Genomic DNA, 72,089 nt, shown 5'->3' on the forward strand with positions numbered 1-72,089 from the left:
TATGCATATACCAAAATAACTAATTAAAGAATCTTGTATTCTAAAAGAGTTATTCTTAGGGCAAAATTTAGTAGTCCAGAAATTGTTAACAAGGAAGCTAATCGATGATGACGTGGCATTTTCTAGGTGTCATTGTTTATTTACACAAAAGAATTGGTAAATTACACTTAACTCAATTATCATTTCTTGAAATTTTAAAAGAAGATTGAGATAATTGTATTGGATCAAATTAATTGGTATTTTCGAGAGAACATTAGTTTCATCAATTATCTGAAACTATAAAAATATTTTTCAAACAGACAATAAAGCACAATGGACAATAAAAGGGATTAGAAAATTATGATATTTTAATTATGATGACTATTTCTATACTTTGGAAAGTGTATAGAGGGAAATTCCCAGCGAGCACTAAAAGAAAAAAACCTACTGAAAATTCTGAAAGTCTGTTCTGTGCCCAATCTCCATGACCAAGTTACCAATTAATTAACATTTTGAAGCTATTGGAACTGAGGCTCCCTTGCAGGCCTCACCCGTTCCCCACTCTCCATTTGTGTGTAGTTTACATATCCTTCTTCAACATACATTATTATTTTTTTATTTTATTGAAGTACAGTTGATTTACAATGTTGTGTTAATTTCTGTGGTACAGTGGTACAGCAAAGTGACTCAGTTATACATATATATATATTCTTTTTCATGTTCTTTTCCATTATGGTTTATCACAGGCTATTGAATATAGTTCCCTGTGCTATACAGTAGGACCTTGTTGTTTATCCACTCTATATATACTAGTTTGCATCTGCTAATCCCAAACTCCCAATCCTTCCTCCTCCCGCCCCACCTCTCCCTCAGCAACCACAACTCTGTTCTCTATGTCTGTGAGTCTGTTTCTTCAACATATATTATTAAACTAAATTTTTACCCTGATTTTTCTAAAATGACTTAAATAATAGTTTTAATGCTTAATAATAGATTTAAAGGATTCTAGGGCTATGTTTTTAGAGAATACATTTTAATTTCTCTCTCAAACCACCTTAAATTTTTTGAAAGATATGTCTTTTATCCTGAAAGAGGGAAAAAAAAAAAAAAAACACAACTGAGTCCTTAGGGTCCTGTACATTAAAATTGGCAGGCTGATTTCAGTCTTGGTCTCATAGTTTCAGCTTTTCTGCTGTCCTGTCTGCTGTGAAGATGCTCAATCACAGGAATTTTAACAGCCATCGATACCCCTTTGTAACCACAATGGCTCAAGTGAACCCTTTCCATCTTCAATAACTGACACAGTGTCAACATCTGCTTCCAATGAAGTTGTTTCTTTTTTTCTCAAGTAGAATAAATCTGCTGACTGAGATCATAAAGGGTTGGGTTTTTTTTCCTCCTCTTTTCATGCAGAACATTTTTTCCACCATATTTTGCAATTTTTTCTCCAAGTTAAAAAAAAAGGGGATAACTTCAAAAGAGATGTTTTTATTCTAGGTGCTAAGGAAGCCCAAAATATAATGAAAAAGTTAAAACTTTGGTGGTTTCATGAAACTGTCACTTTAATTTTGGGGACAATAATACACAGGGTCCTGGATGAATAAAAGTTTGGAACATGTAAGAAAACTCAAAGTTGGGTCTACATACCACTAAAAGGTTAATTTATTTTCCTTCATAAACAGCACACTAAAATAGAGATAATTTAGAAATTTATGTTTTATCTTCAACATCTAGTAGAAGGCAAAGATTCTCTTGCAACAATTTCTTACAGAAAAGCACAGTCATAACTATTTGATTGCTACAGAAATGGGTGTGGAAAGTAAACAGAAGTGATGTTTGGGAGCTCAATTTTATGATTTACTTACTCAGCTGATAGGTATTTGTGGTATCTGTCATTTATTGAATGTCTACTATGAGCCAGATGATTGAGTATATATATACGATTTCCAGCCTGCCAGTTAGGTATTATTATCCCACTTTACTCATGAGATAAATAAATGAAACACCAAAACACATCTAATTATGGCTAAACCAGAATTCAGAAAATGACCTAATGTCCAAGCCAATGTTGTTGGTTTTTTTTTTTCATTATTCATTCTGCTTCTCTATTTATCCTCTAGTCGAACTGTAACATAAATACTAGCCTTTTCTACCTCTTAGTACCATTGCCCCATTGACTTAATTTGGCAAACATTACATAACCAAGGGGCACTCAGTAAGGGATAGAATGCAGTTTCTAAAAATATAGTTTCTGATTGCCATTTGTATAATGAATAACGAGCTCCTCAAGGGAACAGTTTATGCCAGTGCCTAGAATTTTTTTTAAAAAAAGGTTTTTACAACGTTGAAGAAATTAATCTCTCAATTATTTGCAAACCACTTGTTATCATTTGCAAAATGTAGAGCAATCCCGGCCATTTTTGCTTAAAATAGTAATGTAAATAACTCTAAGAGGAAAGAGAGAGGAAAAAAGCTAAAGGGGAAAGTTAGGAGGGGACGGTTAACCTTCTTAAGATGAAGCATTGAGTTTTACCTTCAGAGGTGCTTTTCAAATAAACAGTGAAAAACCAAATAACCTGTAAAGATCTACCTAATCACTATTTTGTTGTTTCTTATTTCATGATAGTTTAGTGGTTGAAGCATAGATTAGATGTCAAATCAATGAGATGATTTTCTAGGATCTAGCTCACAGATCTTTAGAAAGCTTGAATAAAGCCTAATTTATAAAATAACCAAAGGTGGAGTGGTTGCAAATGAAATTGCGGAGGGAGATGGTAGCCCTCAATAAAGCAGTCTGGAAGCCTCCAAAATTAACAGTATCATTTTGGTGCGAGAAAACCAACCCAGAGAGTGACAGCATTTTAAACTTAAACTCAGAATCATACTAAATTACAACTCATCCTCTTTTATGACTTCGGTGGTAATAGTAATATGATTGTAGCAATGGGATGTGAGACAATTACAGAGACAGGCACTCATCTTTTTTGACTCACATTTTGATCCACTCCTTGTATAGGCAAGGATCCAGTCCCTGCCATGTGCCAAGCAACACCTGGGCCTGTTCTCAATGGGGGATCTCACTCACAAATCTCTCCTGTGTACAGCAGAATTCAGATCCCCAACTTTTCTTGTGTCCTCTGAGCCAAGGAATGTTTTATCAGATATTTACCAGGAGTGACACAGGGCAAAGTGTCACCCTAAATTCAGGGTGAAGCTATCTAATTGTCTGCTCTCTTGCCTTACATTCAATTCAGTGGAGAGTAAGGAAACGGGCAGAAAGTCAATACGTTTCTTCTCATAATTGGGAAAATCCAATTGAACGATCTGAATGAGTTGGAGTACAAAACTGCTCTAAGAGAAACTGCAAAGGAAGTTAACAGGTTCCAAGGGAAGAGGAGGAAAATAAATATCCCCAGTGAGTCATACCATGGGAGCTACTGAACACTGGTCTTTGAGAATTCAGGAGGACACAAAGTAAAACAAATTTTATAGATTCATTCAACCTTGTGCTACACAGATTTAGGCAAATTACAAATAATTGTATCAAATCAAATTGTAGATCAAAATGTAGATAATTTAACCAAGCCACTCCCTAGAAATCTAAGTTCATATCATTAGTAAGTGGAAGATTCCTTACGTTTGGACCTCACATTAGGTTAAATGTGTATACTGGGTTAAGAGTAGTCTGGTTAAGAAGCAATATAGTGATGAAAATACAAGAGTGTATAGATTTATAACTGATAAGATGCACCAGGAAAGAAGATTATGGCATAAAAATAGAGTTAAGGGAAATATTTGAAAATTATCTGTGAGAACTCTGCCTAGCTAAGCAGAGACTATGTTGTTCTTGTATCTAAAATGTTCACACATATGAGATACACTATTTAAGATGGAAAATGTTATTTCACTAAACATTTAATTTCACATGGGTGAGGACAGAGATGGGAAAAATTGAGAAACATTTTTAACAAACTAAAACTTCTATATAATACTACCTTTTTGATATGAGCCATCTCTGGAAGCAAATGAAAGAATGGACTTTACATTGGAAGTCCTTAAAATACCAATAACGGCTACTTTTATAAACCTAATCTTTTCCTAATAGCATTTTAATGATAATCCCAACTTTTTCTTATTTAGATCCTGAGGGTCATGTCAAGTTGAATCCTGAGTCCTCAGTAATAAATTTCAGATAAGTTGTCAATTTATTAACCTAATTTCAGTAATTATAGTATAAATCCCAATTTAAATTTATCTTGCCCCCATTTTTTTCTTAAAAAGAACTAAATCAACTAAAACCAGCGTTAAACAGACAAAAAAGACGCAAAAACTGATTTAAAATATTACATATGCAATACATTATTTTTCAATTTAAAATGATGGGTAACACTCTCAGAAACAGCCATTGAATTAAAGGCTTTGTGATGTGTCTAGTACCTTCCCAAATATTATCCCTTCAAACTATCTTCAGGAAAAAAAAATTCACTTAAAATATGGCAAAAAATTGCCATGAATGAATAATTATAAACAAGAAAAATAAGTCATGGCACTCAAAGGTAGCATGATTAAATTTTTTTTTCCAGTAGTTGGATAGAAATTCTGGTTCCATTTTTCAAAGTCAGATGGACTAGAAAGATAATTATATACTCTAGGCAAACTCTCCATCTGATTGAAAGTTTATGCCAACTTTCTTCTTAGTCAACCTCCAAGCAGTCTTTGGGAGAAATCAAAGTAATGAAATAGCCTTTCTTTAGTATGATCATTAAAAAACTTCCTTTTCAAGCTTTACATATAACTCAGAGCTAAGTGAGCTAGCAAGGAATTAAATCTTCACTGAGATTGAATGTAAAATAATACCATGTTGGCTTGGCTATGGTGCTACTTCTGTAAAAAGGAGAAACTATCAAACATCTGAGGTAAGCTAGAAAGCACAGAGCGTATCACAGACATCTTAAAGCCAAGCATTTTAAACATTTTTGCCAGTGCTTCTCTGAGAGCAAGTTCTTTAAACAGAACTTAACAATTGTTACAATATTTTAAAAAACCCACATCCCTCAAAAATAGCCCATCAATGCTAAATCAAACTTTCTGTATTTTTACAAAAATAGATGCACATAGAGCTACAAAATTGTATTCCTGAAAGAATGATCATTTTCTTTGTGGTTCATCTTTTCCTGACAAGGTGGTTGGTTCAAAAAGAAAAAAAAAAAAAAACTCAAAAAAAGTGTTGAACTGAAACAAAAACTAAACCATGTATTGTTAAAAGCAAGACAAAAAATAAAAGAGAGTTGCACAGTTGGCAAAGGCTCAGATGAGGGAAAAAATAAACAAAAATGCTTTTCTTCAATGTCTATGACCCACTCTGCTTTCTCAAGAAAAGGCTCCAAACCAAAGTCAGCTGGATAACACTTCCTCTTTTCCTTCCATGTCTACTGTGTCCCACTGCAGAATGACAAACCCTGGCAGCATCTTTTCCCAGTGGGCCCATGGATTCACGCTTCAATCTAACTTGCTAATACTGTGTGTTTCAGTACCATGGTGAGTCCTTACTCTTGTCTTGATGCTGTAGACCTAGAAAAGGTGACAATGAGAAATAGAAAAGAATCAATATATGTAGCACTCAAAAATGGGCAAAATCTACATATAGAAACCAAAAAGACAATTGAGCTCACAATTTTCAAAAAGTCAACCAACACAGTAGGTGAAAAAAAAACTCTAGACTAGAGCAGTGCTATCTGCATGGTACACATTCTTTACTATGGTTTTATCTTACAAGAGTAGGTGTGAATAATAAATAAAATAATATAAATCAAGATTTCTTACTTCTAATCCCAAATGGAACTGATATGGGGGAAAATGATATAACCAGTCTTTGGGCATTTAGGCAGCGCTTCAGTTCATACTTTTCAGCAACCATCAAATGACACTTTTGGACTAAGGTAGTGACTAAATTTACTTATTTTTATTGCCTTTTCTTTCAGAAACTACTTAAGGTAGCTTATAAAAATCCATGTCTCAAAGCCAGAAAATGAAATTTACAGGTAAGTTTAAAAATAGTAGTACAGGGCTTCCCTGGTGGCGCAGTGGTTGAGAGACTATGAGCTACCGAACACATTTTATTTTATTTAAAAATAAAATTAAAAAAAATAGTAGTACAAAAGGAAAATATGTGAACATGTATGAATTCCAACTCAAAGCTAGAATGATTAGGACGAAGTATATCAAAGAGGAAACAGAATATATGACTGACTTGGTTCTAATGTAGTCAATTGACTAATTTCTGATGCGGGCAATTAGCACAGCATCTTCAGCTAACACTCACTTGAATCACTTTATTTTTGTCCTGAGGCATAACTGTTTGGAAGAGTGAAGACTCCAAATAATGGTTGTTCTTAAGTTATTTAAAACCAAATACCAAAACATGAAGAGAAGGCTATTAAATAAGTGAGTAGAAATGCAGTGTGACTGCTGTTATGTGGGTGCTAGGATCCCAGGCTGTCTTCTTGATTTTTTTTTTTTTTTTTTTTTTTTTGCGGTACGCGGGCCTCTCACTGTTGTGGCCTCTCCCGTTCAGGAGCACAGGCTCCGGACGCACAGGCTCAGTGGCCATGGCTCACGGGCCCAGCCGCTCCGCGGCATGTGGGATCTTCCCAGACCGGGGCATGAACCTGTATCCCCTGCGTCGGCAGGCGGACTCTCAACCACTGCGCCACCAGGGAAGCCCTGTCTTCTTGATTTTTAATCTAAACCTGTTTTAAGTCTGGGCTGGATGTCAGAAATTGAATGGTTAAATGAGCCAGTATGGTTTTCAATGTAATTGTCACTAAAACAGCTATAGTGATTTCATTGCTTGTCCTTCAACTTGTTAAAGAATTTTATAAAACAATGTGTGTCATTATAAAAGATACAATTAGTCAGTCATTGATAGGAGACATTAAGATAATCTACAAAACAGATTACATAAAGGGAGGAAGAACAAATAAAAGGAGTCAGAGAAGCACCTCATAGAGCCACAAGGCACAATCTCTGGTTTATAGCATTTGTATCCTGGGAAAAAGCAGCACTTCTAGAATGCCAAAAGATTAGCTCCATCTTAAGTTTTTTTTCATGTATACCAGCATTATGTTTAGATACAGAGTCAATAGTTTTCCTTTCCCTTTTCAAAAGAAGAAGAGAAGGATAAAGAGAAGCAGGAAAAAGAAATAAAAGGATCTGGGATGTACCAATTCACTCTAAGTTTGATTTATTCATATAATAATTTTGTGGTCAGAATAATTTGCAACCTGACAAAGTCTCCGTTGGGTGACTTTTATAATCTAAACCACCTTAACTGACAATCTGCTGACTGCATAAATATTTTTTTCATTATTAAAACATCTCATCTTCTGTATGACTCAGTATTTTCCGCACTTGAAGACTACATCAATCTATAGAATGTCAGCACTGCAAGTCATGAATTGTGTTGGAATTATCAAGTGGTTTGAGTGTCTTTTTTTCTTCTTAAATAAAAGCAACCCTTAGTTTGCCTTGCAAAGACAGATGACTCCGTCAAAAGCACGTTAGCCTTTTTCTGTGGACAAGGATTACATTACTTAACAGAGCCCTAAATATTCTAACCAGAATAACTGGTTGGAATAACTTTCATTATAACTTCGTCTCTTCAGTTGTTCTGTTTCTAAAGCTTTGCATTACTCCAAAGCAAACCTTAAAAAAATCAATTCCTCTACGCCCTGAAACATATTAAATAGATAATGTTGTCCTTTTGGCTTAGCTTCTTCTTAGTGATGGGACATAAATAAAATTTTTACTTTGATTACTAGGTATCTATACCTGTAAGTTTCAAAATAGGTATAAGTAAAGCACAAGAAAATGAACAACCACAGGCAAAAGACCCTACTACTCGTAAGTTGTAACAGGAAAGCAGGACTATGATCTTTCCTGTTAAACACTTGTTGAAGGAAGATCAGAATATTTAAGAATCAGCCAGTACACTTAGTTTTCCAAGTAAGGGTGAGAGGGGACAAAGTCATTAACCCATGATCCTTATGTGGTCTATACATATCTTTAATCCATGATCCTTACATGATCTACAGTTACTTGGGGTTTCCCCAAATTTTCTTACCAGGACACAAAATCAACTCTGCTATTATGTTGTTCCTATTCAGGCTTTTTATTGCCTTCTTAATTCCTCAACTCAAACCCATATGAAATTAGTTTATAACACATTCTGAAATCTGCCCACTGGCTAGCTGAAATCACCCGTGTTTTTCTCTTGATGTTAGTAACTCAGTTTTAGTTTTATTGTTTCGACCGTGAGATTTTCCGTGAAAGGAAAATAAACATCATAACAATAATGTTAGCAAACACTTTCTTAGGGCTGAATATGCCAGACGTTGTGCTGCTTTATGTGAAATATCTCACTTAATGCTTCCAACTATGCTAAATATATATATATATATATATATATATATATATATCCATTTTACAAATGAGAAAACTGAGAGTAAGAGAGGTTATGTTAACTATTAAGTGGTAGAGCCAGGATTGAAAATAGGTGGTCTGATATCGGAGTCAATGGTCTTAACCACAATGTATATGGCTCCCCTTATGTGGACTATATTGTCTGTAGGCTGTGACACTAGCCTATACTCCTGCAACTCCCTGAGTCAAAATCCTTTCATTAAATTAATTCGAAGAAAAGTCAACACATTTTTTTAACACCTTTATTGGAGTATACTTGCTTTACAATGGTGTGTTAGTTTCTGCTTTATTCCTTTTTGCACTGTTTAGAAACACCCTGATTTAACAGAACTGATACCAGTGTTAACAAAATAGCTCTCCTACTGTGTTTTTTTAAACTATACATTTGAAAAGCTTTTCCCAAGACACAGCAAATGATTACAGAGTAGTTTGTTATACTTCAGATGAAGACTACTCCAATCGTGTAATGGACATGTTTTATTAACTGATGTGTTTTTTGATATGTATCTTTAATATAACCACTCCTCCCTGCCGCCCAAAGACCTCCCCAGTGTGAACACTGAAGACACAGGGTGGCCATTTGACTCATGAGGTGGTTGTCAGAAATGGGACCAAAGAACAAAGACATCACATTGTTGGCTTCAGAGTCTGAGTCTGGGATGGAGTTAGGAGGAAAGCCTGAAAGGAAATGCAAGCCCACAGACCCAGTTCCTCCCTTCAGTTCCAACACCACCACCACCTGACCACCAAAAGAAAAGGGAAAAAAACCCAGACCCAGGAATAGAACAAAGGAACTATGAACATAAGAAAGAAATATAGAATAATTAGCAGCAGGAGAGAAGTCTTGATCACAGAAGATCATAATAGGATTTCCCTTTAAAATTTGAAGAATCTGACTATATATCAAGGTATCATAATTCATTTTCCAGCTGAGATTTTTGGGAGGCTGTTGCTTCACAGATTCATCTCTTGCAAAAGGCTCTGGGAATAAGGAAATAGAGATGGTAACAGGGTGTGTCTAAGCATAGAAAGTCTAGAAACTTCCCCCTCCCTAGTTTCCTTCAACTCCAATGTGTCTGATGAAAAGATCTTAAAGTTCCCATGGGCCCCTGCAACAATGATACAGAAGTTAGTTCAGAGAGATTTCTGGCAGGCCTGCTACTACATTCCATAGTAGTGGGTACCCCATGGCAGAAGATATGGGTACCCCATGGCAGAAGAAATGGCACGAGCCACCCCAGCTGAGCACCTTGGAGGGATGGTCACAAATACTAGGAAGCTGACTCGAAGTAATTAGTCATTGTCTGGGGAGCACTGTATGGAGAATGCACAGAGAAACAGTGGGGGGAGGGGACAAGTTTGCAAACAAAGGCCAAGATAGGAATGAAATGACAAGGTCAAGAGCAGAGAGCAACCTCTTAATCAACAACGTTCACAATGTGACAAACAATGTGATGCAATGTGAAGCAATCCCTAGGGAGAGCGTGAGGGAAGCATCTGAGAAGAGGTTTCAACTCTAAGTGGGACAGTGTTTTAAAAAACTGACCAATGAAGATATCAATGAGCTGGACCATGAATACTCAGAATTGATGAAATTACTGTATAGCACAGGGAACTATATTCAGTATCCTATGATAAACCATAATGGAAAAGAATATGAGAAAGAATGTGTATATATATATATATATATATATATATATATATATATATATATATGTATAACTGAATCATTTTGCTGTACAGCAGAAATTAACACAACACTGTAAGTCAGCTATACTTGAATAAAGTAAATTTAAAAAAAAAGAATTGAAGTTAAATTTTGTTTTATGGGGCAGAAATAAATAATAAGTTGGTTTACTGAAAATGTTACACTCTAGCACACCTGAGTTTTAGGGACTATGTGATTATCAGAGTCATATCCACTAGAAAAGCATATCCTACTTCTAAGGAGGCATAATTACTTGACAACATCATTGACTATCGCTCATAAGTAAGGTGAATATGCTTCCAATTAATTTTATTGCTGGAGATAAAAGAGGTAATGTGGTAACCATGCACTGGTGAACATGCTGTTGATAAAAAGAGAAGAAAAATAGGAACATAAAACCTGGATGTGCAGGTAGAATATTTTATGACTGAAAAGTAAAGAAAATACTTAAATGAACTTTTCATTTCATAGATATTAAGAGTCTAGAAAACCCATGTGGATCAGAATGCTTGCTATTAGACTAAAAGAATCTGGTAGCTTATTTCTACATTAAAAAAAAAAAAAGAATCCCTGCTTCATCCTTGCTTTAATAAAGAAAAGCTATAATTTTTTTTTTTTTTTTGCGGTACACAGGCCTCTCACTGTTGTGGCCTCTCCCGTTGTGCAGCACAGGCTCCAGATGCGCAGGCTCAGCGGCCATGGCTCATGGGCCTAGCTGCTCCGCGGCATGTGGGATCTTCCCGGACCGGGGCACGAACCCGTGTCCCCTGCATCGGCAGGTGGACTCTCAACCACTGTGCCACCAGGGACGCCCAAGCTATAATTTTTACAAATATAAATATATACAACACTGTATTGGATGCTATATCAAAATATCCAAGCTTCACCAACAACCTGACATCTAACACTGACATACTGTCAAATGATCACAAACTATGTGATGTGAGAGACAGTCATATTATCTTCTCCTGCTTTATAAAATTATCACTGCTAATGATCATACAACTGCATTTGTTTGTCTGAGGCCCGGAGCAATCAGTTTAAATGCTAGTTAAGAATTTCTAAATAAGATCTACATGGGGGTAACACCTTAACACTAATGAAGGGAAAAAAATATAAGAGTGAGGGCTATCCAATTTGGAAACTATGATTTCATTTCAGGTGAATATCAAGATAGATCATGTTTACTCACCATGGAGACCTCCCTTTATTTGTTTTCAAAACATCTTTGTTTTTTTAAACTTTAAAACATCATAGATTTCTTGTTTAAAATCAAGTTACAAAGTATTTCGAAAGTAAAAGTTCTACATAATGTCCCCTGTCATCACACAACTTGCTGAGTATACTTCAGATGTACATGCATACACCTCTGTTTGTCCTGTGCGACAACATGCTTATTTCACCAGTAATATTATCTTGGAAAACCATTCATGTCAGTATATGTAGACCAACCCTTTTGAAGGGCTACACAATATTCATTCTTCCCTGTACCATAAATTACCCAGTACTCTATAGATATGCATCATTTGGATACACAGACACATGTGTGTAAAATTATATTTGTTACTTATGTGAATATTTTGGTAGATAAGAAAAATTCCTGAAAATATGTTTGTATAATTGCTGAACCCAAGCATATACCCACATTTATGCTTACATATTTCATCATGAGGGGTGTGTTTCAGAAAGTTTGTACCAATATTCATATTTTTACTATTATTATCATTATTATAGATTAAAAGTATCTAATCATTTCAATTTACATTCTTTCAATATTAATGAAGCTGAACATTATTGAGATTATGGCATTTCTTCCTCTGTGTTTTATCTTTGGCCTATTTTCTATGCTTTTAAGAAAGTAATTTCCTCATTGATTTCTAAATGCTTTTTGTATATTAGGTATATTAGCATTTTTTTCTCATGTATTACATGTATTTTTGGCCAATTTGATGAGCACTAATTACCTCCATACTTAGTACTGAAATTTTGGACAATAATTCTTTTAAAAGTCATCACAAACAAGATGCATTCTTGAACCAGACCAAGGATTAAATTTATTATGACACTTGAATTACAATTATTCACTTATCATGACAGCTCTTCCATACTAAAACAATAATAAAAGAGACCTAACTATGACCAAGTAATAATTGATTAGCAGACGGAGGGTTTTCAGTGTATAGAGACATTTTCTCGGGGTACATTTAGAATTGGCTTAAAATCCCCACACTGTCAGAAACAATGAGGTGAAAACTGTCTGAACCTGCCAAAATACCTTTAATTCAGATTCAAAAGAGGAGGAGAAATTTAAAGCTCTCTGAACCTGACGTTACCGGTAGACCATAATTTACTGCATTATTGTAAGAAGCACGGCACCCACACACCTGAGGCCAACATTGCAGGTGACTAGCAGTTCAGTGGCCAGGTGTTTCCCACTGCTGCTGGCCCAGGTGGCAAGCCCCCTTAGTCTGCCTGCCCTCTCAGACCTCTCCTCCCTCCAAAACCACAAACTCATGCACAGACTCTCCAGCCTTTGCCTTTAGCGATATCCACTACCTTAGACTTGTGCACTTTAAATGCCCAGCTGGAAGGGAAATTGGCAAGTACTTTAAGCATCAGGATATGGAATTACAAATCTGGACCAGCAATTCTAAAACCGACCTTTTGGACAAATATATAATATAAATCACAGTTAGGTAGTTTTTGATCACAGCAGCAATTTACCACGTTCAAAATGTCAGTGTCAGTGTGATAACCTCTTGGCTGAGAGAAGCTGGGGACCAGGAGGTGCAATATGGCATGAAGACACCTCTCACCAAGTTAGCGACCTCAATTTCAAAGCAGATAAAAAGTAGGGCTTCCCTGGTGGCACAGTGGTTGAGAGTCCACCTGCCGATGCAGGGGACACGGGTTCATGCCCCGGTCTGGGAAGATCCCATATGCCGCGAAGCGGCTGGGCCCGTGAGCCATGGCCGCTGAGCCTGTGCGTCCGGAGCCTGTGCTCCGCAACGGGAGAGGCCACAGCAGTGAGAGGCCCGCGTACCGCAAAAAGGAAGGAAAAAGAAAAGAAAAGAAAAAAAAAAAGTAACTTTGAAGACAGAGACAAAGAATAAAGCAAAAAAGGAATGGGGAAGAGTGAAATGAAATACCCTCTGTAATTTCTTCTACAGACTTTCTCCCAGAACTGGAGAGGAGTAAGACCAGAAAAACGCCTGGATCACTTATTGTAACTGAAACCACAAGTTATAATACTCTCAAGAGATTCTAACTATCCAGACATCTGCTGGATAACAAATCCAGCCAAACATGCATCTTTAAAGAGGTTTCTAGGTTATGCAGTGACAGCTTTACGATCCAGAAAATAGATAATACAACCAAAGGAAGAGCTAATCTGGATCCACTGCTTACCCATAAAACCTTAATTAGGGACACAACACCAATACAGCAAACATTCTACCTGAAACTATGAGTTAGTTAAGAACTCTAAAATTTTAAAACTTACTTCAGAACTGTAGAAATACAATGTAAGTTTTATGCCTATTTAGTTTAAGTAATCAATCTTCCCATTAAATCAAAACATATTGGAAAATATTCAGTAAGAATGAGATATGGTATATATAGATCAATTCTACACTGACATCAGTAATTTTTCATCTCACTTCTATGTGACATGAGCACAAGCTCACTCTCTGACATTTTCCAGAAACGTCTGTCCAATCCAAGCAAACATAAATAGGGCTTCAATGATTGTGAAGATACTAGATGTCACCTGATACTGCTCAAACAAGGCAGCTATGAAAATAAGCATTATAACACATGCTTGTGGTTGACAAAAATTAAATGCCCAGTATATCAGGCTGTAACCAAACAAAAAATGGCATATTTTGCTTCTCATCAGTCTCTCGCAAGACTTTTTTTGGTCATTATTGCCAAGGAATTCAGAACATGTTGGCCACAGACAACTGTTTGTGAAACCTTGTATTGTTGATAAATAGAACAATAAGAGAAGAGTTAGACAGCCAGAAAGAGAATAAAAAGTATCTGTAAATTCCACAGGCCGTATAGAAATTTTGTATAGAATCTTTGTAGCCTATTTGAAAGTCAATGTGAAATTGCCTGGGGACAAGTTCTAAAGTGGATTTCTTCATTCGAGCTGTTTCTTTTAGATGCATGCCTGTATGTGATACAGGAAATAGGAAAGCATTACTGAAAAGACAATTTGCTGGTACAAAATACACTGACCCCTGAAACAAGCCTTTTAATGCTTTGAGTGGTTCTCCATTAGAGTCATGTTAGAATTAAGTATGAGTTTTTTGAACCTCTATAGCTCTCCTCTCAGGCAAGCATATAAGCTTCTCTTGGGAAGACACTGTGTACTTTGACAACATCCCCAATCCCCAGCCCCAATCAACGACAGGTAGTTGATGACAACTCCTTCAAGAAAATAATCAAGATAATGGTGTTGGGCTTCTCTGGTGGCGCAGTGGTTGAAAGTCCGCCTGCCAACGCAGGGGACACAGGTTCGTGCCCTGGTCCGGGAAGATCCCACATGCCGCGGAGCGGCTGGGCCCGTGAGCCTTGGCCACTGGGCCTGCGCGTCCGGAGCCTGTGCTCCTCAACGGGAGAGGCCACAACAGTCAGAGGCCCATGTACCACAAAAAAAAAAAAAAAAAAGGAAAAAAAAGATAATGGTGTTGCCCAATTTTGCTTGCAATTTTTAAGAGAACATTTCAGAAAGCAAGAGATGCCACCCAATTTATATAGCTACTGATAGCAACTTGTTCACAAAATTAATACTAGAATGGAAAATGAATCTGTTTTTAGTTCACAACTTTAGAAGATTAGCATGTATTAATGGAGTTTTGGTGAATCTAATTATATGCATAGTCTAACTTCCTTATTCTGCACATAAAATTTCCTTTCGATCTATGTGAGTGTCAAGAACAAATATCTCAACCATCCATAAGCACAATGGGATAGGATATACTTTTTTAGTAACCTCTACCACATGGTAGAGTGTTTAGATGGAGAAAACTATGTTTAAAAATGTCAAAGATGTATATTCTGTTGACCCTTCAAATCTTTATCTTCTGGATTCTTTATCCTCCCTTCCCTCATAATCTGCCCAACCAATACAAAAGCACCCAGTTTTCAAGGTATGGCCAATACCAGCAAACACCACTACTGGGAAATTTGACTCCAATAAATATCACAGCTATTCTTCAAGAACAGAAACAAATTAAATTAGAAATAGTCAAAGTGATAGAGGCATTTAAAGTTTGCATCTCAGTTATGCATGATGCTTCACATCTCCAGTGTGACCTTTTCTGTTTGAAATGCACCATGTTTATTAAGAATAATGAGAGTTTTAGCTCTGCACCATGTGTCACCATCTAGAAAACACAACCACGTTCATTAGTTTGTTGGAATCTCCTAGTTGTGTCAGAGTAGGGAGTATCATCTCCATTTTGCATCTAAGGAAGAGGATCAGAGAGGTAGTGAGGCTTGCTCAGCATAATATAGCTAAGTGAACATACGGGTCCTGGAATCTATTTTTTGGACCTCTGCTTTTTCCATAAACGTCTCTGCAAAGATTAACATTCCTGTGTTTACCATCATTTTATGAGCCCCTTAGTTTGGGGGAAAGAGTAAATTGTTGATAAAATCAATCTTTCTCCTCTCTTTTTCCTTGTCTCTTTCTCTTACATACACATAGGCACATACATACATACATATTTTTCTCTTATTCTCTCCTCCTTAAACTCATATTAGTGACCCCAATACCTTCAGCCCCAAAAGGAAACACAAATTGACAAATTAGTCTTCACTGCTTTCATTGAATTGTAAGTACATGTACACATATGCAGGATTTCTTGCCATCCATTTTTTATAAAAAGGGCATATATAGGCACTTCTTCATCTCTTTTTTTGTTTCAGTCAGCAATACCACACAAAACATACTTCACTCATAGATTACCCTCTTGATGGCAGTCACTTGATTCCACTTTTTTGCTACTATGAATATTGTCACAACAAACATTTTTGTACCTCTATCCTCATATGCTGCTGCTTGTATTTGTGTGGCATAGACTCACAAGAGGAAGAATACTGTGCCAGAGGTTATGAGAATTTTTAACTGTAATACATTTTCTAGTTCACTTTTTAAAACCTTACAATTCTTTAATTTTCTACCAGCAATGTATGAAAAATAGCATTTTCCCTTAACCAACATGTCTTTCACAAGGATTCACACACACATACCACACAGGCAATTATTTGTATTATTATGCAAATGCATCCTAAAACATTGAGAATCCTCTCAGAAGGCTTCTGCATTTGTCCTATAAGGTCGGAGGAGGATCTGTGGGAAGAAATCCCCAGGTTTCGGGCATTGTGACATTACGGCACCATTCTAAGGATGAAGGGCTGGGAGAGAGCATGGGCAAGGTCTACATGGCCCTGGGAGAGCAGGGGAGTTTCATTAAGGCCCTGCAGAATCCAGCCCTGGATACTCAAAACTGACAGCAGTGCTCTGGAATGCACTTCTCCCTCTGATTTACCATCCTGCTACTTTTCATGCAGATTTCACTCTCTGGCTGGGATCTCCTGGCCTTTTGCATGCATCTCAAAGATGGTTTCCATCTTCTTCTGGTCACGAAACTGTCATTCTGGACATGTGCCTTGTACAACTAACACCATTCAAGAGTGTGTAAATACTGTAACATACCTTTGGTGTTTTTTCTTTTATTTTTCCTCTCAGTGGAAAATAGACTTATGCCATAGGCCAAAGAAAAAGAAAAAGGATTACAGAAAGTGTGAAGCAATCAGCTGTTAATTACTGAAGTCTTTACTGTCACCAAATCATAATAAACTGTAAAAAAAAGTCCACAGGAAGTATTACTTTATAAACATTCTTCCTAGTATTTTTTTTTAACCCACAACTATTTCTTTGTGACATTTTAACTATTCTAATTGAGACAAGGCCCTCAAGGTAAGTACCCAGAAATCTATAAATCTCTATCGACCAGAGTGACTGTCATTGAAAAATCACAAAGTCCTAGGGATGGCTTCTATATTAAAATGCCATTTAATGTGTCTCCCTGCTGAAATCAAATGATTAGAAGTAAGCTTCTGTGTATATTCTATTTTATGACACTATTAAATAAAATTCCTTAACTTCTTCATTTATAAAAATCATTAATAACGTCAGGAAAGACTTCAATGAATCACCAACCCCATTACCTTCATATATATATTAAATGACTAGTATATATGTTCCAAAGAAGTGGTGAAATGGAAAAGAGAGAAACTGTTTGTAGTTGAGCCCCTATCATATGTTTTGCTTTGATGCCTTCTCTTCTCTATGCTGAAAAATATCTTGGTATTTTACTATTTTTTAGAGCTCATACTATCCTGTTAATTATTACTGTGGCTCTCAATGATCTCTCTCCAAATTTAGCATATTTCTCTTTCATTATAAAGCCTGGAATTGGAGCACTAGGCTATCAGGTAAATATTCAAATGTCTTAGGTTGGTAACTCTTGGTTTCCTTTGTTTTTTTTATTGTAAATGTATATGTTTAGAGAGAGAAATGATTTCCAAGAAGTTACTGTATGCAAAGCTCCATGATTTTGATACCCTTAATATTCCAAATAAAATTCCAAAGCTTGTCAGCACCAGACGACCTACAAGAAAGCATGGGTCTAGAGAGGTGATCTAGAGAGATGGTAACTTACAGGCTGGATGGAAAAGCAAGTGGTGACTTTATATCCATTTCTCTTTTATGGAGAGAAACTGCTTCTCCATTTGCTGCTCTAGTATGGGAGCTATTTTTACCCCACTCTTTTATTTCCTATATTTGATAAAACAAAGATATTTATATTTCTAATGGATTTCAATGTAAAGCATCCATATAGTATTAAGCAAGACTGATCTTAACCAATGAAGGAGTTTAATTAGCCTATTTCAAAGGGAACACTGTATAATAATTTTAAGCAATAATAATTACAACTTAGATTGCATTAAAATGCATTTTGGGTCATTTATGAAAGACGTCTCTTTCACAAAATATTCAGATTAGAAGATTCAGATTAAATCAGATTTATATATATATATATAACTATAAATATATATGTAGAACTATGAATACATATATTTATACATATATAAGTGCATATATGTATAAAATACATTTATACATATATAAATATATATATAGCTTATAGGCCTTATATCATAAAAAATTCAGAAAACTATCTAAGGTGATTCTACTTTTATGATATTATCAGACACATAGTGTCTATGAAGAAAAAAATTAAAGAAGGACGTTTGTGAACTCCTAACTTCCCTATTGTTGCCCAGTGCTCCCTATTCACTATCAAAATTTAAGAGCTCAAAAATATTTTTTCCAGGTTTCTTAACAGAGTATTGCTGTTTGCACAAGGAGGGCAGATACAGATGCCCTACAATCATATCAACACACTGATGGTTCTGAGTGATGTATATGAAGTATCCATTCAACAGAGGGAGCAATAAGTGACAGCAAATCAGGCAAGGCAAGAAAGTAGGGCCAGGGAAGGGTGAGGCAAAATTTAAGGAGGTATGTACTTGCACGTCTTGGAAAGTGAGTATCTCTTTAAATTTTGAGTTGAAGCACCTCACTCTCCTCACCCTAGCTTGGGCCCTTCAGAAAAGATGGACCATCTCTCCTCATGCTTGTAGAAGAATTTTGTCTACCAAACCCCAGAACCCTATTCTATTACTGTATTATGATACTCTGTAATTAATTTTTTTTAAATTAATTATGGCTATAGTAAATGCTCTTTGAAATATTTTCAAGAAATAGAGAGGTATATAAAATAAAAAGTGAGGTTCTCTCAACCCCATAGTTCTACTAGGTACATAGCCAAGAGAACTGAAAACATATGTTCACCCACAAACTTGTATGAGTGTTCATTACATTATGCTTATTAGCCAAAAAGTAGAAACAAACCAAATACTGAAAGAATGAATAAACAAAATGTGGTTTATTCATACAATGGAATAGTATCCACCCTAAAAAGGAATGAAGTTCTGATACATCCTATATGGATGAATCTTGAAAACATAGGCCAAGAGGAAGAAGGCAGACACAAAAGTTCACATATTGTATGACTCTATTTATATGAAATGTCCACAGCAGGAAAATCCACAGAGGCAGAAAGTAGATTAGTGGTTGCCAGGTAATAGTGGAAGGAGGAAGTATGGAATTTCTTGTGGAGGTGATGGAAATGTTCTATACTTAGACAGTGGAGATGGTTGTAGAACATTGTCAACATACTAAAACCCACTGAATTGTATGCTTTAAAATGCTGAAGTGTATGATATATGAAATATTGTTCAATAATAAGCTTTTTAAAGCTAAAATGAGTGAAGGTCTGATCAATTTCCCTTATGTAGCCAGAATTTATAGTGTACCTACTATGTGCAGGGCACATCTGTAAATGTTTTACTTCATTAACTCATTTAATCCTTGAAACCACCCAATGAAACATCTTTGAAAGATAAGGAAGTTGAGGCACCAAGCAGGTTAAAAAAAATTGCCCAAAGCCCTGTAGCTAGCAAGGGACAGAGCTGGGCTTATAAAACCAGGCAATCTAGCTTCAAAGCTCACATTGCACACTAATTACTAGGAGTAATGGCCATTAAAAGTTGGGGTATATACTTCTAGGCACACACATGCATATGTATGTGTGTCAATAGATAACAAGTATTCGCATGGGACTATACATACTAGAGGTCAGCAAACGATATAGCCCATAGACCAAATCAGGCCCACCATCTGTTTATACATAATCCATGAGCTAAGAATGGAAGAATGGATTTTATATTTTTAAATGGTTGAGAAAGAAGGAATGAAAAACGAAGAGTATCATTTCATGACACACAAAAAGCATATAAAATTCAAATTTTAGTATCAATAGAAATTTTATTGGGATACCGCCAGCTCATTTATTTTTTTGTCTGTGATGGGCTTCTACAGTACAAAAGCAGAGTTGAGTGGTGGCAACAGACAGTGTGACCCCCACAAAGCATTAAATATTCCTATCAGGCCATTTACAGAAAAATTTTGCTGACCCTTGGATTATACCATACAAGATACTCTAAAACTTTCTTAGGTCACTAAACATTATATCATGTTCAACCTCCCAGACTTCTTAATTTCATTAAATGGCTGCAAAATTAAAATGCACCTAAAATTATTCAACCTTCCCCCTATTGACGAAAAGGGCATATTCTTTACCAAATTTCTCTCCAAATGGTTGGATTAATTTATTTACCTCCTAATGTAAAAATGACTTACACGTTGGTGGCCTAAGTACCTGGTCTTTGGGAAGTTTCGGGCCTGTCTCACCTGAATGCAGGCTCTTTTCACAGTTGCTCAATAGTCACCTAACAAAGATGTTGAGTTCTGAGCTGTTTTGGGCTGCACGGTCAGGTCAGCTTTGCACAGATTACATAGAGGGACTCATCTCTCATTCTTCTCAACAATCTTACCTTCTGTGCTTGGGCCTATTATACAGAAACTTCTTTTACAAGTAGTTAGAAAAGTGGAAGAGTAGCTACCGCTCTTTTGTTGTCCCTCTGTAGTGGATACTGTGGTGGGCTGTCAGGTCCCTCACTATTCTGTGTTGAGATACTCATTCTCCTGCTGTTGGCAGCTCATGACCTTCAGTTGTTTCGCTTTGGGAATTGCTTTCAGCTGAACAAGGCTACCTTGCCTAATGTCATGACCTTCCTTCCAGGGGCAAATCCATCCAGTAGCTGATCAGTGTGGGAATATAAAAGCCCATCCACCTTGACTTAAGGCAAGACAATTATAAAAGGCCATCCCAGATCTAGAGCTCCCTGTAGAATCCACTGAGGTTCAGTTGAACTTATTCATTGTGAGACTTCTCCTGTTCAATTCTTCTCCCATTGCACAAAGATGTTGCCCTGAGAACACTACTGCATATATTTCCTACAACCAAAACTGCATCAGAGAGTCTGTTTCTTGGGGAAACTGACCTAAAACACTCCTAACTCTTCCTAAAGGAAGAGAGATGTGATATTTGATATGATGCCCTAGAATAGGAGAGGAAAATGAGCCCCTGTGGCTTAGCCCCTTCAACTCTCTCTTTTTGGGGCCACCCCCATGCAGGGAGGTGCATGCTCCTCCTGCTGCCTTTGTAAGGTAAGTCATGCCTCAGACTATGCTTTTCTGAGGCAAATCTGACCAACCATCATCTCTTTTCACAGTAACGAGGCTCTAAACTGTGTGACAAGGAAGTTGTCTATGGGAATCTTCTCTGAAGACTAGATTTTCCCTAGGATTGGATCTCCCAAAATCTAAACTTAGCTAAGGATTCCAGGAAGTTCAATTATGGTAGTAAGCCTAATCTAAGATCTCCAATTTGGCCTGATCAGTAATTATGCTAATGATTTGATCTTTATCTGCTTGATTCTTTTGTCTTTGTTTGTTCAGTTGGGTTAAAACTATGGGACAGGAAAGAATCATGATCATCATCCTAAACCCACACTGACAAAGAGGAGCACTACATACATCCAAAAGGTAAACCTTCATTCCTCAATATTAACCATTTACAGTCTAATTTAACAGTTTTAGTTAATAGTCTCTTTTACCTATATAGACAGGGAGATGCTACCCCAGCAACTCTTTAGATTGGGGCAGGTCTTAGTTCAAATCCACCTTGAGCATTTGTGATTTAGGAAGCAGTTTTCAAATAGGAAAACTGAGCTGTGTCCTTATCAATAACTGAATCAGAGAAGATCCATCTCAGATTTGGTTTAAGGATTAAAAGCAAAAATATATATATAAAGTATCTCTGGCAATACCTTATATAGTGGGTATTCAATACATATTTATTCATAGCTTAGTAAGTATTAAGAACTGTTATATAATATACCCATATGGGTGCTCTCTAGATTCTTCAAAGAGAACAAAAATCCCCTCTCTTCTACTTCCAAAAGGTAGTAGGATGACTTTTCATTCCGAAGAGACTGTTTCAAGCCAAAATTCTGGACAGTGAGTCAAGGAATCAGGGTCACACCAAAATTAACAAGTACAAAAGTAGGTAATAAGTGACAGAGAGAAACAGGGAGCAAAGGCAATCACATCCACCTTCCCCTTTATGTTATAAAATGCAAAGGTTGGATGCTACAGACTGAATGTCTGTGTCCCCACAAAGTTCACGTTAGATCCTAACCCCAAATGTGATGGTATTAAGAGGTGAGGCCTTTGGGAGGCAATTAAGTCATGAGGTGGAGCTCTCATGAATGGGATTAGTACCCTCATAATGAGATCCCAGAGAACTCTCTTGTCCCTTCCCCAAGTGAGGACACACTGAAAAGACAGTATCTATGAAACAGGAAGTGGGCCCGCACCAGACACTGAATGTGTTGCCACCTTGGTCTTGGATTTCCCAGGCTCCAGGACTGTGAGAACTAAATGTTTGTTGTTTAGCCCACCCAGTGTATGGTATCCTGTTGAAGAAGCCCAAACTAAGAAAGAAGAAAATGTTCCATTTGCCTGCTAAGAGCATTGTTAACTCTGGCCACGCAGGTACCTGGAAAGTGAGAGCCTGCAGAGACTGGCTGCCAATGATGGCAGCTACCAAACTGGGGCTCTCATTAGATTTGGCCCTAGGCATCAGACAACTCAAGAGTTGCCTTCATACTGTTAGTGTGTGGCAAAGGAAGGAGGGAAGCCTGTGGTGGTTAGCCCCATCATATTCTCTTCTCATAGAGAGGGAGAACCAAGTCCCCTGAGAGTTTAGAAAACCAGCTTGAACCCAGAGGCTAAGTAGGAAGCTGAAATGGGTAAGGTTAGGCAATGACCAACATTGGAAAGCTCAGTAAAGAACAAGTTAACCAAGATAAGAATGTTTCACTTATGTCAGTGTGAACGCAACTTGATGCTCAGCATTTATTACTCTGGGGATTTCTCTGCTGTGACCAGCATTCAGATTAAAGATCTTGCACACTAAGAATAAAACTAAGAAAAACTATGAAAAGAGTGAGTTTTCTCATCACAAGGAAAAAATAAAGAACTAAAATTAAAAAAAGAAAAGAGTGAGTTTCCTTAAACTTCTGGAAAGAAAATTCTAATTTGTCACAAAGTGTTCCAGGAAAAGAACCTGGGATTGGAGGTGGAGGTGGCTGCCTTTGGAACGTAGATTCTGGGGATATAATCACTGACCTGATTTGTCTTTTTAGCCTGTGATGCTTGTGATTTTGTGAACTCAGAACTGCTAACACTATTAATATGTGTAATCTGGTCCAAAAATCAAGCTCAAACATTTAACACCATGACCTTCAGAACTAGTGAATTCCAGAGAGGAGCTGAATGCTCTGTGAAGAAATATTTCCCTTACCAATTTTTTTCTAAATCTGTTGAACATAGACTTTAGAGTAATCTCAAGTCTGATGCTTTAAAACGAGAGAGAGAGGGAAAGAAACAGAAAGGAAGGAGAATAAGGATGAGGACAAGAGGAAGGAAAGAAGGAAGAAAGGGATGGAGGGAGGGAGGGAGGAGGAAAATAACAAAAGGCAAATGAAGGAAAAGGAAGGGAAGGAGAAGAAAGGGAAGAGAAATCCATTCCTTTAAAATACGTTCCATAATTCTTTTTAAAGACCATGATTATATTACATGGATTATACTCCAGAAAGCAGTTTGGTTTATAAATAATAAATAAGACCTGACAAAAAAGGGAGAAGGAAAAATTACTGAAACATACTATTTCTGAATTCTGTTAGGCATTACACATCACTGGTAGAGAGCACAGAGACATGGGAGATTTAAAGAATGTGTTTAAATCTTTGTAAATATAAGGTGCCAGAGATTCCAGTTCAAAGAAACAGATTACTAGCTTAAGAAATGGGAGAAAAGTTCTGAGACCTCTCTCACGCAGTCATACCAGTTTCTGCAGGAATGCAGGAATTCTTGAAAAATGGTTGGTTCTATAAACATATGGGCAAAGCTGAACTTTCCATGGAAGAGAAAAAAAGTTTTCCAGGTATTTAAAACATCCTCCATTTTTCTGTATTTATTTCATTAATTTTTCTTCTTTTATGGAAAGGAGGAAATCACCGGGCTCACCTGTATCAAACCCCACACTTGGCACTAAGTCCACGGTTCCGTGAAAGGCTCCGGCCCACGCTGAGGTAGCAGTGGTGACTGTAGTCGGATCTGTTTTTGTGATGTCACACGGGGGAGCGGGAATCCTGGCCGCACGCACAGACGGCATCAGCAGGGGCCCATAGGATGGATCCAAGGCAGAGCCAGCAGAAGGGTGGTGGTGATGGTGGTGGTGGTGGTGGTGGTGGCGGTGGTGCATGTGGGGGTGGTGATGCCGCATGTACATATCATGCATGTGGCTGTAGGACGGGCTCACCTGAGATGCCAAAGGGTAGTGCCAGGACTCGGACACGGGAGGGGGAGGGGCGGGGCCAGTCTGATGCAGTCCATGTCCTGACCAGGGGCTGGGGTCAGCGGCAGTAAAGGTGCCAGGGGGTGCAGTGACCTGGAAGTCAGGATGAACTCCCCCCAAACAGGGTGCAGATGGGGGCTGGTAAGAGCTGGTCCAAAAGGAAGTCGGGAAACTACTCCGCTGGCTTGAGAGAGCTGAGCTGTCTGAGAAGACAGAAAAATACATTATTTACATAAGATTCAGTTCTGGGATAGACTTGCCTCTACTTGTCCAATATTTTACAAGCAGGCTAATTAGCATACACTCTTTTTCTCCCCACACAGAGGTGAATAGATACCAGGTAAGCCTCTGAGTTGCCATGCCAGGTCAGTACTCAGGGGTCCAGGTGCTGAACGAGTCCCCTGCTTTGTTTGCTTAGCTTAGGCTGTCACAGTCTAGGCTGAGGTCGGCAAGTCTGGGACTGGAAAGCTTCGTTTCCTCCTGCGTGTCTTGCTGCCATCAAGTCTGAGCAGAGGTCACAGGTATATAAGTCTCAGGTAAGAAAAGCTTATGCCATAGACGCGATTCAGGTAGGTTGGAAACGATGATGTTTACCAATTTCTTTTAAAGGAAAATACAATTTTCACCCAAACTAAGCATTTTAATGCTGAAAGTAACAGATGGAAGTAAGATCACAGTGATGTTTGCCAATACCCATTTTCCATCAAGAAGAGTATGTTCCAAGCTTATTTTTTCTGTACAGGTCTGGGAGTTTCTAAACTGAAAATAATAATAGTTCACATTTAATGTCAGTGACCAAATGCCCAATACTAGGCCAGGAGCTTTGCATGGATTTGATCTCACTGGATATTCACTCCAACCTTATGAGGTAGTTACTATTATTATCCCCATTTTAGAGATGTGGAAACTGAGGCAGGGAAGAAGCTCAAGAGTCACAGCTGGCAAGTGGGAGACTGGGCTTTGAAGACAGGTAGCCTGCCTGGATGGCTGGCTCTCATCATACCTGTGCCACAGGACAGCACATTTGTAACTATAACCTGAACATCTAGAATTTGGTGAAGATTCTGTGGAAATCATGAGTGGAGGAGACTCAACTGGGGTAACGGATTTGAGGAGATGTTTAGGGAAGGGGAAATGATATCAGAGAATAGCACTTGGAGATAAATAAGCAAGAGGGAGACCCGTCCTCGACTTTGCTTCAATTCAATTTCTCCACTCAATGGTCTTGACATGTTTATATAGATGACCTACTATGTGTGAAACATGGGGCGACTAGGGATGACCGGACAGATATCACCTTTAATCACAATCTGGCAGGGGACAGATAAGTAAATAGACATGAGCAATGTAATTCGTTTTGTGCTCTCATAAGGGGAAATACAGGGAGAGGGCACTAAAGCTGCCTAAAAAAGTAATAGCTAAATAGAAAGGGTCGGGAGGGCTAGCCTTGTGAAGAGGTAGGGAAGAGTGTTTTAGTCCAGGGGTCTCCAACCCCCGGGCCACGGACCACTACCGGTCCGTGGCCTGTTCGGAACCAGGCCACACAGCAGGAGGTAAGCAGCGGGAGAGCGAACGAAGCTTCCTCTGTATTTACAGCTGCTGCCTACCATTCGCATTACCCCCTGAGCTCTGCCCCCTGTCAGCATTATGGTGAATTGTATAATTATTTCATTATATTACAATGTAATAATAATAGAAATAAAGGGCACAATAAATGTAATGCACTTGAATCATCTCGAAACCCTCCCCCCTACCCGCCTCCTCTGTAGAAAAATTGTCTTCCACGAAACAGGTCCCAGGTGCCATAAAGGTTGGGGACTGCTGTTTTAGGCTAATGAAAAAGTATGTGAAAAAAGGCCAAAAATTACACATACACACAAAAATAGCATTTGAGGGACAAAAAAAGAGTTCAGTGGGCAGATGGTGGCAAACAGACTATGGTCTAAGAAGGACCCACATGGGTATGTTTTTATGAGCCATGCACTAAGTGTGGGCGCTGTCCTGAGGAGATCCAGTGAGCTTAAAAGGGTTTTAATCTAGGGAGCGTTATAGTCAGAACTGTGTTTAGGGAGCTCGATACCTCCAGTGAGAGCCAGGTGCCTCCAGTGCAGGGTAACTAAGCAAGCATGGGCCTGGGAGTCTGGGGTGCTCAGCCAGAAAGCTGACACCCAGCAATTACCCTGTCTCACTGTAGGACCCCAATGATCTGTTGGCCTCTCTGTGGCTCAGTGTCCTCCAATCAAATGTGAGGATTTGAGCTCATTTAATTCCAAATATCTTCTGTCCCCATACCTCTAACCATTCTGTGACATGTCCTATGGAGTATTTGTATCTATAGATAACGATAAGGTTGTTTAGTACATTAGTCATGCAAGTACAGTAAAATAGTATTTTTATACTGGGTTCCACATAAATGAACCTTGCTAGATCTTTCCATGGAATGAAAGATATCCTAAGAAGTACTATGAAATAAAAGTATTCAGAAGTCTGATATGTTCACGTTCTCACGTCATAAACTTCCAGGACATAGTTTTCTTGCCTCAGGGAAAGCTTATATAACTTGACTCAACCCCTACATGTGTAATCTGATGAACGTAATTACGATTATCACCGGGTTGTTCAAACATTTCCTTTCTCTAGCTTCCCTAAAGGCTGTGGCACTAACACTGCGAGCTCTTCCTCTCTCTCCCCATCAGCCCTACAGCAGAGCTATCATCCACCCCATCCATAGACAGATGGCTATTCAGTGTCTCAATTCAAGTTTCCTCCCACCCCCTGCTCAGGATCTCCATGGATCTCAAAACCCTTGAGGAAATCTAAGCGATGATGTTCTTCAAGAGGCAAAGGATGAAAGGACAAACTCTTCTTCAAACCTTCCAACAGTCCTGGCAAACTTTTACTTGAATGGCTTAGTTTTGTCACAATCATAATCTATCCAAAAATAGCACTTAAAGTCACTTACTGGCATTGAGGCAAATATGTCCTATTTAAGAATGGTCTTCCTTTGACATATGAAACATGGCTGCTAATGACAAGAAGGAAAATTGTGTAAGCTGTAGGAAGAAAATTCAATTTGCCTTAAATGATGGCCATTTGTAGAATATTTCTATCATACCCACAGTAGAAAGCTGTTAACGTTTAAAGTTTAAAACTCATACAAAGAGTTTATAGAGGCTCCTTATATTATACAGTGCAGCTTTGCCACCACCAATCTTCTCCTTTGTTCTCACAGATCCAATCTTTGGTGGCAAACCCTTCATTCTGCTCATAATTTGTATCTCTTGCGGGGCCAGAATCTCATTATAAAAACAGCTGAACTCAACCCACAGGTGTGTGCCAGAGACAGACAGTTCTCTTTATTAATATCCCCCATTAAAATGTCAAAAGTACAGAGAGTATATGTCATTTCCCTGGATGCTTTCCTTTTGTTTCTTTCCATTTGTATGTCCACGGACCTAATTTTATTTTACAGATGCTTACGCATTTTGGATATGCGTGCAGAAATATGAATAATGAAAAAATTCCTTACCAAAAATATTATCCTACTTATGACGTATTGTATTGTGATTAGTGAACACATTAGCATTGAAAGTAGAAATCTATTTTAAAAAATGCACCCCATAGAGGCTGAACAAAGCTTTAAAATGCCCCAGGGAAAAATCAAATTAGAAGCAACTTAATATTTTCCCAGTCAGTATGTCTCCTGAGATTAACATAAAGTTTGCAGAGATCTATGCAGCTCTTTTCAAAAATAATGTTGCAGTCTACAAGTAAATGAAACTATATTGAACAGAAAATGTTTATGGACAAGTCTACATTTCAAAACCACTATCTGGTATCTTGATTGTTAAAAAAGAAATTCTTGATACAAAGAAACAGCTGATATTCTTTGTTTCATGCCTGGGAATCAGTGTGCTTATTTCATATGTGTGTAAATTTTTTCATTACATGACTCTTTGCTTACAAGTATTTAATCACAGCCACATTTTTTGGATGAAAAAGCTTATGAAAAACTGCACACGCTATTTCCATGCAATATTACTTTTTAGCAATTCAGAACTATGCGATATTCACACTCTGTGGTGACTTTGGGCTCAATGATACTGGATATTTGGATGACGTTAACACTGAGTCTAACATGTACAAAAAGTCTAAATATACTTTGGTTCAGTTTGCATTTGGGATTAAAGAGTATTACACATGCATACACACCCTTATTTCTAAACAACAACAAAAAAAGAAAAAAAGAAATTGTCCCATACAATCCACCCAAAGCATACACAGTAATCCCACTGGCATGGTTTTTAGCAGAAATGCGTCTTAGAGACATAAAAGACTTTAACATGGATCATCAGGTGGTTCTTTCAATTTCACAGTAGCTGGGATACCTTTTACATTAAACTTCAATGCCTCTGAAAAACAACCTAAGGGCAAACATTTTATGCGAGAGAAAATTCAACATATAATTTTAAAAAATAAATATTTTGTTACCTAATTTTGAAAAAAAAATGAAAACTATATTAAAAGGAAAAATAGGACCATAAAATGTTGTAGAACCTCTATCTTAAGTCATCTTAAAAATCTCCAGAAAACATATTCTTAGAATAAATACTGATTGAAAACATCCATGTTAAAAGATAACATTTACCTTTTTATTAACCTCAGTGAAAAAAACTGCTACTCCATTCTCAACCTAGAGGGCCCTCGCTCTAATTTTAATTCCCTTCCTCTTGTTCTGCTTCCCATAAAAATAACCCATTGGGTCAGAAGTGAAACGATACGTGTTCCAGTGTTTTCTGTCACTCAGGCATTAAGCATTACCATTATATCAAAAGACTGCCCTCCAGGTATTTTGTTCTAGAGTTGCTTAAAAATGGGCCTTGTGACTCTAAAGTGAGAGTTTCAAGGGTTGCTGTCAGCTGCCCTACTCCTTGGAGGCAGGACAATGAGATAAACCAGGCCTCAATTTCCTCCCACGTGTTTGTTCTAAGCTTCCCAGCAGCGATTACTTCCAGTGCCTCTTAGAGATGCCGCCCAACTCTCTCCGTCCCTGTCTCAGTCGGCCCAGGAGATAGGCCCTCTCTACCCTTCCTCCTCTTTGCTAAGTTTAATGCTCATTTTGAGAGGGCTTTCTTATGAGAATGTTGCTCCAAGAAGACAGATGTAGATCAGTCATGCAGAAAACATTTACTTTGCAACTACAAGAAGAAAAAGTATATCAAGTTTACCACTCAGCATAGTTTTTAAGCCAGTGACATATTTGTCTATGTCTTGACTTAACTACTCGCTTTCCCTACATACACACACACACACACACACACACACACACACACACACTTTCTGTAATAACACTTAGGCACTGAGGTCAGTGAATAGACATATTTGAAGCCGATGCTTCTATTGGATGGGATAAGGAGACAGTCAGATTCATTAGGTTTTCTTAATTGAGAAGCCCTACTCAATCCATGAGGAGATATAATGGGAGAAGAGGTAGTCGTTGTGATGTCATGTCAAATAAAGTACAAATATTTACTGTCAACTGCTTGCCTCAAAGCTGCAAAACGTTTAAAGAGGACTTTCCTAACTCCATCAAGATACAGACGCAACGTATGACCGCTGTTCCATCATTAGCTGACACTCTATCATTTGCCTAAAGATTTACTGTGGAAATACATTCTGCAACCAAACATAATTCAGTTTTAAATTCTTTGAAGTACTGTAGCACTTGTGTAGCACTGTAAAAACCTCATGCCATAAATTAGACCCTTTAATTTAATACAGCTGGTCAGCAGCTCCTCCTAAAGTATTATTGCCACGGCCATCAACATTGTCAATAGCCTTGAGTACTTAGTATGTCCAAAACACTGTATTTTTGCCAGGAATACAAACTCCCAGAAAACAGTTTTCTGAATAAAGATCCAAGGTTGGTTTTCTATGTGCCAAATGAATGGAAACTTACTTAAGGAAGAGAGAAAAGGCATCTGACCTTCAGTCAGTGCCTTGCATCAAGCCCTATGCCAAATAATTCATATATATTATAAAATATCTTTACAACAACCCTAGGAGATGGGTATTAATCAACACATATTATAGTTGAAGTTAATCTCAGGGAGACTTTGAGAATTACTCAAAGATAACATTGCAACCAGGCAGTAATAAGGTCAAAACTTGAACCCAAAACAAACATAATCCAACCAAAGACCGCATTATGCAAACCTGTGTTGCTTTGGCAATTAATACAATATTTCCAGCAACTCTCTTAACTAGACATGGGAATCTCAATTTATTATACTTCTCTTTAACACATTCAGTAGTTGCTAAATCCTTAATTACATTTTGTGGATTTCATATGAATCTTATCCAACTTATGTATACTTAACTAAAAACACTAATTCACAACTAGAAACAACTATGGCAAAGTTTTATTCACAAGTGGAAAGTAATTAATACATTTGAAATCATAGAACTTCAAAGAAAAAAAAAGATTTCAACAACCACTTAATTCAACCCCCTTATTTTATAAATAAGAAAACTGTACCCAAAGATTGCATACAACTTATTACTAATAAATTCTCTATTAAGTCTATTAAGGACTTTTTTTGTTTTCTAATCCTGGGTACATAGTATGAACTTGGTTCATCTAATTTAATCAATTGATCATTCAATTCATATTCCATATTTTTCACATAGAAATGCATTATCCTGAGTATTGGGGAAAACGATGTGAGTTAACTAGATAGGATATATATAGTCTCAGTGGAAAAGGAAGAGATGGAAATTGAAAAGCATGCTTTGTTTGCCTGGGCTACTCTGATAAACTAACACACAAAGCTCTAAAAATTCTGGTCTCTACTTACACCTCTTCTTTCATTCCATTCACACTAGTATTTCCGCTTCTCGTTGAACACTCAAGTTCAATTCTTCCTCAGGGCCTTTGCACTGGCTGTTCCCTCTGCCTTAAATAATGTCCCCCCTAGATATTTGTGTGATAAGAAGCACTCTTATTTCCTTCGGGTCTGTGCTCAAATGTAAGTCTTAGAGAGACCATCTGTTAGATCACTCTAAGTAAAATAATACCTTGCATCTCATTATATATATATTGCCTGTCTCTTTCACTAGCAAGCTCCATTGAGTATAGAAGCTTAGACTCTCCTGTCCACTGCTATATTCCCACTACCTAGAACATAGTAGGACCTTAATAAATATTTGCTGCATAAGTCAATGAATGAAACGGGAGCTAGATTTGAAGGCCAGATTTAAGATAATGCCAAAAAAATTCTAATAATACTTACTAAAACATTACCATTATCCACACTTTCTATACTGAAATTTGACAGCCTTCCAAAGATCCTCTCCACTCAGTCATGCAGATTATGGGAAAAACACTGACATTTAGAGTTTTTGCATTTACACAACACCTCACTTAAAACTATTATGGTTATGATACTTTAGACAATCACTCTTACATCTTTCTATAATTTGGGGCTTTTGCTCCTATATTCCAAGTTAAATGATCACTGGGTTGCATATGCTAGTATGCTAAAAGAATTAGGCATTGCATTTATTACTCTCCTGGGACTGATTGTCATGATAGGATTTATTATTGATATATCAAACTATTTATTAAAGCCAGCTAATTCACTGAAGTTTTCCTATTTTCACCCTCCACAAGCTATTAAAAGTATTCACAATGTGCTATCAAATAGGACATTGTTGGTTCTGTTAGCATCTTAGGGTTTCGAGGACTAAGTTCTCAGTTCTTGTGGGAAGTCCATAATTACTAATCAAATAAGCAGTATGCTTCCCAATTCACCTCTACCAAGGTCTAGGTCACTTGAATATGGATTCCACCTTCCTCTTTAAAGTCACTGTGTATGTCAATGTTGTTCATATTTCTTATCAGAAAGGAGAAAAGAAGGGAGGGATGGTGAAAAGAGAGAAGGGGAGGGGAGGAGAGAAAAGGGAAGGAAAGGCAGGCAGACAAGAAAGAACCATTCTTCTGATGCTGAGAGGGGACCGACCACTCATCACCTCTCACCTGCCCCCTACCACAGGTGACCTACCACAGGTGACCTATCACTGGTGGCCAGCCTCTCCTCACCATAGGATCACATGGGGCACTTATTACAGTGATTCCCAGAGCCTCCCTCTGGAGCCTCTGTCTGATTCGAAGGTCCAAATAAGGGGGCTGCAATCTGTGATTTTTAGCAGCACTAGATCAACAATTATCAAACTTGAGCCTGCACCTGAATCCCTGGGAGGGCTGGTTAAAACACAAGGTACTCTACCTGTGAGTTTCTGATTCAGTAGGTGTGGGGCTCGGACCACGAATTTGCATTTCTAACAACTCCCATGTGATGCACATGTTCCTGGTCCTGGAAACCACACTTTGAGAACCATTTTACTAGATTCTTCTTAGAACCAGGTGAGCTCAGAAGAAACATTCATATTTCTTTAAAACTACCATTGGAATGATGGATTGTTTTTTCTCTAATGTTGTAATTATCTCAATTAAGTTGTCATCAGACCATTTTCTGTGAGTCAGAAATCAGATTCAAACACACCTCTCTGTGACCTCTATATAGAGCGAAATAAAGAAGAGGAAGTCCAATCTACTGCTTTGCTTTACTGAGTTAAAAAAAAAAAAATAGCTTAAACCAGGGAGATACAGTCAATAATGTCTGGGTTGTACACTACAAAGAGTTAACATCACAACAAAGCAGGACAGAGAAAGCCATCAAGAGAACACAAAAGGCTTTCAAAGTATGTATTCCTGGGTCAGACTCAGACCTCTGCTATGTCATCACGTAGCACCTCGTGGAATGAGCAAGAGCTAATTTTTAAACACTGATCCAGGCACGCCTATTATTTAGAGATCCAAATTGGGCCATCGGGGCTTAAGGAATGGTGCTTCGCAGCTCAATCCTGCCACTATGAACTCAGGCCAGTTGCATCACTACTTTCCACGAGGAATTTAAGGGGTGTGACTGCATCCTTTCCAACCCTGCATTCCACATGTGACAAAACTGATCCAGCTGTTTGTCTGAAAGAAATTCCTTGCTGTCCTTAAAAATTAAAAAGCGAGTGGATATCCGTCCTCCAGGGGCAAGTCTCCAGCTGGAACCTGGTACAGACGGTTGCGAAACAGAGCCAGTGCCCTGGAGAGCATCTGCTTTGGAATTCTTACCTCGCCATAAGGGGGTTAGCCCCATCTTGCTTTTTGAAATGGCAGATTCTGGATGAAGGGTGCTGGCTTGGCCCAAAGCTCTTGAGAAGTGTTCATCCACTACTGACCCAATGTCTCCCTGGAAATAAGTGAAAAGGACACAGCGAGAGTTAAGGTACTCCATCTCGGCAGGCTGGTCTTTCTCCTCCTCCTCCTCCTCCTCCTCCTCCTCCTCCTCCTCCTCTTGTTTGCTGGGAAGGGTGACTTCCAGAGAGTCCTGCATCTTGCTGTATACCGCTAACTTCTTCTGGGATGGAATAAACAAAACACAGTATCAAAGACAGTTTGTACAAAAAGCATTAACGAGTTAACTTTTCACTAAAAAAAAAAAAAAACAAAAAAGTCTAAACATTAACATATGTTCACAAACTGATTCTTCTTCATTTGCTTTACTCCACCTTCCCCTTCCCCAAACCAGCCTTCTGCTTCCCACCCTGAAAAAAAAGACTTTGCTATTTCAAATTTGGCAAAAAAAAAAGTCCATTATCCAATGGTATATTCTCAGACTGTGAAAGGCAGGCTTTTTTTTTTTGCTTAATTTAGATATACCAAAAGGAGAATGACTTAAAAAAAAAAAAAAGAAAGAAAGTGACAGAGCCCTTCCATTTTTGTTCCCTTTTCTATTTTAAAGATTTAATGTACAGCAACATTATAGTTCGGGACAGGGAGGAATGGAGATGGTAGGCCTAACTGTCTGGGGGAGGAGTGGAGAAGAAAAGAGTTTTTCATAAATGAAATACACTAAAATAAAAACAGGAATGTAGCATCTTATAAAAGGATTTGGCAGATGTGCTGAACTCATTTCTCAAAAATCAAACTAAAATGACAAAATAAGTCTGTGTGAAGATCCATTTTGCATGGAACATATTTTTCAAATGTTCCACTTACCACCATTATCATAAAAGGGGAAAAAAAGGTATTATGATGACTTGCTGAAAATAATACAAGATACTAGCAATGGCTAGGATGGCTTTTAAATCAAAATGAAAAAGGTTTGGTAATTTTAAAATGTTTTCAAAACATAAAATCGTAGCTCTAGTAATAGTTTATATTATGACTGATACTCTTTATTACCCCATGTAATCTTTACAATTCTATAATGTGGTTATCATTACTCTCCATATTTTAAATATGAAGAAGTGAGGCACAGAGAAGTGAAGTAACTTGCCAAAGGTCACAGAGCTTATAAGTGATGGACCCAGAATGCATAATAAAAATACACAAATGTACATATGTGTGTACATGTATGTGTCAGAGGAGGGCAGGGGAGGGACATCTAGTGCAGAAAAAAAAATCACCAAAATGTTATGTTTTGTGTTCTTTTTCTGGGTAGTAAGCTTGTAGTTGGTTGTTATTTTCTTATTCCTATTTTTCAATATTTCCAAATATTTTTCGTAGAGCCCATATCATTTTTATAATCAACTTTAGTGCAAATTATATATAAGAAAATAATGCTAAAAAACTATAAAACTCATTATCTTAATGACAAAATGAGCATCCTATCATCTGTATACCTACAAAACCTGACCCTTTGTCAGACCATTTTTCTTATTTCAGAAAAAACTGCATGTTGGAAAGTGAATGTCAGTAGAAAAAAATAGATCATTCTAGAATAGTCAGTAAGCACATAGTTTGGCAAATGTTATCAAAACACATAACCAAGACTCAATGTTTCTAGTGGTAATTACTAGCCCCAAAATCTGTAGCCCCAAATTATAAATGCCTCATTCGGAAAACTGAACCCCAGCAATGAATATGTTGTTCTTGTGTGAGGTAGGGTCTGAAATGTTCAGGCACATTACAAGCTGCTGCTTATTATTTAGGGCTGCTATATATACACACACACTATATGTATCTCCCTTTTTATTTGAAATCTGTGTCAGTATGGTTATCGCTTCTTGATGAATAGATGATTCATTCCCTGAGAGTGAATATGTCTTGCTGATGAATGGGTGATTGTAATGACTGAGTGGTTATAAAATTCTTACAATCTGTTCTGCTCAGATTTGAACATGGTTATGTTTAACTTCAATAGTAAAAAACACCGTAGTAATATAGGTTATGTATAAAATGAAAAGATTGAACTAACTGACCTCTACAGTTACTCCTGGCTTTAAATTCCATTATAAAGTTACATGAATATTACTGTTTATTAGTCAAATCACAGTACTGCTTCTCCAGGCACATGTGCATTTACCGAAGTTATACCATTTTAAGCAAATACACACACTCTGCCGAATATTCAGGCATATTAGAAAGAAGCACTGTTTTTATTTGGGAAAAAGATTAAGACTGATCTACAGAGTGGCTTCACTGCCTTAAGTGTTAAGTATTATCTATTAAACCGATTTCTTTTTTCTCATTAACGTCCAGTGCAGCATCAGTTTGTGAGAGTCAGGCTTTGCATCTACTTGTTTAATTTGTTTAATTTTAATGCTTATTCCTTAAATGAAAGAGCCTTGGCTATGTTAATTATCCAAAGAAAGACAATTTTTTAATTTTATCCCAATTAGCAATTGATTCTTAGATAAAATAAAATTAAAGTTATATATATGTGAAAGATTTGAGAACTGCAAATCAAATGCAAATACAGCCTCCATTTGTATGCAAATGTAGCACAGTATTATGATCAATAATGGTATCAATAAAATTTCTTAATTTTTACATTGATGGCAGTTGAATTTAAACCATAGATTTTCGGTCAAATTAAGATTACACAATTTTCTAAATGCTATATAATTTTATGTTATTCTTTTTTAACCAATCGCTGAGTAGTTGGATACAAATAAGTTATACATTTTTCACTATGAAATGGGGAAAAATTAAGCAAAATCTTCCATTGTGTCAAAATACCTTTTATGAGTCTATTTTCTAAATGTCAATTCTGTCAACGGATGCATTGATTCCCTATAATCTTTATATTTCCTATATATGTAATATATATCTATATATACACATATGCATTTATATAAGTATATATTGAAATATTCCTTTCAAATACCCGTGGTACTATAAAAATATCTATATTGACTCCTCTATTTAAATACATTTTGGGAGGATGCTTATAAAATATACTTTTTTTTCTCTCTCTCAGCTCTTTGAGGCAGGTCTTCTACTAGTTAAATAAATTTGCTGGAGACCATCAAAAAAATAAAATAAAAAAGGAGCCTATGATATAGCTACCAATGGGCAGGATATAAAGCATATTTCTCACCCCCCTCTTGCATTTTGCATCAATTTTCACAAATTTTAGTGTACCCATTTAAATATTTACGTTTACAACACACAGGAGCATTTATGACCACACCATCAACATCACTGGTTAAAATAAGAATTCTAAAGCATCCAAACAGCCTGATAGCCTTCTAAAATGACAACACTGAATTTACATACATTTTTTAAACATCAAGTGTGAGCATGAAGAAAATGGGAACACACAATTTAAACAGCAATTGATCCATATGCTAACATTCACACTATCCTAATCTCCTTCCCCAATGACTCTTAAGCCTCAACTGCCTTCTGTTATCTGTGCTTTTGTGACTGTAAATCAATCCTTTGCCTTTTATCAAAAAAAACTAAGTATGTTGTTTATGTACACTGTTGCCATATTCTGTATTTACTTGGTGTTTGCTCCTTGGAATGAAACTTCCCTAGTGTTATCTTCATTCTTGAAAGTAATATATAAAATTTAAAACTTGAAAATAAATCTCAAATCATCAGAACCCAGATTTCCTGAATCAATGCTGAAAGGCAATGTGGTTCATATTTTTCTCAAAATGCACTATCACACCCTAAAAATAGCCCAATCTGTCAGAAGTATTCATATTTTTCTTACTAGACACTTACGAATTATTAACAAAAATAAGTCATCAGAAGGAATTTCAAAGACTACAGTTCGGTTTATTGAATGCACCTTAACTGGCTCATCCTCCATGGCAGAGTAATGACAAATTTCCTTCAGGTAAAAGAACCCTTGAGTTAGATGAAACAGTGACCGAGTTAACAGGCACAGAGTTAAAATTAACTCAGAAAGACTTGAAAGTAGCAGTGTGAAGGAGTCCGCCTAGCCTAGGCAGTGTGAACCATGCCCAAACACCTCACAGCCTGCCATCAGGCACAACAGAAACAAACTCGCACAGGAATGTGCCGGGGAAAGGATTTGTCTGACAAGAGAAAGACTTCCATGTCAGGAGCCAAATACCACTAACTTCCCAAGGCTTAAGCCTACAAAATGCCAAATGATTACTGTGCATATGTGGAAACTTTTTTTCTAAGGAAACAAAAGTATTTTAATGAATCATTGGATATTTGGAAACAGCTTTTTTTTTTTTTCCTACTGGCTATCTTTTCTAAATGCAATGATTCTTTCATCCCGAGAGACATGGTTAGAGCCTGTAAGAAAGGACCACTAGCCCATAGTCAATGTTTCAAAACTATAAAGCCCATAAAGCAGTGTGTTACTCTTTGATCCTATTTTTCCAAATTTACTTGATAACAGATTTTTTTTTTTTTTTTTTTCGGTACGCGGGCCTCTCACTGTTGTGGCCTCTCCCGTTGCAGAGCACAGGCTCCGGACGCGCAGGCTCAGCGGCCATGGCTCACGGGCCCAGCCGCTCCGCAGCATGTGGGATCCTCCCAGACCAGGGCACGAACCCGTGTCCCCTGCATCGGCAGGCGGACTCTCAACCACTGCGCCACCAGGGAAGCCCGAATAACAGATTTTTAAATCTATCCCAGAGAGACTTGAAGTTTTGGTCCTTGGCCCATTTGGAGGAGGAGGAATCAGGTTGCGGGAAGGTGGGTCAGGATAAGGAAGATAGTTCACAGACCTTTGATATATTTTATTTCACTAACTGTCACACATACACAAATATTTTGTCCAAATAATTATTCTCAATGTATATATGCAAAAACTGATTTACTTGGCCACATCATCTAACTAGTAAATGGCAAGGATGGGATTAGAACCTATTTCTGTCTGACAACAAAGCATCTGCCAAGAAAACAGACTAAAGAAAATGAGTCTCTATATAATATTTAGTTTAACTGTATAAACAAATAGAAGCCCACAGTCAGCGTGGCATCATATGCTAACTAAAGAAAATCTAAAGTTATTTATAACACTTAAAAACTAGGGATGTAAACATATCAAAGATATGGCTATTAAATAATGCAGTGCTCTTCAAAATATAGGTATATCTAGATGAACCTGCCCTTCTATATCTAGAAATGTGTTGTCCCCTTGGCAAGTCAGATACAAAATACAATTTTTCTGGAAATCCTATTTTGAAAATGTGAGTGGAGCCAATTTACTAGACACACTCAGACCTCAAGATTCTGTGTTTGTTTGCTTTTTTGTTTGTTTTTTATTTTTCTTAACAGTAGGAGGAGCAAACCAAAAACAATATTAGCTATTTTTGAGCACACCTGCCACTCAATGATTCTGGTCATTATCAAAAAAAAAAATCAAACCCATCCCCTCAAAGGATGAAATTTTTCCAGTTTTGAGGATGTTAAAAAAAATGTGCCACAGGCTGAGAATTTCAAAATTTGCATTCCCAAAATGTTTTAAGCAATGATCGCATCATGAGGGTATGTGTTCTCTCTCAAACTGACTGCTTTGAATGAAACAACAGTTTCTGATGTATAAATTTCTGGTATGTTTACATAATCCTATTACTAGGTTTAGGGTATGATTTCACTTTTTAAAATTTATCTGTTAGTCATCGAATTGCCAGTTAATTCTTATTTTGTGTCAGTCATTGTGCAAAGCCTCGGAGGCACAAAAATGAAAGTCATAGCAGTTGAGAGAGGCTTGTAAGGAAAATGGTAAAGAAAGAGAACCTCCAGGTTTATCCACATGGCTAATTGTCTAATTTCTCCAAGTAGCTAATATTCAAAATTTTTTAAATGAGAAAAGTAAGAGGGTAACACTAGGTGAATTACTAATGCTTTTGTTGCTTCTAAAGAAGCCCAGATGGAAAGGGAACACAGTAGAAAGAGAACTGGAATGATTAAGGGGATTTGACCAAAACTAGTCCATGAATCTGGGTAAGGCACCGAAACCTTTGGCCCTCAGCTTTCTCTTCTGAAGATGAGGAATTCTGACTTCATTATCTCAGAGGTCTCGTCCAACTCTGTAGGCTAATAAGCAACATGCTGGAGCTCTAGACAAACTCACACTTAATTTTGTTTCTTACGTTGGCTGCCTTTTCTGATTTTGCAGGACACTGGTCAAAAAAACCCTACAGATCATTGAAGACTAATTCATTTTCAGACATAGGTCATCTAGCCCAATTCCTAGGAACGAGTTTGGGTACTTCCTTTAGCTATCTTCACAGTAACCAGAAAGGAGGTATCCTTCAAATATCCCCACCCCATCCCCCAAGGACAAGTGTTTTTGCACACTAAAACAACATAGTTTTAAGAGGAAAGGACACCTGTTCGGTTTAGGCCCTTCTTCCTTTCTTTTCTTTCCTTTTTCTTTTTTTTTTTTTTCTCTACTGAAGTATGAGACAAGTGAAAAATAGTTCAGTTATCCCGGTTCAGACCATACTTGTAAATTACTGAAATAAATCTGGTATCCACTGAAATATCTATAAATATGGCATTCATGACTTGCTTCTAGCAACAGACGTTTGGGTCTAATGGTTCAAATCACTATTAGGGTCTTCCTAAATGAACAGTTAAAGCAGAAAACCAGCTGCTGAAAGACGTGCTTTTTAAGAGTCAGTGCAAAGTTTTGACCAAAATTATTTCCTCCACTATCTCTGCCAGAGTCTGAAATTCAAGTATTGGAGAGTTTTTGTTTCTTGAATGAAAATGTTTTTCTAGAGACAATACCTTAAATTGTTATGTGTTACTAGATGTATCAGTTTTGAGATTTCTTTTTAAAGCCAGTTGGAAATAGGGCTGATGGGAATGGGATTCAAGTTAAGCGGCCAGGTTTTAGAATGGCAGTCACTTAACTCTCGAGTTTGCTTTAGAATCTGTGTTAGGCATCTTGCGCATAATATTTTTAGTCTTATTGACAATCCCCTTTGCACAGAAAAACACAAGACAGAAATGTACATACTGCCCAACCGGGTCAACACAGAATCTCTTCTGTAGTTGTCCAAGGAAGCACCGTGCAGGATCGTTCTACCCACTGATCCCCCTCATTTCCACTGTTATGAGTCATGTCCCCATCATCTCCAACTCTGTGAGATGTGAGACTTTACCAAGCGCTAAGTGAAGTAGGACTTCCTTGCGCTGAGTGAAAATATCCTTCACTTAAATTTCCACAGAATACTTCCTTGTCCCGGCATTTGGTTTTTCTGGTGAATGTAGCCTCACTGCACATGATTTTATGGATTTCAAGCCTGCCCTTACTATCCGTATTGTAATCTCCATTCTGGTTGACTGCCAGAGACAACAGTTCAGTTTAGTTATTTCAAAGTTTAATTTTCCTTCTAGCTTTGAATTTTCTGGCTGGAAAGTTATTGGGAGCATAAAGCTCTGGGGCACTTGAAGCTTCTAAGTCTCTACAGTCAAGTTACTTTGTGTAGTTTGGAATCAGAGGGGCTGTTCTCTCTCAAAGAAGTCCTGTATGAATTCTTATAAATCTACTTAAGTCCTTGCTTACAGTTGCAAGAAAATTATATCCTCCAACTTAAATAAGTGGACTGTGTATTGAAACTATTTAGAATGTAATTGTATGTTTTCCTCTTAATAAATCTAAACTTATGTTGGAACAGCAATGATATATGAGGCACTTAAAGCTGACTGTTAATACCACTTCCTGCATATTATTTTCAAATAAATACATGTTCATTTGCTAAGTGGATATTCTGCTTCATCAGCAAAGGATGCAACACGGATAGCAAAAGTCATTAGCATAATACAAATGCTTGCAAAACAACTTTGGAATGCCTAAACTAAAAACGTACACTACCAAGGACTTGGAAAGAATTTCAAGCTCCAAGGCCAAAGAATCTACTGCAAATTAATCTTCTTTATCAAAAAGTTGATTTGGAGCACTAAAGACAGAAATAAGCCTATTGTGCAATAGGAAAAAAAAAAAAAATCTTGGGAGACGGCATGGTATGGTGGAAAGATGCTCTGCTGGGGAGCAGGGGATCCAGTGGTCCTAATTTTGTCACCAATTAGCTTTGAAATCTTTAGCCAGGCATTTCAGCCCTATAAACATGCATTTCCCCATCTGTAAAAGGAGGGGTTGAAGTATGTTTTCCCAGGGTTTTTTCCTAACAAACAGAATCTCAGATTTTATGACCTAACCAAGGTGGCAGAGTCCAGAGAAAGAGTTCGAAAAACTCCTTACAAAGTTAGAACTGAAGTTCTGCCTCCCAAGACTTTTAATTCTCTTAAGTGAAAGCATGCATGCATATTCACCCAGCTGTCACCGTTGAAGAGAGCAGCGTCAATATGCTCTAACTTATATGAAGCCCGAAGTGTGATTGTTAAAAACTCCTATGCACAAATAGAGAATGGGTGATTGTTCTCTTCTGCTTTCACCACCTCACCTAAGAACTCACCCAGTTCTGAAAGCTTTGCTTTAAGTATCTCCCTAATGTTAACATTATGAAAATATGGGGGGAGGGAGATTTTAGACGACAGATTGTCTGCATTTAAGATGAGGAATCTATGGGGTATGAAGGGAATTTATGATTGTTTCCCTCAATTTTTCCTGACACTTATTTTGAATTTATTTTCTCTTTTTTCCTACTGTCACTGTTGGGATACAAACGCATTCCTTTCTGTACACGTTCTGCAGTGTCATCATGCCTCTGGAGCACGTGCTGAGAGACTAAGTCGAGAGTTCTCCTGAGGAGTTGGTAGGGACTGATGCATTCAAGCAATGAAGAGATGGTGGGCACAGGGACCAGAGACCTTAGATCCCTTAGCAAATCCTGGCTCTATAAAGCACACTGTTAGATTTATGCACAGCCACGCAATTTCTAGGAATTAACATCAGGGACTCTAAAACTGACTCTTTAGGTATATTTACATTTTACTTTTATTCACTTAGCCTACTGCATGCTTAAGTAACACACTGCAATGCAGCCTGATGTATACACAGTTCACTGTTTTTAAGGTACTAACCTATTACCCACCTATGATTTATAATATGTTCAATTAAAAAAATGAAACAAAATTCCAAGTGCCTTTTACACTTGTAATTACACAAAATCACGTCGTACTTTTAGGTGGAAAGCTGCGAATACATGTGCCTGGAGCATTAAGTTCTACTATTTAAAAAAGAACTTCTGCTATATAATCATGCATTAAGAGGAAAATATACCTATGTTTAAAATCTATCATAATAAACCACTATGAGATAATAATTTACAAGGACTATAGAGCTATATGGACTTGAGGAAAAAATCAGTTCAAAGATACACTACAATAATTGAAAATACAGAAGTGATACAAAGCTTTAATGCTCTCTTTTCTAACATTTTCTAAATGACCATTAAACTTTGTAACTCTATCACTTTTTCTGCTTCCTGTCCTCAACAAGTCAATTTTTCAAATACAGTAGGACTCGTAGCCCTTGTTTTTGTCTCCCAGGCAAGATGCTATTAGGGGTCACTTCCCACGTACGGAGAAAACAATCTTCATGGATAATAATGATAAAACCTTATGGAATGCAAAAACAACCAAAATATGTATTCTCAGATGACTACGTTGGGGCCAAGTCAATATTAGTCCCACTTCACCCACGCACCACATAGTCTAAAAATGCTGTCAGCCTGATAAGAATTTCCTGATTTACTCTGTTTTCCAACAGAAAATATAGGGCATCAAAATAAACCCCTGACAGTAAAAGTACAGTAGTTACACTCCTGTCTTTTTATTTTGCTATAGCCAGTTATATAGTCAAATAGTTGCTTCACCTGACAAAAAAGCAATCTCCAACAAGCCAGTGTAGTAAAAGCAACATGAAATTTTCAAGCACACTTCTCAACTAAGTTCTTCAGTTCAACTCAGCCTAACATCTACTTAAACAATATCTACAGAAGCTCAAAGGATAGCAGAAATTGATCACTATTTACAAATAGGTACCACTCATCGAGGTGGACAATTCAGGTGAAAAAGAAAGCTCATTTTTTGGTTTGCTGACGGTCTTAGCAAAAGAATGCGATTTGGCAACTGAGTTTCGGGGCAACTGCAAAAGTTAGGTAAGGTATTGGAGTTACTTTTTATTGAAAGCTAAATCTCATGACTAGTTATTTATAATTTTTCTGATACCGAATTTTATTTTCTAGCTCAAAAAAGTATTCCAATTCTAACCCCCACTAGCGATTCGTATTTGAATGGAACTATTTTCACAACTCTGGAAAATAAAACCTTATTCACAACTATTCTGCTAAAGTTATTTTTGAAGGGGAAAAATACCTTTCTGAATGTTTAGTAAAGTTTGAGGCTGTTGCTCGTCCACATTCCAATTGATAAGTTAAGGCATCTACAGTCTCTGAGATGGAAGAAAGTAAAGAAGAAAAGGGTGGTTTATCTGGGACACAGTGTTCATAAAACACAGAAAATTGATATCCAGCGTCTCTTTGCATCACTTGCCTGACTTGGACTTAAATGGTTTCCTCCATTACTTATATCTTTTATATTAAAACCAAAGAAAAAGAGCATAACCAAAATAAAATGTTTTAACCTGTCACCCTTGTTCACAAATTACAAAATGTTTTCCCATCCCCCTCCCTAAAAGTAATCTTGCTTTGAAATGCTGAAGATGATGAAGAAAAAAAAAAAAAAAGATAGCTATAAAGTGGGACTCCTTCCTCTTTTGCCCTAGTTGTCCTGGTTAAGCTCATACTGTTCAGCAGATAGATCTAGAGTACGTACTCTTCCAGAATCAGCTGAATTTCAGTCCCTAAATTCTAAACATAATTTCTTTCCAAAGAGTAGCACAATAAATCTAGTAAAGAGACAGGGGTAGAGGAAATAAATTAAATGGCCAGATTAATTAAAGAGCCAAACCCTGAAGACCACAATAAAATATATGTTTTTTAAGAAACTAAAAAAAAAAATGTCAATCAATAAATTCTGTGGATGTTAGTTTCGGAACCATATCTAGATCCCTGATAGGTGTCTCTACCTCAGAGTATGTATATTTTTTTAAGTCTCACTAAATCAACCCACCCTAATTCCCAGAGTCTCAGGACCCTATTTTAGTACAGCCCCTGGCCACATGCTCACATATGTGTTTTATGTAGCGCTAACTAAGCCTTGACACACTGCGGGCGAACAGGGAGGAACGCCCAGTGGTACCTAGTGCTTAATTCCCCAGAACCCCACTCTCCCTTCTAAAGGAACTTTATCATCTCCCTAGTTCCTGAATCCTTTTTATCCAACAGCATTCAGTCACTCTTGGCATGGTGGAGACCCAGCATCCAGTGACCCAAGGTTACCTCTTAGCTGGGAAAGGAAAGGGTTCTTCTGTCCAACAGACTGAACCATAACATCTCTGTGCTTTGATGGAATTAAAAATGAATGAGGAATTTGGGGAATAATCCCTGTCACCTAAGTATGGAAGATGACAGGCTTTGCAGAGAACTTCTAGTAACATTGGACAGATATTACACGAGACCCATGTTCCACCATAAAAGTTCCAGAAAAGTCATTCCATGGGCTCACTGTCCAGGTAGCCTCCCCTATGTCAGTGACACATTTCATCCTCCTAATCAAGAAAACCCTGAAACACTCCACCGTTTCAAAGGAAACAAAATACTTGGTTTAAAGGAAGTTTACTCACATACTCCTAAGACAGATGCCCTTGGTGAGCTTCAGAGAACTGAGCCCTAAGAGCTAGGGTGGCTATGAGGAATAGCTTCTGAGCCGGTGACAAGAGCTCACTGAAGCCCCCAGCCAGGTAATGCCTCGCTTGGAATCCCCACCCGTCCACCTGGCAGCTCGTCCTTCCCGAAGCCTCGTCTCTTCTCTTCTGATGGCTTTCTGTTCAAGGGCGCTCCCGCAAGTCTCAGAGCATCCTCCGCGCCACCCGTCCCAGAGGGACGTCTTGGGAGCCCCAGACCGATACTCTCGCTGCCCCTCGCCCCCGCCCCCGGCAGGCTGCCCGGTCGGTGACTCACCTGCTGGCCAGGTTGGGGCGCCGGGTGGTAATAGGCTGTGGGGCAGGTTGCAGCTGCCACGGGGTTGGGCAGATACTGGGGCGCTCCATACGGCTGGGGGTGATACATCACCTCCGCACAACTCATGGCAGCCGGGGCAGCGGCGGCCCCGGAGCTGCGGCCGCTGCTCTACGCGCTCGTGCGACAGGCGCCGCCGCAGCTGCCGCCTCTGTCGCAGCCCCAGCTGCTACTGTGGCGAAGGCGGGTCCTCGGCGGCCGTGGGCTCCGCGCGGGGCGCGGGCTCGGGAGGGGTTGGCAATCGGCGGTGGCCCATGCGCGGGCACCCTCATCTTCAGCCCCTCCGGGTGTCCCCTGGCCTGCGCTTATATAGCGACTCGGGGACGCATTGGCCCGCCGCGCGGCGGGAGCATGGCAGTGCGGGGCGAGGGCGAGGACAGCGGCGCCCACGGCAGCGCCAGCCGCAGCCGCAGCCCCGGCCGGGGTCGGACAGACCTGGGGAACCGGGCTCTGGTTTGCATATACACAATGCACGCCCGGGGCTCGTCCTATCACCGGCGCTCCCGGCTGGGCGAGGACCGGGAGGCGGGGGCAGAGTGAGGGGGCCGGCAGGGGAGGAGGGGGAGCATCTCGCCTCTCCCGGCTCTGACGCGGAGCTCCGCGAAGTTCCTCCAACTCGGTCGGTGGCGGGCCGGTCGCCCAGCAGGGGGACCCCGGGGAGGGCCGGCCGCGGATTGGAGAGAAGTTGCAAGCTCTCTCCGCCTCCCGGCAGTGGGGTGGTGGTGGGAGGGAAGGAATGGTATGCGAGAGGTTCCACGCCCTGAAAACTCCGCGGGTTCCCACCCCGTCTCCTGTCACCTGGGCGCTGGGGCGAGGGCTTCCCAGCCCCAAGGAGCTTTTACAAGGAACACCAAACTAGAGGCCAAGGCTACAGGAAGGCCAAGTGCACTAGGAGGTAAAACAGAGCAGGCGCAAAATGAGCTGGAATTGGTTCCTACATTTAATATAACCGTAAGTGAAAGTTAACTTCACTGCAAGCGCGCACGTGCCAAGAATGCGACGCGGTTTTCCGTCAGCAATCTCCGCTTTAAGTTAACACCTTCATGGTATGACACCCTTGCGGGACGTCAACCTCTTCTGGCTTTTTCAGCCCGGTTTCCATAGAGCAACAGACAGTGACAGTCGATTAAACCCATCCAGCTATTATTTAAAGGTTTATTTGCACGTGGTTTACAATCCTCTCGGAAATGAAAAGTTCGTTCCTAGGAATATAATTGTATTTCAATATAATGAGGTAAAGCAGAAAAGATTTATACTTATTTTATAAATAAGCAAACTCTCTGACCAAGTGTCTCCCTCTCCCTATATATGACACAGAACAATCTCTTTTGTTTTCACAGAGACTATCCTTTGAGGAGAAGTTAATCTAGATGTTAAACGTTCTGATGTTGTTAGTGGACAGGCTTGCGTTCCCCCTAAAATTCACGTGTTGAAGCCAAACCCCCATTGAGACTGTATAGGGAGACAAAACCTATCAGAAGGTAATTAAGGTTAAATGAGGTCATAAAGATGGTGCCCTAATCTAGGATTGGTGTCTTTGAGGAAGAGATGCCACAGATCTGTCTGCTTTGGCACAGAGGAAAAGCCTTGTGACACCCAGTGAGAAGCCTCAGTCTACAAGCCAGGAAGAGAGGCCTCACCAGAAATTAACTCTGAGGGTACTTTGATCTTGGATTTTTAGCCTCCAAAACTGTGACAAAATAATTTCTGTGTTTAAGCCACCCAGCCTGTGGTATTTGTTACGGCGGCCCTAGCAGACTAATGCAGATGTACAGTACTAATATATTGTTTGTATTGTTAATCTTTATATGAATGTGTATGTGGCTATGTATAACCACACAGACACACAAATATATAAATGCATATACGCTCACACATGCCCTCACTCATACACTCAAATATACAAACTATAGTAATTGGATAGGAACTCTTGGCTACTCACAGCAGCTCCTATTCACTCACTCATTCTTTCATCCACTGAAAATTTAAAAAAAATATTTATTAAGAGCTTTCACAGTTTAGACTTTGTACTCTTTGTAATGGAGGAGTATTCCAATCAGTAAGAGACATACAAGTTTATTTAAAATGATTTTTACTGCCTTTTCACAAGTTGACAACCACTGGTCATACTCATCTTCTGTGTTCCAGATTCATCTATTCTGTTTCTGTCTGGATGGCTCCACATAGATATTCATTAGGAACCTCAGTCGTAGTAGCACTAATATTTTCCCCATAGCCCCAACCCGATCCTCCTCTTTTAATCCCCATTTCAGGTATTGAAACTCCCACCCTAGTTGCTGAGCTGGAAATCTGGGAATCATCCAACATCACAGTCCCCACATTTGGTCTTGGAGTCCATTTCATCCACACTTTTACCTTTCTAGTGACTCCACTCATCTCCTTATCTCTGCTGCTATGATCCTTAGTTCACTCAGCATCTCTCACCCAGAATCCCGCAAGAGCCGCCTACCTGATTTCCAGACCCCAAGTTCAACCCTCTTCTGATCCATTTTTCACGATTTGCCCTTCTATTCTTTTCCAGCCTAGCCCCTGCAAATCCAACAAAGTAATGATGCTTGACCCTCTTTTAAAAAAAATTTCCCAGCAGCTCTCCACAGTCCACAGTTCCAACTCTTTAACATTCAAATTTTGGCCCCTACCTATGTCACCATCTCCTCCAACTGTCCATTCAGCCATTTGAATTGAGACCTCCCTTTCTAGGAAGAAGCGTGGTCGCTTAACACCACTAACTTCATCTTCAGATAATTTAATATATCTGTAACTGATTATTTTTTTGTACAATTATGTGCTCAATATGTCTCCTCCACTAGATAATTGCTGAGACCATTTATATCTTGTACATCTAACATTTAAAAGGTGTTCAGGCTATATTTGTTGACTTAGAAAATAAAGGCAGAACTAGATCCAACATGTTCATACCCCAATTTCTGTATCTTCCCTGTGCCCCGTAGAGCCTCTATCTAGTATGCTGCAAATATTTACTGTATGACAAAGATGTAGTTCTCAGATCCTAATAAGTCATGGACTCAAAAGTCTGGAGGTATTTGGCAAAATCTTTCTATAATGCAATATCTTTGTTTTGATACCTCCCTTCATTTCCATATTGCAGCAATGGAAGAAAATGAGAAAATGAAGATAAATTCTGCCCAGACAGAATTAGAATCTAGAAGAAGCATAGACAGAGCAGAAGGAGAAAATAACCCGTCAAAGGGTGGAGTCTTTGTTTGCTCATTAATAAAAAGTAGGATCATTCCTGTTAAGGAGAGCTAATTTGGAGTTCTGATAGGAGAACAGATGTGCCTTACTTCCCCCCGGTAGATATTTAGGGTTTTAGAATAGAAAAGAATCACAAAGATCACCTAGTCTAAAACATCTTCTTTCAAAGGTAAGCAAACAAGTGGTCAGATTAAAATCTCCTAGGGAAACGGAGGCAGAACTAAAACCAAAGTGTCCAGGTTTCTGGACTCTTAGTTCAGTTCTTTATCACCCACAGTAATATTTATAAACAAACACATATGTAAATCTACATGCATGCATACATTATATGTGGGTGTGCATACGTGTACCTATTCGTGCATATCCATCTATGCATATAAGAAGAGGTTTTAGATGAGATTATCCTTTGGCGAACCTTGAGTTGTGGAAAAGGAGTGAGGGGAAATGTGGGCCGATTATATTTGACAATAGTGAGTCACCCACACCAGAGGATTTGATCTAACCACTGGTGTACCCATTTTCATATCTGTCACGCAGAGGTGGGTGTCACAATTACTTGGAATAACTCAGTGGTGGGATGGAACTTGATAATTTGCACTTCTGAGCTCAAGTTCCTCAAAAATTACTCATTTACCTTCTTTTTCTTCTCTCAGTCTCCACCACTGATCTTCTGGTTGAGTGATGTGGAACTCAAGCCTACCCATCCAGTGCTTATTCTCCTACTCTTTTCTATCCCAGCCACCGTAGTTTTAATAGAATACTTAGATAACCTTAAATGTTCCCAACTCTTCTGAGTCAGAAGTTTACAGTCACTATATTTTTGGGCTCACCCACCAACTTTCCCAGAATATTTCCAAATTTTCCAGCTGGAATTTAGTGGGGTGAACTCCCCAGGCCAGTTTTTTTTTGTTTTTTTTGTTTCTCTTTTTGTTTGTTTGTTTGTTTGTTTTTGCGGTTCGCGGGCCTCTCACTGTTGTGGCCTCTCCCATTGCGGAGCACAGGCTCCGGACGCGCAGGCTCAGCGACCATGGCTCACGGGCCCAGCCGCTCTGCAGCATGTGGGATCTTCCCGGACCAGGGCACGAATCCGCGTCCCCTGCATCGGCAGGCGGACTCTCAACCACTGCTCCACCAGGGAAGCCCCCCAGGCCAGTTTTACTTGGAGGGGTAACTTGAAGTAGATTTTCCCAATATTTCTTGGGGTAAGATAGGGCAAAGAGGGGGGCAGCTTTTTGTTTTTCAGAGATGACAACCATGCTTGTCTTTAACTTAGGGTCTTAGTGTAAGAGAACACATGGAACCTGCAGTGCCTGTGTTGGACATCTCAGCATGTGTATCCAAACTCTCTTCCCAGGCCACCAAACAGCTGATTCTTGGCCAGCACTCTGGCCAGCTGATAATGCAGCCTGCTCTAGGAATTACTGCTCTGAGCAAGTGGACTTGGTTCATCTGCTCAGAAAATTCCCAAGTCTTGAGTACATACACATGGTTGTTGTAGGCAGAATAATGCCTATGAATATGTTTATCGTATAACAAAAGAGAGTTAACATTGCAGATAGAATTAAGGCTACTAATGAGTAGAGTTTAAGATAGAAAAATTATCCCCGATTATCTGGGTGAGCCCAGTGTGTGTAATCGCAAGGGTCCTTTTAAGAGGGGAGACAGGAAGCAGAAGAGTCAGTGTCATATTGATGTGAAGTGAAAACGACTCTCCAGCCATCACTGACTTGGAAGATGGAAAGGAACCACAAGCCAAGAAGTACAGGCAGCCTCTAGAAGCTAGAAAACGCATGGAGTGGGCTCACCTAGAACCTCCAGAAGGAATGCAGCCCGGCCAACAACACCATTTTGGACTTCAGACCTCCAAAACTGTAAGATAATAAATTTGCATCGCTTTAAGTCATTGAGTTTGTGGTGATTTGTTATAGCAGCAATAGGAAACGAATCAACAATTTAGTGGGGGAAGGGGTGCTAGAAGGGAGAACTTGGGTGAGCATGTCCCCCTTTGCCCTACAGATTCCTTGGAGGAGAGGCACAATAGGAGGAGAACCAGTGAGAGATTCTCTGAAGCTCAGGGGCCAGGGAGGGACTCTGGCTGCCTGGATCTAAGAGTGGTTCTAATAATACTAATGGAATAGACGGAAAAACAGAAGGTCAAAACTCACATGCAAAGCAGTAAAACCACTTTTGGCAGTTGTCATTTAGGATCACCTGCCTTCAGTGGGCCCTCCTCAATGCCCAGCAACTTTACTGTGTTCCTCTGGCATGCTTACCCCCATCCTCTTGTGACTAATGTCTCCTGTCTTCTCCACCATTCTCAAATCCCGCAAAACCACTTTCTCCACTTTCTACTTTTCTACTCACTCTTCCACCCATATGCAATCAGATTTCTGCCTCATCACCCCACCAAAATGTATTAAGGTCACCAGTAATGGTCATGTTAACAAGTTCAAAGTCTGTCTTTAACTTTATCCTAACTGATGCTTTGTAAATTCTGACACTGTGGATTAATCCCTCCTTCAAATTACCTCTTCTCTTGACATCCTATCATGACGTCCCTCTTTGCTAATCTGTCTCCTTACACTTTGGCTACGCTTTCTCAGTTTCCTTTATCAAATCCCCCTCTACTTAAACTCTAAATATAGAGCTCCTTAGTCTTTTCCTGGGCCTTTTTCTCATCTTACTCTATCCTCTCATCCTAAGAGATCTCATCCATCTTCACATCACTTCTATATGCAAGTAACTTACAAAAATTAGCATCCAGCCCAGAGTCCAAGACTTACAGATTGGAGATATATCTTATACGAGGTCCTAAAGTTAATAAATAAAGCAAATGAAACCATGCATAGTCCAAATTATTATTGACAATTTCTTCAAAGCCCCACAATGAACTGGATCACGTATACTGTGTCTCAGTAAGTGCGACACAGACAATTTAACCTCCAGCATTGAAAAGACTGCCTTTTCTTGGGTTGACAACCAGGTGAAAAATTGGTCCATGTTTCGGAGCCATATCTTTTTCTAAAATACACTAATCTTCAAATGCTAAAATCATACTCAAATTGGCAAGATATATGCATAATGTAAGAGAGTCATGTGGGGATTTAGACTCAAGGAATAATAGATTCATATCTCCCATCTTACTCTTAACTCTGGGCTAGTTCTACTAAGTTTTAACACACTGGTGAAGACAATGCTTCTTTATCATAAATTCTCTCTTCCCCTCTCTTTCTCTTTCTTTCTTTCTCTCTCTCTTCTCTCTCTGCCTCTGCCAGCTTACCTCCACAGCCTCCTATCCATTTTCTCCTGTCCACTCTGCAAATTTGTTCCAGCACATGTCATGCATCCACTTGCTTCAGTCCAATGAACCCTCTTCCTCAGTCTTTGCATGCACTATTTACTTGGAAAATTCTTCCCCCTACTTGGTCTGTTTACTGTCTTAGGGCTCAGCTTAAACATGTTTCCTCAAAGACACTTTCAAATTTAAAGTACACCCCAATTCTGCCCCCACTACTCTCTCAAAAACATCCTGCCCACACCCCCTTCCTAGTATTTATCCTATCTTGAAATATAGGCTTTTTCTTAACCTTTTATTTCTGTCTCCTCATTATGATCCATGAAGGGATAAAGTATATATGTTTTATTCATACTCATTACTATATCATACTTATTCAATGAAGTAATGATTTTATGCTTTATTAAAGGATAATTTCCTTTTGGGTTCAACATGGTCACAGTTGTAGGGATAGGCTTTGTTTAAAGGTAGATGTTTTGCCACCCAAAATGTAGGTTATAGACTTGTTAGGTGATTTAAAACATGTGTCTTATGAGAGGATGAAGAATAATGAAGGAGGGTTATATGGATCCGGTGTTTATGATTTTTCTGTTTTCATGGGCAAGATGATGATAAAGGGAACTCACATTTTATGAGCATCTGCAATGGACCAGGCATTTACACTGATTCCTTTTCTCTCACTCATTTAATTTTCACAATAATCCCATGAAGTAGTTGGTATTACCATTTTAGATATGAAAAAGCTAAGGGTCAGAGAAATTAAATATTTTAAAGATCACCTAGCTGGTGAGTGGCTGAGCCAGGATTTGACCCCATGTCTGATTCCAAAACACTTGTATTTTTAAAAATAGTATTATTATACCATATATTATATAATAATTACTGAGCACTAAGTCTAATGAAATGGCCTACGTATATATTTAACTTCATGTGTTTGTGTGAAAGAGTTAAAAAGATAGTTTCACCAAGGAATTGATAAGCCTCATAAAAATTTCTTAGATCAATTATTTGTCTAGTGGGTCAATGTAATTAAAATTTCCTGCTGAGCCTAAGTTTCTGGCTTTAAGAACTAGTTTGGAAAGAAGTGGATAGGGAGCTCCTGAAAATTCTCAAGTTCAGTGGAAAAACTGATTGCTAGGGATCACAGAAGTAGCTTCAAAATTTTCTCTTTGGGTAGAAATGAGAAGTTCTTTTCTCAAAAGTACTTCTATGTTTAATTTTTTCTCTTCTATTCGGTTCCTTTCATAATCTATTAAAAATTGAATAGCATCAGATTTGTGGTTAACAGAGGCAGGGGTTGTGGTAGGTGGGATTAGATGAAGGTGGTCAAAAGGTACAAACTCCCAGTTATAAGATAATTAAGTACTAGCAATGTAATGTACAACGTTCTAAAGATGATTGACACTCTTGTACATTATCTATGAAAATTGTTAAGATAGTAAATCCTAAGAGGTCTCATCACAAGGAAAGCATTTTTTTCCAATTTCTTTAATGCCGTACCTATATGAGATCATGGATGTTCACTAAACCTACCGTGGTAATCATTTCATGCTGTACGTAAGTCATATCATTACATTGTACACTTTAAACTTATACAGTTTAATCATTTTTTAAATTGAAGTATAGTTCATTTACAATGTTGTGCTAGTTTCAGGTGTACAGTAAAGTGATTCAGTTATATATATATATATATATATATATATATTCTTTTTTTACATTCATTACAAAACATTGAGTATGGTTCCCTGTGCTATACAGTAGGTCCTTTTTGTTGGTTATCTAATTTTATATATAGTAGTGTGTATATTTTAATCCCAAACTCCTAATTTATTCCTGCCCCCTCCCCTTTGGTAAACATAAGGTTGTTTCCTATGTCTTTGAGTCTATTTTTCACATATGAGTGATATCATATGATATTTGTCTTTCTCAGATATTTGTCTGACTTCACTTAATATGATTATCTTTAGGTCTATGCATGTGGCTGCAAATGGCATTATTTCATTCTTTTTTACGGCTGCATAATATTCCATTGTGTATATATACCACATCATTTTTTATCTATTCGTCTGTCGATAGACATTTAGGTTGCTACCACATCTTGGCTATTGCAAATAGTGCTGCTATGAATATTGGTGTGCATGTATCCTTTCAGATTAGTGTTTTCTCTGGATATATGCCCAGGAATGGGATTGCAGAATCTGTTTTTATTTTTTTAGGGAACATCCGTAATGTTCTCCACAGTGGCTGCACTAATTTACATTCCCACCAACAGTGTAGGAGGGTTCCTTTTTCTCAAAACGTATACAGCTTTATGTCAATTATATTTCAATATAACTGGAGAAAAAATTTGAATAGCTTTAGATATTACCAGAAATGTGGCCTTAGTTTCAGGAAACAGAGACTTTGAATGGAATAGGGTAGAGTGGCCAGAGTAGGCAGGTGGACAGGACAGCAAGCCATGTAGAGGACAGTGATTAGGGAAGTTACCAGGTGGTTGAGCTCTTTACCAAGAGGGCAGGGGCTGGCTGTGCTGTGAGGTGACTAGTAAAATCAGAGTCAAAAGTGTCCTTCAGGGCTTCCCTGGTGGCGCAGTGGTTGAGAGTCCGCCTGCTGATGCAGGGGACACGGGTTCGTGCCCCGGTCCGGGAAGATCCCACATGCCGCGGAGCGGCTGGGCCCGTGAGCCATGGCCGCTGAGCCTGCGCGTCCGGAGCCTGTGCTCCACAATGGGAGAGGCCACAACAGTGAGAGGCCCACGTACCGAAAAAAAAAAAAAAAAAGGGTCCTTCAGATACTCACATGAAGAATGAAAAGAGCACAAACCTTAGCTCCAGACAAAACTCTGAACTTCAGTGTTCTCATGTCTAAGTGGATATAGTTATATTTGTAAGGTTTCTGTGAGGATTAATAAATAATACACGTAAAGCTCATAGGGGAGAACCTGACCCATGCTGAACTTCAAAATGTTCGTTTATTTCCCTATCACAAACCTCCCTCAGCAAGTTGTGAAACAGACAAACTTCATACTGTATATGGAACAAGACCTATCATAGAATAACTAAATACTTAAAAAAAAAACATAATTTGGGGGTCTTTTTAAGAGTTCTGTTCTAAAAACGCACAAGCCAGACATCCAGTCCTGTGAATTCAAGGACAGTCTAGGGCATACGACATGTGAGAGCTGTGCATGGCACATGCCTGTTGTGTTTTGCATTATTCTATTCTCTTCAGCCTGGTGAGATTTAATGGGTAAGCTTATAAGAGTCAGCATGTTCTCCCTGCAGAATGTTTTAAAAACATTCATGCAAGAATTTCTTAGGCAGGGTTTTTTTACAGAGATTATTTGTACTCTGATTCAAGACGCTATTTTTTTTCCTGATGATTTTCAACATCTAGTAACGTGCCACTTCTCTGTCTTATTTACTTCTCTTATGATGTGTTTAGGTCAGAGCACATGGTGCTCATAACAAGCTGAAGATCTCATGTAAAGACTCCGAGGATGAAGTTTCATCTATTTACAATTTAATAAGGAGGCTATTCTTAATCCTCCTAGTTTGATTTGTTTAATAAAAAGTGAGACTTTAAGTATCTCCAGTGGACCCAGCAGAGACATACAGCAAATAACATCACCTGCTTCACCAATTTCTCACTCATTGGAGGTTCATCGCAACTCTCTCTCTTAGTACCTCTGTTTACTATTAGAATATATTCCCGAAACAGTCAGCATGCTCTTTCTGTAGAGTCTGTTGAATTTTTTCTCCTCTAGTAATTTTGGCTGGAATTGTAAGATTTTATAGTACTCTTTATTTATATATTTTATAAAGATTTAATAATAAAGGAATCCAAGTTGGGAAACAGTGAGATGAGATGAAGAGATACCAAGACACTTTTAGCCTGCATCAACAAATCAGCACAGAGTATGTACTTCACAGAGAAATAGGATCATTTGTTCTCATGGAAGATAATGACAAACCATTAGTTCAATGTGTACTTTGAGTTGGTTGTTTGTTGCTTTGCTAGCTTTCCTGGTAGTAATGGCTGATCTGGGCTAATCTAACTACATTCTCTCTGTCAGCCTCTGACAAGTGGAATATATTCACATGAAGTCTGGCCTGGTATGGGTGCAGCTCTGTCCTTGGAATGGAACAAAGCTAAATAGGCCAGGAGGGACTAAAGCCTTGATCTTGGCATCATTAGCACTGTGTTCTAACCCACCGGGCTAATAACCCACAGACAAAGACCAAATGGACTAATAAATCACAGCAGCCAGCATAATCTGGTTTGAATTTGTTTCTCATTTTTAATACATTAGTTTTCTAATTTTATTTAAGTATTTTAGGGTAAATGAAGCCAAAGTCCCATGTTGCTATCATTCAGAAGAGAGAAGGCAGAGAGGAAAGGCTGTGTCCCACCACTTCCCACAAACACTGGGCACAAAGGGACACTGTAGGCTGCACTCTCCCTTGGACAAGAGGTGTAAACCTGGAACACTGAGGGCAAATCATGATTTTTATAGGTAATTTTTTCTTAATAAGCACAAGAGTCTTTGTATTTAAGGAAAACTTTTTGGACCACATTGAAGGCCAATAGCTTTTATGAAACAAAAAAATTACTCCCCTGTTTTGTTGCTTGTTTTTTGCCAGATTGTCATGCATTGTGTTTGTTCCATGTGTCCAAAGATGTGCACACATCTTCAAGTCCTAAAAGTAATTTAGTTGCATCCCAGCTGCCCACTTCTTTCTTACTGTATAGATAGGTCACTGGAGAGGTTGTCTTCACATTATTGTCCCTGTGGCTATGGATGCCTGGAATATATTCAAAATCCCTCCTACTTCCAAGGCACACTATAAGCAGCACTTATTTTAGGAAGCATATCTTAACATTTGAAAATTCCTTTATGCTATTATAATTTGTGTTACTTGCACCTTATATTTGGTGACTTGATTATATGCAATTATTATTGTTGTTCTTTATTTTGCTCTGATCATTTCAATGATCATAACTGCCTCCCTCATGAAAAGATTCAAAAGACAAATTCCTTGAGGGAAGAGGAAGAGTTAGATATTTCTTTGGTGGTTCGCACAGCATGAAAAGTGGGTACAGTGTAACCCTGCTTAGGTTAATTTGAATTGAATGACTGTTGCTGTGATCAGAGAATGTTGTGGATTGTCGATATATAAATGGTCTTGCTTTGGTCTCTTTAAACACCATATAGGAAGAACACAAATGCTAAGGACTTTTTATGTGACTATTAGACAGAAAATATATCTTTCATTATTTTTAGCTTATTTTCATATTTTCTTTAGAATAGTGTCAAAATGTTGGGTATGATGAGTAATACTTTTGAAAATACTTTTTTTTTCATTTTCTAAGGATTTTAACATAAGCAGTCTCTTTAGTATAGTAAAACTGTAGTACAACTGAGATTTCAAGAGATATATATCATCTCCAGTAACTATAAATTATAGTAGCTTATCCTTCATATGTTAGTGTCCAGAGAGACTGCAAAATCAACTCCATCCTGGCAGTATAGTTAGGGACAGACTTCCTGAAATTATCCAATTATAGCAGAAACCAAGATAAGGAAATTAAGTAACAGTAATATTAGCAATAATACTAATAATAACACCAGTAATAATCATAGTTAATCTTTATGTAGTGCCTGCTATGTGTCTGGCATGTCTTAAGCACTTTACATATAATAATTCATTAATCCTCACAATAGATTAGGAAATCAAGTGGTTAAGTAATCACCCAGGCAATCTGTCTCAAAGGGGTATTGAAGAAAGTTGACATGTAATTTTGGCAGTTCTGAATAATTTTATCCATTCTACCATAGGAAGCCACAGTCTCTTGTCTACAACTTTTTCTTATAGCTGAGCAGACGACATTCATCTCTAATGCCTACAATGATATTCTGTGCTCTAGATAGCAGTGGTCTTCACCAGAGGGACAAAAGCATGAGTGATAACCTGTCCCTGTATATATCAACCTGGAATCTTGAGGAGATAGGGACACACACAAACCAACGAAAATAAAACAGTACCTCTGCTGCCTTAATACTTGTCCAGTTTTCTTACTTATAGTATCCAAACATAAATTTTATTCTTTCGTAAAAGTGAATAACTGAAATATTGGCATATCTGCTGCCAACTTTGTAGGATTAAATCTCATAAATTCTCAAGGACTGAACTGTTTGTTTATACTTTCTCTGGAAGCACACCATGTTCTTTACGGATAATAACAAATATTTTTAAAAATCTAAAAGTAATTTCAGAGCATTTGATAATCAGGTCATGACGTAATCAACTTCAGATATGCTACAAATATGAGGAACTTGATATGAACAGATGGGAGAGATAAAGCTATTCTTGGGCAATGTGAGATGCAATATTGAATATTAATTGTTACTTCCAGCTCAGGAAGTGTGCAAAACCTAGCCATTAACTACAGCATTGCTCCTCAAAGTGTAGTCTATGGTCCAGCAGGATCATTATCATCTGGGAGCTTGTTAGAAGGAGAAAACCTCAGGCCTCGGCCCAAACCTGCTGAATCTGAAACTGCACTGTGATAAGATCTTCAAGGTGATTTCTATGCGTGTTAAATATGAGAAACACCAAACTGGAGTGTTTCTCTATGGCAGTTTATATATTACAAAATCATGTTCCAGGCATTCACGTCATTTCATATCCTCATTCTGCCTATGAGAAAGTTAGAATATGTACATGTTTTTTCATGATAAAACTGTTGCTAAGAGAGATATTCTCCTGGGCCAAATACATAGAGAAGGTGCCTAAACCTAGATCTTCTAAATCCAAATCCAGTACCTTGTCCATTCACAACAAACCATCTATAGTTGTCAAAACATTTTTAAGTTGGGTCCTTAGAAATGCAAAAGTGTTGCCTGTATTTTGTTAAGACATAACGTATTTCCTATTGTAACTCTGCCTTTGGTCCTCCTAAAGGCAGAAAAGGTCATCTTAGTCAGATACCAGTAAATTCATTCACTTCAGGATTTTTTCAGCTTTTTCTGGATACATTCAATGATTTCAGATTAAACTGGCCACTTTCGATTTTCCGCTTCCAGTCCTGCCTGAAGTGATATTAGGCTATTGGGAGTGGGTTGGGATAAGGGACAGGGGAGCAGTGCATCTGCGGCACTATGCCATGCAGGGGAGCCCATGGCTGCCTGGGCTTCTCAGTCCTGACACACACTTAGCCATCTCTACTCATTCTCCCTGCTATGGCGACATTCCTGGAAGGCTGCCGCCTCTCAGCATGCCAGAGAGGGGGCAAGGGCCTGGGTATTCTATCTTTTCCAGTTCCACTTATGCCTGACTTCTGTTGCTCTTTCTCCCTTTTCTAGAACTGACTTTGAAGGTGAGGGTGGGAGGAGAGTGGACAGGGCACCCGAAACTTGCTCTCCTATGCCTTCACCAGTGTCTAATGTTCTAGCTTCTTCTACAACATTTCCCTGTTTCTTCTAGCCCAGAGGGTTCTTATCGAAGTCAGGAAAAACTTGATCTTCTGGTATTCCTGTGTGGCTTTTTTCAAAGCTTAAAAGTCAAGAATTTGATATCTTTGTTGTCCAGTTTCTATAGCTGCTACTCCTCCTTGAGGCAATGCCTGCCTGAAGTCTCGTGCCCTAAAGGGAGGAGAGGTGACCAGGTAAAGTGGAATGAGGTAGGCCAGCATCCACTAATACTGAAAAATATTATCCTTCCTGGTGTCCCATAATTTCATGAAATAATGTGAAAGACTAGAGGCACTGGCCTATCTAGAGTTTAACTCATGGGAAATTAGGCTCTTTCTAATCTGTTTGTCTGACAACATCTGAATATATTCAGATGGATTCAGTACTCAATGATATGCTTTAAATGTTATCGACAACCTAAGGGATGTCCACAGGAAAATAATCAAAATGGTAAGGTAGCTGAGGATGATTTCATTTGAGACATGATTACAGAAACTATGATAATTTAGGCTAGAAAAAGTAGAGACCAAGGGGAAATAAGTATTTGAATGTCTATCATATCATGTGGAAAAGAACAAACTTTTGTTGTTGCTGTTGTTGTTTTGTTTTGCTCCAAGGGAGGAATTGGAATCAATGAACTTAGTTTAAGAAATCAAATTTTAGTTCAAATTAAGTATGCCAGAGACAACACTGCCATTTTCATTATACCCCTAGATGGAACAATGTTACAGAAGAGCCCCAAATCCTGACACGTTACTTGAAAGAGAAAGCCACTAGGAAGGTGAGCTTCCTAATCCATATTGAATGATGGTATGAGAAGAGAAATAAACTTTTTATTACATAATACCATTCACTACTATTTTGTGATTTTTATATCATCACAACATAATATAGTAAGGAAGCTTAACTAATACAGTAAGGAAGAACTTCCAAAGAAAGATGTTCAGCAATGGACTGGATTTCCCATGCAGAAGAAATTTCCCATTGCCTATTATGGAAATTGGCAAGCAGTAAAAAGAACACATTTATTAATAAATGTATTCATAAGTTACCTATTCATTTATTAAACAATATATCCAATGAGCACATACTAGGTGCCGGTTATTCTATTATGCACTAGAGAAAAAGTAGTAGGCAAGATCAGCATAACCTTTCAGCATTAGCTAGTAGTTTGTTTTTTGTTTTGTGGTACGCGGGCCTCTCACTGTTGTGGCCTCTCCCGTTGCGGAGCGCAGGCTCCGGACGCGCAGGCTCAGCGGCCATGGCCCACGGGCCCAGCCGCTCCGCGGCATGTGGGATCTTCCCGGACCGGGGCAAAAACCCGTGTCCCATGCTTCGGCAGGCGGACTCTCAACCACTGCGCCACCAGGGAAGCCCTAGCTAGTAGTCTTGATCACATGATTCTCGTGTTTGCTTCTAATTCTAAGGTTTTTAGTGTCAATTCAATAAATTAACTACCAACCGCATCCTACTGTACAATGTTCCTATAACATTTAGCCATCCTCAATTTTTCTACATACATGAGAATATATGTATATGTGCATTTTTCTGTTTATACAGATATGTTTTACACTTCTCATAATTCACCTAATGATTGTTAGGAATTGTGAAGAATCTGAGATTTTATCCAACTTGCAAGTTAACAAGTTAACTTGGATGCTAATAGAAGGCAAAGAAGTCCTGCATCAGAAACAAAAGATATTTATTATTCACAGCATGGCTGTATCTAAGATAGCAGAATTTTCACTGAGTCCCCAATTCCTACAAGGAGGAATGATAAGACCTAGGTGACACATGCACATGAAATGGGTTGCAGAAAAGGAATCTCAAATTTAGGAAATGTCAGCCATTCAGAACTGGCTGCAAGCAAGCCTGCCCACACTTTGTCCCAAAGAGAGGCATTATTTTATTTTTTTTCTTTTTATGATGGATAACAAATGAACAGCTCTCTGCTCTAGGGGGATACACTATATCTTCCAAGGTTGTTCTCCATATAAACATCCCCGAAAAGATAATCAGGACAAAAGGATGTCAGTGCTTCTGCTGACAAGCCATGCAGAAACTCTAGAGGTCCATAGAAAATTGTCTTCCAATAAACATACCCACTAGATTACAAGCTGCCATGAACCAGAACTAAGCCCATCCTTTTTCATCACCATACCTTCAAAAACTGGCAGAGTGCCTGGGGCACAGTAAAAGGAGCTAACACTTGTTGAGGTCTTATCATATAACAGGACTTTTTAAACATTGCACGTGTTAACTCAATCCCAGCAACTATAAGACAGTGACAAATATTACCTGCACTTTACATATGAGGAAACTGAAGCCAAAAGAGTTTAGCAACTCATCTAAGATCATATGGCTAGCAAATGCATTTCTTAAGGAAGTAAACTGAGTGAATGGATGGAAAAATAACTTTGAAACAGAAAAGAAGCATCTGCAATGATATGTATCAAGCTATGTACCGGGTTGCAATTTTGAGTTTGAATACAGTGCAGTTTGTCCCAGGCTTCACATGCTACTAAAACTCAACTAAAATCAGGCTAATGCATATTGTTATATATCTGTTGATTTCTGTAACTGCAATCTGCTCAGAGATTCTACACATAAGCCTGTGCTATAACATGTCTAATTGAAGGTTTAGTGTCTAGATTTAATTTGCCTGACTTGGCCAAACTTCATGGTAAAAGACAATTTCTCTCTGAAAAACTAGGAGAATTTATTTTATACTTATTGTTCTTAGCAGTATGTTCATTGGCAGAACATTAAAAACAAGTAGAATTGCTGTTTTATTAACTGTGGAATAAATGTACAATGGAAAAACTAGCTCATGACTGAAACAGAGAGAAGTCATTTCTGTGCTATGTACTGTCCCTGGGTGTAGACAGGAATATAGCTACACAAAGTACATACCATATTATGTCTTGATTTTTTTTTCAAAAAAAATGCAATCTGTCTTTTGTTAAATTTCTAATTTCCCTCTTCATAAAATTATCTCTTTTGCCCAGATTGTAAACATAAATTGATATGTACTGAGGTAGAAGGAGACTGAAAAACATGTATTACTGCATATCAATAGAATATATATGGAGAGCAAGGTGGGAGAAGAGAGGAAGAAGTTCAGAAAATCAGGAAAAATATGTACTCATAATTCCACACCCCAATATAAATCCATTGTTGCATTAATTTGTGTATTATCTTCCAATATTTACTTTAAATGATTCATCAATAAAGTCACACAACACATATTTATTGAGCACCTACTATGTGCCAGATACTGTTTAAGAGGCCTGGGATATAGGGGTGCCCAAAATGAAACAGACAAATATTCCTGCTGTACCATTCTAGAGATGGATTTTTAGGTAGTATATATCAAATTTTGAAAACTACTTTTTAAATATAAAAACATTTTCTCATGTTACTCTTTGGTTTTTATAACCATCACTTTTAAGGACTGAATTCTCTTACCTGAATAGCTAATGATTTAAACTACTTTTCTGTCGTTGTTATATTTGTTGTTTTCATGTTTTGGCTGTTTAGCAAATAACCCCATAATGAACATCTCGACAGATTGATTTTTCCTCCATGTTTTATACAAGTATATTCTTTCAGCTTATATTTCCCGTGGACTTGTGCCACCTTTGGACACCATTCTGTTCTTGTTTTGTCCAAGAGTGTCATTCAACACACTGAATTTTCTGCCAGCAGAATCATCACTGAATGATTTCAGAGGTCCCAAAGAGTGATGACCCCGCAATCTCCTTCATCCGTAACTGATAGTTGAAATATCGAGGTTAGAGTTCCATCTTTGTTCTCTTTTAAAATGTACATACCACTGCAATACTAATATCTTATATATCTACAATCATCCACATCTTTATAAGAACAAATAAGAAAAGAGCAGACTTGATAGGGAAAAAAGAAGAAACCAGGAGGCCGGGGTGACCACTGTACCGTATGCATAAATGAAGGCAAGTACATTTCCCTCTCTATATATGTGTTATTCCTTGTTTTAACATTACTGTGAAATACCAGGTATGGGATTATCTGACATTAGAGAATTCTGTCTAAGTGCAAGCATGTGTGTAGTTGGCTGGGTAGAGGTAGCAGGTTTGAATCTCGTTAGTACAACATTTTAGTTGTCTGGAGTCAATAAATAGGAGTGATTTTTATATGTCATCAAACTGTTATAATGCCTAAGGGTAAGAAAAAGCTGGGGATGGGGTAGGTTCATAGAGTGCTATAACTGTAAGATCTAGTAGACATTTCATTTTCAGATAAAGAAGCTGAGAACGAAAAAAAATTGAAAAACTTGACCAAGTCATTAAAATAGTATAATACTTCCATTCAGGTATTCTTTCAGCTATAGTTTACTGCCTACTCACCTTGGTGAGTATTTGGACATTTTATAGCAACCTTTGAAAAACTCTAAAAGTCTTTCATCTTTTTGGAGGAAAGAGGAAACCAGTAGATGCTTTTCTTTAATTTTATTTTTTCCTTTGACCTGGGATCTTAATAATTTTTCTGAACTGCTTTACAGCACATACTCTATGTAAATGTGCAACAGGAAGGGAAAAGAAGAAAAAAAAAAGGAAAATAGAATGAAATAACAATTTAAAAGGAAATTGAGTGAATTAAGATTTTCTTCTTTAATTTGTAACAATATATAAAGCTTAAACTTGTGTTTTTGATATGAAAATTAAAGCTTCCTTTTCATTACCTTAGACGAAGCCATTCAATCTCTTCTTTGGGGGTCCTGCTTCCCAGGACAAAGTGAAGCATCGCCTTTTCCCTGTTGGGAGTTGAGCCAGGCATGAACATTGGGTTTCTTAAGACAAAGTTCCCTCTATTCTTAAGGAAGGCTAAATAATTTCTTTTTACTTGCTAATGGATTTAAGGGTCTGTTCTAACAGATGACTATGTTCCTCTCCAAGAGTCTGAAAGACCTATTATGAGAGAAGAAGAGGTAGAAAAACAATTTGTGTATTTATTTATGAGAGAGCAAAAGGGTGTGGGTGAAAATTCTTGGGGAAATTGGGAAGTTGGGAAAAGTTAGAGCCCTGTAGAAACCAAAGGCCAAATGCCTCTAAGCATGGTCTTATTGTGGATCTGCTTTTAGAAACTCCAAGGCCAAGGAGGTGGGAACAAAGATCTTATAAGAAGCACAATTCTAATGTCCAGGAGCTGCACTGGACAAGAAACCCAACTTCAGCCAACTGTCCAGTCACTACATGATGGAAATATCTCCCTTGCCTGCTACTGACTTAGGCTTGGGGTAACTGAGAGTAACGACCTGCACACATCATTCCCGTCTTCCCAGGGAACATTATTTGGTTACTCCATGAGGTTGATTGCTCAAAAATTGCCAGGATATTTGTATGCTGATGGATTACACATCATTTATTATTGGGAAGAAATGTGAGTCTATAATTGGGGGCAGGATGAAACCTATATATACAGAATATGCCAAACAGGACTGGAGACACTTAAATATATACAATTGCTCACTAGTTTTTAAAAATGATTTTTTTTACATGCACCCTAATGCTCTCTGCAGCATTATTTACAATAGGCAAGACGCAGAAACAACTAAATGTCTATCGACAGATGAATGGGTAAAGAAGACGTGGTATATAGCTATACAATGGAATATTACTCAGCCATAAAAATGAATGAAATAATGCCATTTGCAGAACATGGATGGACCTAGAGATTATCATACTAGGTGAAGTAAGTCAGTCAGAGAGAAAGATAAATATCATATGATATCACTTATATGTGGAATTTAAAAATGATACAAATTAACTTCTTTACAAAACAGAAATAGACTCACAGATATAGAAAACAACTTATGGTTACCAAAGGGGATAGCAGAGTGGGGGGATACATTAGGAGTTTGGGATTAACATAAACACACTACTATATATAAAATAGATAAACAAGGACCTACTGTATAGCACAGGAAACTATATTGAATATCTCATAATAACCTGTGGTGGAAAAGAATCTGAAAAGAATATAAAAATTGATCTTGTTTTTTGCTATCAGTTTTTTCTGAGAGAATAGCTGAGTACTTGGATAAAAGTAGATTTTTTGATTACTCTAAATATCTTTCTTATCAACTTCTTTGGTTCTCAACGGGTTTGTGATTAAAGAAGTGAAAGTGAGGGGACAAAAGGCTACAGTGCCTTTGTAATGCACACACAATTAGGCATGAAATAGTTGGTAATGCTCCTTATTAAAGATGCATAGGGAATGTTGAATGGTTAGACAGGAAGGGTCATGATGCTGCACCAATAGGGAATCTCATTTCGATTCAGATTTCCAACAGAACAAGACTCTCCCCACCAAAATTCTACACAGGATTACAGAATCAAGATAGAGAAGAAAGCATAAAGTGCACGCCCTCTGACCGTCTCCAGTCCTTAGCAATCAAAAGATGCAGAACTATAGCATTACTCTGCTATCTTGGCATTCACAAAAGGAGATCAAGAATTTTGATTATCAATAAGCTCTTTATGTAAAAAGATCCTTTGTAGATCAGACCGCATGGGAGTGTCCAATACATTGCCGTACAAGTGTCTTAACCTCCTCCCCCTCCCAGAAAACACCTATATGCAATCAACGTGATTTGGTTTTGTTTTGTTTTAAAATACTTAGTTAAAAATTAATCTGGATATTTATCTTAATTTAGCAGTTCTTCAACTGAATTACTTAAATCATGTAAGACTATTTTGAACAGAAACAAAGATTTGAACTATTTTCCCCAAATACTATCATAGCTAATTTTTTACTGTTTACTGGATCGTTAGTGGAAATAACAACGTAATCTTTGACCTGTTTTTCTTTATTTACTATGCTATCTTGAAATGAGAAAGAGAGAGAGAGAGATTGTATTTCATTCTGTTTTCTCTGCTCATCTTTCTGGACAATTATTCATTCTTGAATAATGCATGTCAGTTGAATTTGCACATGTTCATATAATTTATAAGCTGCCAGAATACAGTTTTGTGTAACTACCAAATTAAAATATTATGTCCATTAAAATTCAGCATTTCTTATTTAGATTATGCAGTATTTCTTAGGGAATGGAAATGACTCAAAAGCATTTTATAATTATTTACTGAAGCCCACTTCTCTTGTAAAGCTCACAGGCCATAAACTCCATGATATGCATTACATGCTGAGGGTCATTTCCTTAAAAGGAAAATAAAAATTAAATTTCTTAATTTTAAAATTTAATATTTAAGTTACAGTTACAAGACACTATATCTAAATTCATGAATTACTATACCCCTCCAAAAAAACCTGTATATAAATGAATGCTTTGCTTGCTTTGCCTCTGTTAATTTGATTACATATTTTTAGGTATCTGTTAGTTTTTAAATTATGTATTAAGTAATTTAAGTATGAAGTAACTCATGGAAGTAAATATGATTTCCTATTAACTAACACATATTGAGGCATAATTTTCATACAATAAAATTTCTCCCTTTAGGACTATAGTTTCTTGAGTTTTGACAAACATACAGTTGTGTAACCACCATCACAGTTAAAATATAGAATACTCCCTTCATCCCTCCAAAAATGTCCTTGTTCCTAATTATCGTCAGTGTCCTCCCCCACCACCAGGCTCTGCCAACCACTGGTCTGTTTTCTTTTTCCACAGTTTTGTCCTTTCCAGAACGTCATATAAATGAAGTAATATGGTATGTAACCATTTAAATCTGGCTTCTTTCACTTAGCATAATGCCTTTGATATTCACCCATGTTGTTACATGTATCATTAATAGTTTTGCTGATTTGTTATTGCTATCCAGCAATAAAAAATTTTCATTACTCTGTTGTATGGATGTACCAGAGTATTTCTCCATTCACTAGTTGATACCTATTTGGATTGTTTCCATTCTTGATAATCAGGAATAAAGTTGCTATAAACATTAGCATACAGATTTGTGTGGCTTTATGTTTGCATTTCTCTTGGGTAAGTAACTAGAAGTGGGATTGCTGAGTCACAATGCTAATGAATGTTTAATTTCATTTAAACATTTCTTTACTGCCCCTCACTATAAGTAGATTATACCCACCCTTCGATATCAGGGTTCTCCGTGTGACTTCTTTAGTCAATAAAATGTGAGCAAAAGCACCTGTACAGCTTCTGAGTAGAAGCTTGAAGGAACAATGCATGATTCTTCCTCATGCTTTTCCCTCTATCAGGAGAACCACATGTCCTCAGGAGGGCTGCTCCTCAAGCCAGGATCTAGGGAAGAGGATGCCTAGCACAAAGCCACAGTCACCCCGCAGCCTGCATATAACCTGAGTGAGAAATCAACATTTGCTGTTGTACAAAATGGAGGCTTTGAGTTTGTGACCTCAGCATAAACTAGCAAAACTGACTGATAAACCTCAGAAACTACTTAACTTCAGGTTACATTTGAAATTCACTTCTTTGAACGTCTTTCTTTACTCCCTTGGGCTTGATATATGACTGCCTTTCATTCCCAACCTCTTCTTTGATCCTTCATCATTGGATCATCTTCCTACTGCCATTCTCTCCAAAACTAAGTCTTTAAATCACACGTCTTCCTCTTCACAGTAATTGTACTACAGTAGACGTTTAACTAGTCTCACAGTGTCCAATTTATACCCCCTAGCCTAAATTATGTATTCTTGATCCTGTATGACTTTTTAAAAAAATAACAATACACTCATATTATGTTTCTACTAAAAACCTTCAGTAACTACTCATTACTCAAGGGCTAATCTAACCAACTCAACTTTGTTCACAAGGTTCTTCCGCTGGCTCTTGAATTCCCTCCTCTGCCACCTCCGCCATTACAAACATCTGCCCTACTCCGCTGAATGGACACTCTCTGCCAATCACATGGGTATACTCCTTGATCCAGAATTGACAACAGATATTTCTTCTCCTTTGCACCCCATTTTTCTCTTCATTTTAAATCCTCCAAGACATATCTTAAACTCTATTATTTTAGAAAACTTTTTACTAATTCCACTCAGGGTTCCCATTGGCTCCTCCAAGCTCTTCTCCACAAAGTGACCCAAACGACCTTTAAAAACATATATCCATCATCCCTTCTCTCTACTTAAATTATTTCACTGGCACTTAGGATAAATACTAACATCTTGAAGCCCGATGGGTTAGCCACTATTTACCCTTTCAGCCTCTTCCCTTCCCTCTCTAGCACTCCGGCCACAGTCGTCCTCTTTTTGGTTCACTGGAACATCATGCTCCCTCCTGCCATGGGATCTCTGTGCCTGCTATTCTCTCTGCCTAAAATGTTATTCTTTTATCTCTCTTTCCCTACTTAACTCCTTTTTATTCTTTAGATCTCAATCCTATTATTGCTTCCTCAGAGAAGACTTTCCTCATTTTTCTGAGCACATTCAAACTTCTTAATATATGCTTTTATAGCATCATATACTTACCCCACCTTCAGTGTACTTATTACAGTTGTAATTTACATTTATCTGTATGATTATCACATCATCTACCTGTTTGGGCTTCAGCATTGTGGACCCATCCCACCCATGGAACAATTATATCTGGAACATTATTTGCTGGATGTTTCTCAAAGACCTATAGCCCATGGTACATGGACCTTCTCTCTGTATCTGTTCCATATTGATTTGTAGTCTTTTATTGATTTGTAATTTAGATCTCTATGACTCTGTTTCCTTCTTGTTTGCATGTCTCATCAATATACCAACAAAACCAGGTACCTAGTAGCTTCTATACTATTAGTTGAATAAATGATTTCTAGTTATTCTTGAATAAGAATACACTCAGATTGAAGGTTAGTCTATGTAGCAAAATTAATAAATTTAAATGTATCAATATTTGGCCACTTCAAAAAATTTCAGTCAATAGTTTCATTCCCATATTCAAACAAAAATGTTTAAATAAAACCACTGAAAGCTACTATCATCAGCATTATGATTAGAATTGCCAGATAAAATTTCAACCATAAATAATATTTTAGTGTATGTTTCCAATATTGCATAGGGCAGAATTACACTAAAATTTATCTGTGGTTTATTTGAAATTCAAGTTTAGCCGGGAATCCTTTATTTTTATTCGCTTGGTCTGGTAACACTCACTATGATACTCCTTGAAATAATAATGGTTGCTCTCCATTGGGTGCTGTTAGTTACACACAGCACCAAGTGCTGCTGTTGATTATTTTATTTCATCCTTACAACCAAATGAGTAGGTCCTATAACCATTCACTTTGAACATATGGAGAAACTACAGCATAGAATAAAGAACTTGCTCAGAGTCACATAATTAACAAGTATTAAGTCTTACATATGATTTAAGGTATGTGAGAACTCAGAGTCTGCACTTCCAACCATCATAATATACCACCTCATCTAACACTATCTCAGCTATTGAACATACACCAGGCAACTATAGAGACAACACAGAGACTTTTGTCATTGAGTGCTCTGAATATTCTCTAACTATGGTAATCCAGAGATCCCAATGTAAAACCCAGCATTGGATTTGTGAAACAGCAAATGAATTTCTGATACCCCCTAGGAATTTCAGATCTTTTAGCCACTACATGGATTCTTAATTTACATAAATGTGCTACAGTATCACAATCTGTTTAAGTTATAACCCTGGATCTACTATAATATATGTGTTAACCGTTTAAGAACTTTCTATGACATAGAGAAAAATCTAGATATAATTTTCATGTCCTTAGATCAATGTAATGGATACCTCCGCTGGTAACAAAAACATCTCCAATACCAAGTTTTCTTTGGTCTTAAAAATTTCTTAAAAGTTTAAAAAGATTTGCACTAAATTTATCATATTATTTCAGTGGTAACTTTAAATATTAAGAAACTACCCAGGGCTTTCTACCGTACTCTTGTGAATACAATGTAAACAGGTCCATTTTCAGGGGGATATGTTATTACTTTTGAATCTTTTTTGTAAGTATTAACTTTAATTTCCCTCTCTTTAAATTGAATTGTCAGGTGACTTAAAATAATTTTTGAGTTCTATACAAAACGTAGCATGGATACAGTGATGGATTAAGTGATTCTTGTGCAGAGTTTAAATATCAGCTTCAAAGATGTTAAGGAAGAAATTTTAAAGTATATCATATGACACACATGTTGCACCTTCGAGGTGTGGTGCATTCAATGATCCCTTTACAACCTTCTTTTTAGGAAAACGGTACTCCCCGGGTTCCAGGCAAATGAAACCCTTTAACATTAGATAACTTTCACCAAGTAGTGGGTTTGAGACATAGATTTTAAATGGTTGGATCCCACACTCAGCCCACACATGTTATCTCCCTGGTTCTAGCTCCCTCACTCTTTCTTACCCTCTTCACACCACTGCCCTTGAGATCTTGTCACTCAGCACACACGGGGATAATCAGCCCTCCTTCTCTGATGTGGTGGCAATAACAGAGTCAACACTGCAGGCTGTTGAGTCAGACTGGAGTTCAAATCCCAGGACTGTTTATTAGCTGTGTGATCAGAGGCTGAGTATTTAACCATTCTCTCCCTGAGTATTTTCACTCAAAAAATCACAAGTATAATTTCACCAACTTCTAGGGTTGCTATGCATATTAAATGCATAATGCATGAGGATCATAGGTAGGGGGTAAGCAGTCATAATGTTAACCAATCACCACCATCATCATTATTATTATTTCATATCAGAAAAATGTGAACAACATGCTTTTGTAAATAGGAAAAGAAAAAAAAGTCCCAGTTTTCACTTTCCTGTTGAACTACACTCTAACCTCCCCTCTCAATTTTCCTATTAAAAAGCTGCCTCTAATGTAAGTACTTTTTTTAGATTTCAAAATGCACCAGAGAAAAGCTATTAAGTTTGATAGTATCAGTGGAAAAAAACACAGCAGCGTATATTGCTGATTTTGCTTGCTTTTACCCATCCCCACATCACGATATTTTAACCACTGGACTGGATTTGCACTTGAGCACAGCCTCCAAAAAGAAAAAAAAAAAAATTCATTTGCAGACGTTATCAAAAGTATGCTCTTCCAGAAT

The 72,089-nt window shown here is 38.0% G+C and overlaps 1 protein-coding gene across 4 annotated transcripts; it reads right to left on the reverse strand.

Moving 5' to 3' along the window:
* Window positions 1-4,907: 4,907 nt before the first annotated feature.
* Window positions 4,908-46,391, reverse strand: VGLL3 (vestigial like family member 3). Of its 4 annotated transcripts, none has more exons than XM_029215220.1 (4): window positions 45,970-46,099; window positions 33,824-33,941; window positions 24,306-24,839; window positions 4,908-5,550 (listed from the first exon to the last, which is right to left on the reverse strand). In XM_029215220.1, the coding sequence occupies exons 1-4, from the start codon at window positions 46,093-46,095 to the stop codon at window positions 5,507-5,509; spliced, it is 822 nt and encodes a 273-aa protein (XP_029071053.1). In that variant the 5' UTR covers window positions 46,096-46,099; the 3' UTR covers window positions 4,908-5,506. The 4 variants fall into 4 exon arrangements, with proteins under 4 accessions (XP_029071053.1, XP_029071051.1, XP_029071052.1 ...); XM_029215218.1 differs by having other exon boundaries at window positions 33,824-34,109; XM_029215219.1 differs by having other exon boundaries at window positions 5,048-5,550; window positions 33,824-34,106; window positions 45,970-46,391.
* Window positions 46,392-72,089: the final 25,698 nt, after the last annotated feature.

Source organism: Monodon monoceros, unplaced genomic scaffold, assembly GCF_005190385.1.
Source record: "Monodon monoceros isolate NGI ecotype Baffin Bay Population unplaced genomic scaffold, NGI_Narwhal_1 Super_Scaffold_11, whole genome shotgun sequence".
Taxonomy (NCBI): domain Eukaryota; kingdom Metazoa; phylum Chordata; class Mammalia; order Artiodactyla; family Monodontidae; genus Monodon; species Monodon monoceros.

Bases quoted from the DNA above. Each gene is read 5' to 3' on its own strand.
- VGLL3 (XM_029215217.1), bottom strand. From the start codon at position 46,095: ATGAGTTGTGCGGAGGTGATGTATCACCCCCAGCCGTATGGAGCGCCC. The intron at 34,110-45,969 runs GTGAGTCACCGA...ATTCCATCCCAG, and splicing joins CGCCCCAACCTGGCCAGCAG to AAGAAGTTAGCGGTATACAG. The intron at 24,840-33,823 runs GTAAGAATTCCA...CTGTCTTCTCAG, and splicing joins GCTAACCCCCTTATGGCGAG to ACAGCTCAGCTCTCTCAAGC.